This window comes from Nerophis ophidion, linkage group LG04 (genome assembly GCF_033978795.1).
Source record: "Nerophis ophidion isolate RoL-2023_Sa linkage group LG04, RoL_Noph_v1.0, whole genome shotgun sequence".
Classification (NCBI taxonomy): domain Eukaryota; kingdom Metazoa; phylum Chordata; class Actinopteri; order Syngnathiformes; family Syngnathidae; genus Nerophis; species Nerophis ophidion.
The window spans coordinates 49,022,320-49,089,889 of NC_084614.1; the positions used below are offsets into that span (position 1 = coordinate 49,022,320).

Below are 67,570 nucleotides of genomic sequence, written 5' to 3' on the forward strand. Positions count from 1 at the left end.
TTTTTTTTAGCAATCAATAATATTTCAGTTGTTTTTATCCTTCTTTGTTGATTGTCATGTCATGTCCGGATGTACGTTGTGGATGGCGTCTTTGCTCCACAGTAAGTCTTTGCTGTCCTCCATCATTCTGTTTTTGTTTACTTTGTAGCCAGTTCAGTTTTAGTTTCGTTCTGCACAATCTTCCCTAAGCTCCAATGCCTTTTCTTAGGGGCACTCACGTTTTTTTTATTTTTGGTTTAAGCATTGATACCTTTTAATCCGCACATTGCCTCCCGCTGTTCCTGACATTTACAAATCAATTAGCTAGCGGCTTCCACCTACTGACAGAGTATTACACAATTACTCTGCTGAGCTCTAGACAACACCGACACTCAACAACAACAACACATAATTTGCAGACTACAATTACTGGCTTGCAAAAAATATTTTTAAACCAAATAGGTGAATTTAGATAATCTCCCACGGCCCACCAGACTCTATCTTACGGCACACTAGTGTTCCACGGCACAGTAGTTTAAATACACCGGTATAGTCCATCATATTGACACTTACTGTACACACCCTTACAGTCCTGTTACATACATCATTGTTATGTCATTTATTTGTGAAATAATTCCATTGAATCACTGTAATGTGTTAAGTGTTAACATGCAATTAGCATACATTATATTTCATGTATTTTCTAATTCAATGCTAAATACTTCCGTTCCTTACAGTCATGTTACGCTTAATCTTAGTAATCTTGTTAAAAAGGAAAGAATGTTCCCTGGGATGAAACAATACAAATTTTGAATAGTTTAAAATATGTTTTTTTTATCACATCTACAGTTAAAAAAATAGGATTAATTGAAGTTTATCTAACAATAAATGGCAATAATTCAGTAGAATGATTCATTGTAAACACTGTTACAAGTTATATGTGGGTGTTCTGGTCTGTTGACCCTAACCAGTGTAACCAGTGTAGCATCTGTTTGTTGAGCAGACATGCAGCCTTGCCGTGCAAACACAACATTCCGGAACATTCCTGTGCCGTGCAGGTATGTGTGGATGTTTAACATATTTCTTACATCACATGGAAAGTTGCCTACTCGTCATTTCTCAGCCTGAGCTCCCCTTCGGCGGCTCTGCCGCTTTCATCCTCTACTTTCTTTCACCATTACTCTGATACGTTTTTTTACATGAGGTGAACAAACAGATAGCTTTTTATTCAAATCAGCACTTTTCCCTTCATCTCATGCATGCTTCATACATGACTTCTCCCTAATAGGTCACAATTTGATAAGACGCGTTTTCCTTCCTTTTTCCTGAGCAGAAGTGCACACACTGATTACAAATTAACTTCTCAACTGTTGCCAAAGGAAAAGACGTCACTGTTGACTGATGTTGAAAAGATAGCGTTTGTTGGTCATGTTTTATTTTATGACATTTAATGAACATATAAACCTTGTTTTTCAGCAGATACTTTACAGGTGAAAGGTCAGCAGTATTACGATATACAAAGTAAATGTACACACAAACAGGAAATGTGTCATGTCTGTTTATTTCTAACAGGGAGATGTTAAAGCAAAATTAATTCCTGAAGTTTTATGAGGGATTTTGAGGTCACAATATAGTCGAGTCAAAAGCATATTTGATTTCAGATATATAATATTTATTTGTGTGTTTTTTTCTGATAAACATTTAGCAAACAGAAACATACATGATTTAGTTTTTTTCATTATTGAAAATATAACTGAAATCTGTGCTATTTCCTGCTGAGAACTGTAGCGTCCTCTAAAAATGTTGCTTATTCTCAGGAGGATGTTACTTTAATTAAAAATAAAGTGAATTGGTGAGAAATTGTTTTTTTACAGTGTTGCAACTTTCTGGCTTTAAAGGGGAACTGCACTTTTTTTTTGGAATTTTGCCTATTGTTCACCATCATTATGATGGTGAACATAAAAGAAGACAAAAGTTATTATTATTTTTTTTTTTACCATAAAAAAACGACTTGTTCTTATTTGGCTAGCAATGCATCTAATGGGAGCAATCAATTCTACCTCTAAATCACTTTAAAAATATATTAACATTACTTCATTTACGTTCCGTAACCCATATGATAACCAAGGTGTTGTTATTGTAAGAGCGAACACTGAGGATCTCTGTTTCTATCGTAGTAACAGAGATTACTAGCTTCTACAACAACTCAAATCATACCAAAGACTATATAACAATGGGACCCATTACCTCCCTGCTTGGCACTCAGCATCAAGGGTTGGAATTGGGGGTTAAATCACCAAAATGTTTCCCGAGCGCGGCCACCGCTGCTGCTCACTGCTCCCCTCGCCTCCCAGGGGGTGGAACAAGGGAATGGGTCAAATGCAGAGGGTAATTTCACCTCACCTTGTGTGTGTGTGACTATCAGTTGTACATCAACTTTTAACTCGAAACCAATCTGTACTGACTGAAATACATAAACAATCATATTACAGTATCTATAAAGTATTAGCCCACATTTCATCAGCTAGCCAGACAGCGCAAGCACTGTAGTTGTACTAACACACAACGTGCGGTGTGCATCATTAATGATATCAAAGTGACTCATTCGATGGACAGTTGTTCGTCTGGTCCAGCTAGCCGGGGACGTTTCCTATTGATTTTGGGTAAGCAATCCTTTTATGTCAAAATACCTTGTTTCCAAGTTCCATATTTGTAGCGTCAAAATCGCTTTGTTTATTCCAACGTCTCACTCTTCCTTTGTGATTGTTTCTATGAGCAGCAGTATATTTGGCTTCAAATGCATAAATTTGTAAATCCTAATGTGGACAAAAATAGTCATCTTAGTTGTCTGTTACCAAGTCTACCATGATTAGAACACACACTCGTGTTTTATTCCAGAAGTAAGAAAACACGTTTCTAGAAGTCAGACTTGCGCTGCTATGGAAACAGAAATCAATGTGCGAAAGAAATCAGTCCCGGAAATTATTAAAATGATCAAATTATTGAAATATTGAACTTATTACATATTGTTCTGAACGTGTCTCTTACTACATTATACATATTGTGTGTATAAAACATTGATGGAGCATTTGAAGTTGTTTTAGAGGGCTGGGAAGGCTACAACAGTGACTTCCATTAGCCCATAGTCATCAAGCATTTTTATCATCTTAAAAATCGTAAAAAAAAACATGTGTTCCTTTTCCCCAATATTGATAGTGAATAATAATCAGATTTCCAAAAAAGATGCAGTTGCCCTTTAAGAAACAATAAATCAATCGAGAAAAAAAAATGGTGGTAGTTCGTAACCGGTTAATTTTTAGATGAATCAGCATGCAATAATAATGGATACGCTGTGCTTGAAGTATCCAGTAAATGTTTATTTCCACAACTAACACCTGCATCAGATTAAATCTGTCCAGGAGTTTGCTGTTAAAAAATGTGTGTTCACAATTTAGAGAGCTGTTGCACCAGGTGAATTGATGGAATCAAGGCTCCATCACGAGAGATGTCGTTTGAAATAAAGTACAGATTCATCGAACTTCTTCAAGAAGGTAAATCATCGCACAACGTTCCAAAAAATGTTGATTGTTCACAGTCAGCCTTGTCTAAAAACTGGACAAGTACAAACAACACAGGAAGAATTTAAAGGGCAACCATACTGGAAGACCAAGAAAAATATCGAAGCGTCAAGACAGAAAAGTTGAAGCAATACATTTAGAAAACACAAAACTGGTAAAGTAGTTCCATTATTTTTCCCAGAAGTTGTAGTTAATTACTTTCATTATCTAAATGGCTAGAAGATCAATGAATGTGTGGGTGGATAGAGAGATGACAGATAAATAGATAGATTGAGCGTGACATGTTCTGAAAATGTAATAAATCATTTATGAGTAATATTACATAAAACACCTATTTTCTTTGTCACACATAACACACAAGATAAGATGCATATATTAACATTTATTGATGTACATTAAATAATCACAAAGTTTTCTCCTATTAGTTTTTCATGATGTATGTGTTTACTTTTTTGATGGTGTTACCGTCACCTTGTCTTTGTATGTGTATCCACATATATTTGTCTGTACCAGGCCTGGGCAATTATTTTGAGGGCACACATTCAGATGTGTCTGGGGGCCGGTACATCTATTTTTAGGAACACTAATACAAAACCTCACAGTAATGTCTGATTGAATGCTAAAAATCTTATGACAGACCGCCTTAAAAAAACGGAATGGAATTTAATTTTTTTTTTATTGAATGAGACACCAAGAATGTACATGAAAATAAAGAATGCGGGGTTTACAATATTAACTATGGAGGATAAAACACTGATTATTGACAACATATGAACGCCACACCCCCTTTCAATCGACAAATTTTACAATCAAGCAAAACTCAACAAAAATGCAACAAACACAGAAAAAATATGAACGCGAAAGGTAAAAATGAACCCACCTACTATCTGATGTATCTGATATATCATTAAGCTTTAGAACTTTGTTGTAAAGATCTCCTTCCATGTCTGTCTCTGACACCCATATTTTAGGCTGGCCGCTCTAGAAACACTCTGTTGAAACACTCTGTGGAAACGCTCCCCAACCACACTGCTTGGTGCCATGTCTAAACTCCTGTGAAGTAAAGTATGTAAAGTGAAGTATGTGCAAAATGTATCAACATGTCATTTTTCATTCCGATACGACTGACATTGTTGAAGATATTTTCAGTGATTTTAAAGCGTGTCCCACCTTTCAGTCTAAGTGTGGTGTTAGACTGACACGTTCTTCTTGACCATAAAAACAACACTTTTGTTTCATGGACACAAAGTCCATTTCCCGCCTGAAGCAAGGTCGTTTGTGTCGACAAAGTGCAGCCTTGTCAAACCAAAACTTTTTAACTTTTCATTTGAAACACACAACAAAACATGTCTGCTACACTTTTAGTACATAAATGTCAGTCAAAGGTATCATTTAATATTTTTTCATCATGGAGTCACATATTTTGTATTTATTGAATGACGTTAATCCACATAATAATCACAGTTAACACAAATAGATGTGCTGAGTCATAGTGGGCATTAAAAGTAGCTCTTTTAGATGCACTATAGTACTACTGTATTTACACAATTATTGGGTGTCATCTCGTAGGTGCACAAAATGGCTCAACTGATTTGCTGTAAATAGATTTCATATTTCATCTTTAAAGTCAGCTATAGTGTTGATGATGGACGATAGACTCGCAGTGGTCTCTGCTGGGGCCTTCTCGGCTCTTCAACACTGGAATCTGTTCAAGCTCTTATCTGGGCTATCAAGTGTAGTCGCATTCCACTCCGTTTCTGCAACACTGAAACTCCATCGTATGTGTGCGTGTGTGTATGTTTGCATGCGTGTGTGTGCTGAAGGTTTTTTCTTTACTTGGGGGAGGAAACATTTTTGTAATTGCTTTATGGTAGTCACAGTTCCTATGTTAAAAAGAGTGTCAGCGTCAGAGGCTTCCTGTTCAAGTGAAAGTAATTAAACTTTGTGTTAGTTACTGTTATTATGTCCATTGTTATCCGCTTTATACATACATTAAAAGACGACACTCATATTTAGCATCTCACTTGATCATGTCCTGCATATAGCTTTTATTTTATTTTGTCTAAAGTATAACATGTATGACATTCATATTTATAAAAAAATATATATTTTTGAAATGCCATTTTGTTTGCAAGCTTAATATGGAAAAAAGTCTCAAGAAAGGAAAATGTTTTATATTCTAAGTCAGTGGTTCTCAAATGGGGGTACGCGAAGCCCTGGGGGTACTTGAAGGTAGGCCAAGGGGTACATAAGATTTCTTTTAAATATTCTAAAAATAGCAACAATTAAAAAATCCTTTAAAAATATATTTACTGAATAATACTTCAACAAAATATGAATGTAAGTTCATAAACTGTGAAAAGAAATGCAAAAATACAATATTCAGTGGTGACAGCTAGATTTTTTTGTGGACGCGTTCCATAAATATTGATGTTAAAGATTTCTTTTTTTGTGAAGAAATGTTTAGAATTACGTTCATGAATCCAGATGGATCTCTATTACAATCCCCAAAGAGGGCACTTTAAGTTGATGATTACTTCTATCTGTAGAGATCTCTATTTATAATTGAATCGCTTGTTTATTTTTCAACAAGTTTTTTAGTTATCTTTTTTTCCAAATAGTTCAAGAAAGACAACTAAAAATTAGCAATATTTTGCACTGTTATACAGTTTAATAAATCAGAAACTGATGACATAGTGCTTTATTTTACTTCTTTATCTCTTTTTTTCCAACCAAAAATGCTTTGCTTTGATTAGGGCGTACTTGAATTAAAAAATGTTCACACGGGGTATATCATTGAAAAAAGGTTGAGAACCACGGTTCTAAGTGCTATTGTTATGCTTATCGTGATCACAGTTTATACTTTGGTTTTAAAGCCCCAGTTTGGGGTTTTTTTGTACAGTCAATCAATCAATCAATGATTATTTATACAGCCCTAAATCACTAGTGTCTCAAAGGGCTGCAAAAACCACAACACAAACCACAACGACATCATCGGTAGAGCCCACATAAGGGCAAGGAAAAGTACAGTGATGGAACAATGTGAAATACATTTCACATCTTTGCTTTTGTGGAAATAGCTCTGAAGAGTTTTAAAAATGAAGAAAAAACATTGCAAATTGCCAGCAGGCAATTCTCCCAAAAAATAAAATGATCAAAAAAAAGTGAAAATAATTTTTTTTTATTCACTCTTAAAGCATGCAGGCTTGCTAGAAAAATAAATACTCCATAAGATAGATGATATTTAGTGTACAAGGTGTACATGATTATGTTGGTATGAAAGTAAATAGGTGCAAGCAGGGCTGCAATGCACCGATCACACGCATTTTGCATGAATAAGCACATGCTTATTCACGATGTCAATAATGAATGATAAAAGACTTAATCTTTAGTTTTATGACAAACGTATATATTCCAAGCCCCTTCCTGATCCGTCACTGACAAGAATTAAATGGCAAACGGTATTCCCCTTCTCATTCCCCATTGTCTCCTGTAGCGTGCTCAGCTCCATTCACAGTTTGAGTTGTCATAGAGATTTGCAAATTCATGTTTTAAATATGTCAGCTTTGCTATTTTGCACTGAACAAAAACAAATATTGAAATATGCATTTACCATGAGTTAGTTTTAGTTTTAAAACATGCATCAAATTCATGTTTGGTTAAGAAATATAACATTAAAAAGATTGCAGTTTTCATTTGGATTGTACCACAGCAACTAACAGAATAGATCATGTATTTTTATATCGTTAGACATGTGTAGGAAAGCTTTTGATCTCTGATCAAAACACAGATACTAATATAAAACATCATAAAACATATCAAACATATCAAGAAATATAAAAAAAAATTTGATTTGTAATCAAACATTTTCTCAGAAGTTTATGTGCGAGCAATTGTTAGTTTCGTTTCTGTTTGGGTTTGTTGAAAACCGCTTATGTTGAAGTAAACGTATTGATTGACTTGAGCGTCAACACAAATACAAACATACTGGGCCCTGTTGTGAAGTTTGACACTTTTAGAATATTAATTTGGAGTATTTCAGCTTTTTAGTTATGCTAACAGAGTGTTGTAATGCTTTTTATTTGTGAAAAAAACTATTTTGTGGCTTTAAACAACGATCCATCATCACGTCACCAAAATAAAGTGTCCATTGATTATCAGTATCGATAACACGCCCACGTCGTTTTCCACTTCTTTCATGCTTTTGTGTAACGCAAATGATTAAATTAGCAACACACTTGTCCTTTGAATGAATGGTTTTTCAAATTGTCATTGACTAAAAAAGACATTTGGAATTGATCAATGATTCATTTGCGTTTTTTTCATTACACTTTAAAGAATGTATTTATTTCAAAGATACATGTTATAAACTTAAAAATAGACATTGCAATAAATCTGATTAATTGGCTATCTTTTTATCACTCTTTGCAGAATTTACTTCTTTAAAAGTTACTCAACTCAAAACAACAAGTGATTAATTTGCAATCCTATTATCACTCTTTATTTAAAAGCAAAATGTTATCAGCTAAAAAGATTACATGAATAATGAGTGATTAGTCGACTATATTGTCCTGACTCTTTGTAAAGCAGATTTATTTAAAGTTACATGTTTATCAATTAAAAACAATATGTAATTAATCAATGATTAATTTGCTATCATGTCATCAGACTTTGTAGATTTTTTTGATTTTTATGGTAAATGCTATGAACTTTAAAAAAGACAGGGCGATTTAACAGTGATTAATGTGATATCCTGCCTTCACACATTAAAGAATTGATTTTATTTAAAAAATAAAAATAAAAAATAGACTAAAAAAAACATTTTGTTTAATCAGTGATCAATCTGCTAACTCGTTCATCACACTTTGTAGAATGTATTTATTTCACAAGTAAATGCTATAAACTTAAAAAAGGACATTGCGATTAATCCTTGATTAATTTTCTTTTATGAATAATCAGTGATTGATTTGCTATTCTGTCATCACGCTTTGTAGAATGTGTTTTACTTCAGAGTTGAATATTAAAAACTAAACATGAGGATGTTGTGATCAACCAGTGAGTAATTTGCCATCATGTCACCACACATTCATTCATTCATTCTTTTTCAGGTTTTTGGTGATCAAGACATTGTGTGTCTTTCCTTGCCCCGCCCTTGTTTTACTGGTTTCGGCTCAACCAGTTTAGTGTGTGTGTGTGCGTGTGTGTGTGTGTGTGTGTGTGTGTGTGTGTTAGTGTGTGAGTGTGTATAAGTAGTGCCAGTAGTACCTGTGGGATCACTTTACTGTCCCAGAATCTCCACTGCAAATTTGTGAAGTTGGCACCATGGCCTCTGAGCACGACAACTGTCACCTGTGTAAGGAGTACCTCAGGGATCCTGTGTCGATCCCCTGCGGTCACGTCTTCTGCTCCATATGTCTGAAGACGTACTGGGACCACGCCGACCACACGGGCAGCTACATGTGCCCGCAGTGCCGGGTGACCTACAACAAAAGGCCGACGCCCAGACGCGTCGGAGGCTCCCGGCACTCCAGTCTGCAACGCAACTCGGAACCCTTCCCGCCGCCGCCTCCGTCGCCCGACTACAATGTGGCGGGGCCGCAGGATGTGGGCTGTGACATCTGCGTGGGCAAGAAGAACAAAGCTGTGAAGACCTGCTTGATGTGCTTGGCCTCCTACTGCGAGAGGCATCTCAAACCTCATTACGAGTCAGCCACTTTTAAAAGGCACAAGCTGGTGGATGAGATTGGACATCTGGACCGGCAGATCTGTCCTCAGCACCAGAAAGGTCTGGAACTGTTCTGTCGCACAGACCAGATGTGCATCTGTGTGCTGTGTACCGTGAAGGAACACAAAGGTCACGACATGGTGTCTGCTGAGCAGGAGAGGGCTGATGAACAGGTAAGCACAGTACTTCACTTTTTTGTTTTTTTTATAAAACAAAAAACAAACAAAAACCCTATATCACGAAAAACTGAAGCAATTTTCCCTTATTTAATTTCAATATGTTTCAAAACCAGAAATTGGAACACATTTTGTATACAGTTTTACTTTAACTTTTTCATTTCCAATACAAGACCAATATTGGAGCCTTGAGCATTGGCCAATATTGATCCGACGATATGATACCATTTTGTAGTGTGAAATGTTAAAAAGTTTAGATCAAGTGAAATTAGTCAAACAGAGAAAAAAACAACTAACCTATTCATTATTAACCATCTGAATTCACTTATGCTGTCTTTATGTTGAAGTGGAGTGGTAATAGTAACCTCACAGCCACAATAATCCATAAAGTTAAGCTCATGACGCAGTGAGTTGAATGATGCGAACACGTTTGTTACTGGATACTTTCTAGCATGCTTCTGCCTTGGATAGTATGTTTGTGTAAGTATTGTGAAAATATAATTATTTGATAAATGTTTACAGTATATTGAAAAAAGTGCTGTTTAGGACTGTAATATTGTAATATGAAGGACACATATTACCTATGTCTAGCACAGAGGTCAGCAACCCGCGGCTCTAGAGCCGCATGTTGCTCTTTAGCGCTGCCCTAGTGGCTCCCTGGATTTTTTTCAGAGATGGAGGAAGATGAAGAAAAATATATATTTTTTGTTTTATGTATATTCTGTAGGAGAAAAAACATGACACAAACCTTCCTAATTGTTAGGAATCCCACTGCTTTTGTCATACATGCTTCACTGATGAGAGTATTTGGCAAACACCGTTTTGTCCTACTAATTTCAGTGATCCTTGAACTCGTCGTAGTTTGTTTACATGTACAACTTTCTCCGATGCTGCCAGAGAAAGACGTGTTTTATCCATCCATCCATTTTCTACCGCTTATTCCCTTTTGGGGTCGCGGGGGGCGCTGGCGCCTATCTCAGCTACAATCGGGCGGAAGGCGGGGTACACCCTGGACAAGTCGCCACCTCATCGCAGAGCCAACACAGATAGACAGACAACATTCACACTCACAGTCACACACTAGGGCCAATTTAGTGTTGCCAATCAACCTATCCCCAGGTGCATGTCTTTGGAAGTGGGAGGAAGCCGGAGTACCTGGAGGGAACCCACGCATTCACGGGGAGAACATGCAAACTCCACACAGAAAGATCCCGAGCCTGGATTTGAACCCAGGACTGCAGGACCTTCGTATTGTGAGGCAGACGCACTAACCCCTCTGCCACCGTGAAGCCCGACGTGTTTTATGCCACTCCTTTTTTTTTCTCATTTTGTCCACCAAATGTTTAATGCTGTGTGTGAATGCACAAAAGTGAGCTTTGTTGGTTTTATTGATTTGCTGGAGTGCTTATCAGGCATATTTGGTCAATCCATGACTGCAAGCTAATCAATGCTAACTTGTTATTTGGGCTAGCTGTATGTACATATGGCATCATTATGCCTCGTTTGTAGGTATATTTGAGCTCATTTGATTTTCCTTACTTATGTCTACTGTGTAATTAATATATATTCGCATGTTTTATTTCACTTTATCTGTATGTAATATTGGCTGAATTTTAGTTGCTTTCATTACACACTTATATAAGGATTGTCTTTTTTTGCCGCTCCAGGTTGTTGTTTTTACTTTGTATATTTGGTCCAATATGGCTCTTTCAACATTTTGGGTTGCCGACTCCTGGTCTAGCATGTGAGCTATTGTGTGCTTAGCCATGGTGTAGCTGCTATGTCCTAGTAGTGTATACCCATAATGTTCACTTTTTGTAAATGACTTTACTAAAATAGAAGCTAAGAATAACCTTGTGTGTTTATTGGGGGAAATTGAGATGTTAACTGGCTGTCCAGGTTTGCACAAGTAAACACACTGCAGAACTGTTTGTATCGGACATTATATCAAACATTTTACATGCAAACACATACCACCCTCTACTTGTATTATTATTATTATTATTTTTTTTTTTACAAATATCGGACCTAAATCTAATACCAATATTGGAGCAGGACACTCCTAACCTCTACATAGATAGATAGATAGATAGATAGATAGATAGATAGATAGATAGATAGATAGATAGATAGATAGATAGATAGATAGATAGATAGATAGATAGATAGATAGATAGATAGATAGATAGATGGATGGATGGATGGATGGATGGATGGATGGATGGATGGATGGATAGATAGATAGATAGATAGATAGATAGATAGATAGATAGATAGATAGATGGATAGATAGATAGATAGATAGATAGATAGATAGATAGATAGATAGATAGATAGATAGATAGATAGATAGATAGATAGATAGATAGATGGATAGTACTTTTTTGATTCATTCTGCAGAGTTCCTTCAGGAAATTCGCAATGTAGAAATGACTAATTGTAAGTTGAATATTTTCCTGCATTAAAAATCATGTTTATAATCTTTTATATTAAATGTTTAACATTATGGGAGCCCTCTAGACATTATACAACACCCTTTTTTAATCCAAAAATATAGTAATGTAGCCTGAACTTTGCTCTTAATGGCTTTGTACTGTTCCTTTTGTGTAAATAAGTAAGTGGATAGAAGTCAACAGCAAGCCAAACTGCGACCAAATTAACTACAGGAGTGAATATTTATTTTTAATTTTTATCTTTTTATTTATTTTTTTACAGACGGAAATAATTTTGTAATACATTAAAATATTTTGATATATCATAGTCCGTACAGCAAAAGGGTAATCCGTAGAAGCACACTCTTTATGGACAGGCACCCACAGTTAAAATATACATCATCATATAATATACAAAATACAGTACAATACAATTCCTTTCAAAATCTACCCGACCTACCAACAGGTTGACATTTATTAGAAGGAATCTCTAAATCCACCAAATCAGTCCTATTATTCAAATTTGAATAAAAAGTTTGCATCCTAAAGATTTGAGATAATCTCATCATACATACTGAGCTCTAAACTTACACTTACTTTATTGTCATTAAAATTTGAACTTTGCAGCACCAATAAGAGCAACATTTTGTTGCATTAGCTCGTTGCCGTGAAGGATAAAAGAGCATAAAGGTGCAGATATAAATAGATTTATTGTACAGATAAGCATATTGCACTTTTGCATATGCATATATATTTTTTTATATTCCAGCAAGTTAATCCGTTTTTGGGGGAAATTTAGGGAATTATTATGATGCGTTCAAGAGTCTTATGGCCTAAGGCAGTGGTTCTTAACCTTGTTGGAGGTACCGAACCCCACCGGTTTCATATACGCATTCACCGAACCCTTCTTTAGTGAAAAATAAATGGTAAATACTTGTATCGCGCTTTCCTACCTTCAAGGTACTCAAAGTGCTTTGACACTTTTCCACATTCACCCATTCACACACACATTCACACACTGATGGTAGGAGGTAATGCAAGACGCTAACCACGACCCATCAGGAGCAAGGGTGGAGTGTCTTGCTCAAGGACACAACAGACGTGACAAGGTTGGTAGAAGGTGGGGATCGAGCCAGGAACCCTCAGGTTGCTGGCACGGCCGCTGTCTCAACGGCGCCGCCCCCAAAACGTTTATTTTTTTTCAAATTCAAGACATCCATCCATCCATCCATTTTCTACCGCTTATTCCCTTTCGGGGTCGCGGGGGGCGCTGGCGCCTATCTCAGCTACAATCGGGCGGAAGGCGGGGTACACCCTGGACAAGTCGCCACCTCATCGCAGGGCCAACACAGATAGACAGACAACATTCACACTCACATTCACACACTAGGGCCAATTTAGTGTTGCCAATCAACCTATGTTCTTTTTACAAAATGAACCATGCATGAACATCACCTTGTTCAAAGAACAAAACCATCACAATGCATGAACTCACAACAAATAACACACCTGCAAATCAGATGGAAAATTAGAGGGAACATTGTTTGGGGGTATCCATAATATGCCGATAGGAACACATTTTTTTTTACACGATGAGTCGGGTGTGTCTTAACCTCCGCGGCGGAGGCTCCGCCGAACCCCTGAGGCCGACTCACCGAAACACCCTAGGGTTCGATCGAACCCAGGTTAAGAACCACTGGCCTAAGGGAAGAAGCTGTTACAGAACGAAGAGGTTCTGCTATGGAGGCAGCAGAACCTCTTTCCAGAGTCCAGCAGTGAAAATAGTCCTTGGTGGGGGGCGGGAGGAGTCTCTACAGATTTTCTGACTAATGCGAAATCCTCAGCCTTAAGGGGTGTGCTAAATGTACTAAGCATAAGGTTGCACTAAATTTAGCTTAAAATGCTTTTTAAAACTGTTTAAAGAATTTGATTCATTTACAAAGCTATTAATCTCATTCCAGATCATTGGGCCTCTACAGGCCATACTAACATCTTAGATTTAATCTTAAATTTATATCGTGCTTTTCTAGACACTCAAAGCGCTCACAGAGAAGTGGGAACTAAAGCTTTTACACTTTAGATGATCATTGTATCTCTTAACAAAGGTTTACTTCTACAAACGTTTGTAGTTCTACTTTTACTTCTAACACTTTATCACAATTGCACAAAATCGCACGCACAAGAATCACTTTAATTACCACAGTAATTACCGGACTACAATACCGTTCATTCAATGACTGTAAATAATGTAAAAACAATAGTATAAAGAAGTCATACTGTTCCATTACCTTTGTTCATACTACTGTCACTACTCAACTGCCAAAGAACTGTAGACACCTTAATATTTGTTGCTTCCTATACTGTATATATGTAACAGGTGGTCTTTTCCTCTGTGTTGTGTGGATTTCATGGAACACAACCGACACCATGGGTTTCTCAGCTGTACTTTACTGATAATACACAGAATACAATTGTCGTGAATAACTTTTTGCCATCGTAGAGCCCCTCTCCCGTTATCGTAGACAAAAGGGCGGGGTTACATACAACAGTAAAATAAGAACATACCTGATAATACACAGAATACAATTGTCGTGAATAACTTTTTGCCATTGTCGAGCCTCTTCACAAATATAATGAACAAGAAAGTGAACTTAAATGCTTAACAAGAAAATACATTTTCTGTCGTCGCATGGACGCCTGCCTCTCCCATTACCGTTGACAAAAGGGAAGTTGGAAGGCATGTCCAACGCATATAAAAAGACAGGTGTCACAGTAATTATTGCAGTAGGAGGGACAACGAGACAATGGTTCCACATTGACAAAACATCAAACAATATTCAGGTATTCACATGTGACTTACATATTGTGTGTAATTATAACAATAACTCAACATTATAAAATACATTATTAACAAGACGTAATTGACCCTGTTATATAAACTGTTAATACTATTTGATCTTGCACTGGTGCTGTGTTTGAGTACTGTACTTCTACTTGTACTGATACCACTACCATAACTACTGTAACTTATTGTCTTGTAATTAATGTACATCAGAGCCATTCAATGTTTTTAATTTTTTCGTATTTAGTGTATTAGATTCTGTAACTAGTGTCTGGATCCCACTGTACACAATATCTGAAGAGCATGGAAAAAAGCATTTCACTGTGGTGTAGTCTGCATGTGACAAATAAAACTTGAACTTGAACTAGTGTTATGTTTATGAGATTGATATCTAAAATTCTGTAATAACAAAAAACATTTTCAATGCTTGAACATGCTTAGTTTAGGCCAAGAATACGCAGAATAGCCTATGCTTGAAAACCAAAACAGAGGGTATACCCTGCCATATGCTGGAGTGCAGCTGGGATAGGCTCCAGGCCCCCCATGACTTCGAAAGGGACAGGGGGTATAAAATGGTTGGATGGATGTACTACTGTGTAGATAGTGTGTAGAATGTGTGATTGTGAAAGAAAGTGCTACAACTCAACCGTCCTTATACTGTTGTCATAGCAACGACTTGGCGCTACTCAGGCTGAGATCCAGGAAAAGATTCACGATCGCCTCAAACAGATGGAAGAACTGAAACAAGCAGTAGACGCGCTAAAGGTTGGTACCATTAAGCGCTGATTCAGCACTGAATAGACGCTCACATTCCTGCATGTTGAAAGAGATGAGTTGAACGCCGCCCTCTTGCCTCCTGTTTCCTGCTTCCTGTTTCCTGTGCAGACGTCAGCCCAGAGAGCGCTGCAGGAATGTGACAAGATGTTTGGCGACATGATGCGCTCCATAGAGAGGATGCAGCAGGAGATGGCCAAGCTGATGTCCTCCAATAAGCGGGCGGCGCTCAACAGCGCCGAGGGTCACATGGAGCGTCTCAACCACGAGATCTCGGACCTGAAGAGGAGAGACAACGAGATCACTCAGCTGTCCCGCACCGAGGACCACATCCACTTCATCCAGGTAACGCGGGGGTCAAAGGTCACGGAGGCGTTTTAAAAAGTAATCCAGCACTGAAGTAATCAGGTCATGTGTTGACAGAGTTACCACATGCTGATCGCCCAGACGGAGAATGAAGAGTTGCCCACAGTGATGGTGAACCCTTATTTCACATTTGATCCCGTCAACAAGGCTGTGTCTGAAATGAAACAACACCTCAATGAATTCGGCAACGAGGAAATGGTCAAAGTGGCCAAAACGGGTAATGGAATACGTATATTATGTTCATATTTACACTCGGTAAAATAAGTGACTTTGGTGATGTTTCATCCCCACGTTTATGTTTGTTCTGTCAGCAGAATGAGGGTGTTACTGTACTTTGATGATGTTTTATGCACACATTTACACAATATTTGTTTTCACAGTCAACAAAATGACCTTCTGCGAACTGGAGGACGGCAAGAAGAAACGTTCTCTCAGAGGTGAGTTAAATGAAAAGCTTACATGCGATTGGATGTGAGCTGCAAAATAATTTGATGAGTTTTCCATCATTTAAATAGAAATTTAAAACTTAACAAAACATTTTTGGGCCTCAAAAAAAAGACAAAAAAAAGAAAAAGAAACATTGCAGTCAAAATCATAATCAATCAATATTTACTTATATAGCCCTAAATCACGAGTGTTTCAAAGGGCTGCACAATCCACAACTCAATGCTCCTTGCCCCCTGGGCGACCGGTGCAATGGACGTCGAGTGGATCTAGCTTACTATTGTTACAGTCCAGTCCATAGTGGATCTAACATAATAGTGAGAGTCCAGTCCATAGTGGGGCCAGAAACGACCCCTGGCAGCCGACTTGGTTTCTCAGATTGGAGAGAATGGATGTTATTAACCATTGGCGACTTTAAAAGGAGACATATTTGTGGCTAAAGAGGTGAGGGAATTGCGAGCATACTCAACCCAAAGGAGGTGGGAGGACCAGGACAAAGGGTATCGATGGCACACACAGCGTAGGCTAACAAGGTCATGATTACGTGACCAACACCGTCTGGGGATCAAAACCTGATGAAAGGTGGCTCGCAAAAAAGCCTTCCAAACCGGGGATGCGGACTGCGGTCCTCTCTCCGAGACTTGGTCCAGAGGGGTACCATGTAGGCGGAAAACGTGCTTGACCAAAAGATGAGCAGTGAGCCATTTTTGAAAACCGGTCGTCGGTCGACCACAATGAGTTTGATGGAGATGCCTGCGGGAAACTGGAAGGCCTGTGATGAATTTTAAGGCGATGTGGGACCACAATAAGCCATGTTTACGCGGCAACACTCTTCATATAAAACAAATGTATAAAGAGGAACTGCAGTGTCACTTAGTTGCGGCTTCAAACGGTACGTAACATGACGCCCTGTCGTCACCAATCATTGAGGAAACCGCTTGCAGCACTTTTCTCTTGCAGAATTTTTTTTTTAGTGTGTGTTTTTGGCAAGTGGGGCTTTTTTCTTTGCATATGTGTTTTGTTATCCTTCATCATTAATCATTAACCTGCTCAGTGGCCTAGTGGTTAGAGTGTCCGCCCTGAGACTGAAGGTCGTGAGTTCAAACCCCGGCCGAGTCATACCAAAGACTATAAAAATGGGACCCATTACCTCCCTGCTTGGCACTCAGCATCAAGGGTTGGAATGGGGGGTTAAATCACCAAAATGATTCTTGAGTGCGGCCACCGCTGCTGCTCATTTCTCCCCTCACCTCACAGGGGATGAACAGGGTGATGGGTCAAATGCAGTGGATAATTTGACTATTGCTAGGACTTTAACTTTAACTTTAATTCAAGCGGTTGTAGCAAAGCTTGTGTCTGTGTTCCTGGATGAATTGATTATGTTGATTATTTATTTCCAGGTTAGTCATAGCTCAATTATGTCAGCACTGCTCAAATTATATTTGTGACGAATCAAATTAAATGAAATGAAATCAAATCAAATCAACTTTATTTATATAGCACATTTAAAATTTACCACAGGGGTAGCCAAAGTGCTGTACAATGAGCAGGTTAAAAATGAGAACCGAGCAAACACAACACAACACAAAAAAAACATGATTAAAAAAAAAATAAATAAATAAAATAAAATAAATAAGACATAAAAACATAAAAAACAGGTTCACAGCAGGTATATAATGGGGCGCCATTGCAGGATGGATATCACTCAGTGTTAAAAGCCATAGAATAAAAGTATGTTTTTAAGAGAGATTTAAAAACAGGAAGAGAGGAGGCTTGTCCAACACTCAGAGGTAGGTCGTTCCAAAGCTTGGGAGCAGCAGCGGCGAAAGCTCTGTCACCTGTAAGCTTCAGCCTTGTGTCAGGGACCGTCAGTTGCAGCTGATCGGCTAATCTTAGGGATCGGGTGGGTCAGTAAGGCTGAAGGAGGTCGGAGAGATATGTTGGCGCGAGGTTGTTTAGACATTTAAAAACAAATAGGAGGAGTTTAAAATTGATTCGGTAACGCACAGGGAGCCAGTGAAGGGACGCTAATATAGGAGTGATGTGCTCACGTATGCGGGTCTGTGTTAGCAGACGAGCAGCAGAGTTCTTCAAAATCTGCAGGCGGGCAAGAGAGGCCTGGCTAATGCCTATAAAAAATATATATATATATATAATTTACTATATACAGGGCATTGCAGTAGTCTAAACGATTCGAGATGAAGGCGTGGATTAATTTCTCGAGATCATGTCCTGATAGAAGCGGTTTCACTTTCGTTATTTGGCGTAATTGATAAAAGCTTTTTTGAACGACGCTGCTGATTTGTTTTTCGAATTTAAAATCTGAGTCGAACTTTACCCCCAGGTTTGTGACACAGAAAACACACACAAAAGCTCTTTAAGATTTTTACTGAATTAGTTCAACCTCAGAAGTTTGGTTGTAAAGACAACATATAGAAAAATATTACATTGTATTAATGATAATGATAATTATATATTGAATACTATCAGCTGCTTTGCTGCTGCTTGTTTTTTTTATTGTGGTTGAAATTGGACGTCAGTCGCTTGTTTAAATGTTTGCTTTTGATGACGTCAGCGACTTAGCATGTCAATGAAGCCATTTTGTTTGTGCTCTGTAAATAAGCTAACTTCATATACTCATTCTTGATCATTATTGACAAAGATGCAAGGTGACTAATGTAATCATGTGATAATTTTCTGCGTACAACAGCGGAGGAAGCCCCCGTGTACAGATCTGTGCACGTGCATGAACCTCAGCACAGAGATGACTTCCTGAAGTGTGAGTCGCATGATCCTCTATGCTCATCTTCTGTGTTCTTCTTCTGGCTTATTTGGCATTTTAATCATTTCCCGCTGAGAGCATGCTCTTTACAATCACAGTATGTATTTATGAATATAATTTTGTTGTGGTGTTAGTTTGTTGTGGTTATGGTGTTAGTTTATGTCGAACATGCAATCCATACAACTACAAGTACAATACAATTCATCACGTTTCTAGTTTCTCATTACAGCATGTCCGAAAAGGAGTATGAAGAAGCATAACTTAGCTTGGTGTGAACATGATTTTAAAAAGCTGATGGAGTAAGAAACATACTAGAGATATTTGTGTTGATACTTCTAACATTCCAGATAATAACCCGGGCAGAACTCGCCGGGTGTCTCACCAACTGTGACCTGCAAAGTTGGAAATTGGCAGGCAGGTGACCCTCCAATACCTGCAACAATTATTATTAATATGATATAACACGATATCATGTCATATATGATATATGAAAAGATATATGATTTAACCAGAGGTGGGTAAAGTAGCCAAAATCTGTTCAGAGAGACACTACTACAGCATGTACTGCAAAAGATGCACATTTTACAGTCACCTATGATGCTTTAACAGAGCTAATGTTAGCTTTTGCGCAGCTAAAATGTAAAAAACATGTTTTATCTTGTTGGGAATGGAATCTTAGCAGGGTAAGATGTAAACATTTCTGCTGACACAGAAAGTGATATAAATGTTGTTTTTCATCATTTGTAAGTAAACATTGTGATGACGTGTCACTTTTACAGTGTGTAGTTTGAGTGCGGTCATGTGACTGCCAGGCTCCGTTTGCGTGGGGAAATGGAGTCAAAGGTCACTAGTGCTGACGTTGGATTGGTGAAACAGAGTCATGTGACAGAGGTCTCTCTAACGAGTTCTATAAATATGTCTTTGCAAGCAGTAGTCAGTAAGTAAATATAATGATATAAAAAAAGCGATTGGAATTAAATTCGATGTAACAAAGTAAACGTAGTGTTACTTCTTCACAAAAATACTCAAGTAAAACTAAAAAGTATTTTTCATTTAAAGTACAATTTATTTACTTAAGTAAATGTAGCACTTTACTACCCACCTCGGTAAATAATATATGATTTGATATGATATGATATGATGTTATATTATAGGCTGTGATATGATGTATGTTATGATATGGTAGGACATTACATGATGTGATGTAATATATAATATGTTATGGTACATTTAGGATACATAATATGGTATGATATGATATGATATGATATATGATATGTCGTATGATATGATACAATAAATAATATTGTATGGCATTATATGATATTATATTATATGTTACATGATATGATAAATGATATATTACATGATGGGAAAAATTATATGGTATGATTGATATCAGATATGTTATGAAATTATATGACATGGCATGATGAATGATACGATATGATACACAACATGTGATTTATGTTATGATGTATGATGTATGTTATTTTCATCATCTGACATTATTTAATAAGATATAATGTATGTTCAGTAAAGCGGTCTCACTATCTTTCCTGCAAGTCATGAAGCTTCCAGACCAAACCTTCTCCTCAATAGGCACGCTCTATCACTCTTTCGCTCGGCCCACTTTATCTTTCTCTCTCTCTCTCCCTCTCTCTCTCTCTCTCTCTCTCTCTCTCTCTCTCTCTCTCTCTCTCTCTCTCTCTCTCTCTCTGCCTTGCTCTCTTCCACATTTTAAGGATAAATATTTTATATTCTGTCTTCTTTACATTTTCCTTAGATTTTTAATGTTTTTAAAACCCGACACAATCGAAGCTTCTTATCCCTAAAAGTGCTTCACGGATAATACATATACCTTTAATTGAAAAGTACATAACACTATTGATTTTGTAGTGTGGAATGTTAGAAAAGGTTTGATCCGGTGAAATGAGTCCAACAGAGAACATTGATAGGTATGAAAATCACTAACATATTTATTATTAACTGTCTGGAATGGATGTATTCTGTCTTTACGTTAAAGTAAAGTGATATTTTTTTTTTTCCGAAACGTAGTGGTCACGATAATTAATGAAGTTATGTTCATGATGCAGTAATATGAATGATGCGGATATGTTTATTACTGAATACGTTATAATACACTTCTGCATTTAAGATTTGTATATGTAAGTAATCCATTCATCCATCCATTTTCTACCGCTTATTCCCTTTGAGGTCGCGGGTGTCTAAGTAATATGTAACTATAATTATTGGATACTTGTTTATATTGACAAATGTGTTGTTTTAGACTGCAATATTGTTCAATGAAGGACAATTATTATTATGTCTAGCTTGTATGCTATTGTGTGTTAAGCTGTTGTGTAGCTGCTAGTTCTTACTCGACTATAGCTTATCATATTTACCTTTTGTAAATGACTTGACTTAAATAGAAGAAAAGAACAACGTTGTGTGCTTAATGGAGGACATTTGGATGCTAACTGGCTTTCCAGCTTTGCACAAGTAAACACGCTGCAGGACATTATATTATATATTTTACATGCAAGCACATAAGCAAAACATACTTGTTTTATTGTTGAAATCAGATCAATATCTGACACAGTATCAAAATCGGATCAGGACACTGCTATAATTATCATCTTGTGTTTGTTGAGTAAATTAATTATATTTTCGTTATTATTTAACAATAACAAGTATTTATACTAACAATTATAATATCATATATGTTTTATTAATTAGATTTCTCATGATATCGATTATGATGAATAATAATATTTAAATATTGTTAATTATTTAAAATATAAAAATTATAAAAAATAATGATATAATTATGTTGACATTTTGCCCTGCAGCTTGATATGTATAGGAATATTCAATGTGTTAAAAGAAACATGAAGCATTATGAAGTACTGTATATTACACAATATTAGATCCTACGCGATCAATAATAAAGTATATTTGGCATAATACAAACTTTGTACTTTTACCTGCACTGGAGTGCTTTTAGTGTGTTTCAACCAAAATAGAGAAATTAATAACCTTAAAGTTCAGACCTCCTTCAGTTGATTTGTGGAACTAAAAGCTGCATGATGAAGGTTTCAGCTGAATAATGACTTTATCCTAAAAGTGTAACCTTCTCCAATCCATGTTTTTCCTTCTAGATGTTTGCCAGCTCACCTTGGACCCAAACACAGCCTACAGGCAGCTCCACCTGTCTCGGGGTAACAGGAAAGCGACCCTGAAGAGAGACCCTCAGAGTTACGGTGACAACGCCTCCAGGTTTGACTCCTTGCCTCAGGTGCTGTGCATGGAGGCCCTGTCAGGCGGCGCCTACTACTGGGAGGTGGACTGGAGTGGGGAGGGGGCTGCCATCGGCGTCACCTACAGAGGCATCAAGAGGACGGGGTACGGAGACAGCTGCCGTATCGGCTACAACCGCAAATCTTGGAGCCTCTTCTGCTCGGACGCCAGCTACTCAGCGCGCCACAACAAGGACCAGATTGAAACCCACGCCCCCTACTCTTCTAGAATCGGGGTCTTCCTGGACCACGCCGGAGGAACGCTTTCTTTCTACTCCATCGGAGAAAGCATGTCTCTCATTCACCGCTTCAAGGCTTCTTTCAATGAGGCCGTCTATCCGGGATTCTGGGTTTGGTACGAGTCTGCCATCACGCTCATACAGCTTTGATAAACAGGAAAACATCCCTTGTAAATGTATATCTATTACGATTATTTTTGAAGATTGATTCAAAATGGTCAAGAACCGATTATTAAAAAGACGTTTTTTACTTGCTGCATGTATACGGCATTTGGCATATGCCAAATAATATATTGTGAGAATACAAAATGAATCAAGAATCACTTCCAAATGAAGTTGTGAGTTATTCACAGATTCACATCCCTAATAAACAAATGTACAGTATTTGCCTATGCTTGTCAATTGTAAGACAAATTGGATAATTGACATGAATTTGTAATGTTGGGAATCTTTTGTTGTTGATTAAATATTGTACACGTGTGTGGATTTGCAGGATGGGATAAACAAAGTGAATATAAATCCGCTTCTTGATCAAAAGCAGCTGTAATTGATTGATATGTTTTTGTGATTTTCAATATGCAGCATTTATTTTTGCAATAAACATTTTGTAACAAGGAAATTCTGTTATGATTTGCGTCAAATTCTTTCTGTAAATGCACCAAACTTCATCATTTCGGTATATCGTTCATATATATTAAGTAACACAAGAACACACGTATTACCCTGCCCACTGGGTGTGAGTTTTCCTTGCCCTTTTGTGGGTTCTTCCGAGGATGTTGTAGTCGTAATGATTTGTGCAGTCCTTTGAGACATTTGTGATTTGGGGCTATATAAATAAACATTGATTGATTGATTGATTATGTGCGTTGTAAATATTGAAAAACTGCTGGCACTTTTCACCTGAGATTTTACTTTCTTGCCTATAAAGCACACTATAAATACTTTAAAAACCGCCATCAGCATTTTCTTTGCATGCATATTGACCAAGGTTTAGCAAAATTATTGTGAGCTAACTCAGAGGAACTACTTTTCTGACATAGTGACACATCGCCTTGCTCACAGCGCCTCAGGCTACTAATGAGACTTATGCTAGCTAATGCAGTTGCTGCTTCTGATGAATCAATGGTCTTTAAGTATGAAAAAGTTGGAGCGCATAAATTCTACACGTCGCTATCTAAAAATCAATACTGACTGAATCAGTGGATATTTCGGCTCTTAACTTCACCACATCGCTAGGAAGACGTGGCGAGAAGTTTGTTTCATTTTTATCTGAGAATTGAGGAACACAGTGGATGTATCATTTAAGCATGGAGCACAAGTGGTGTGCTGAAAGATACAACCTTCCCATCAGATGGCTTCCCAGTGAGAGCGAACACTGTACGTGACATTTTTTTATTATGTTAGTAAATTTTAATTTAGCACTAAAAAATAGTGCTGCATGATGCTTTAATGCAGTTCTTCTCAATTATTTATTTAGTGTAGCTTATCAGAAGGTATGAAAATACATATACAATTTGCATTAACATAATATTTAACCAAGAGACAATTTAAAAAACTCAAACTGTGTACTTCGGAGTCGCGGGGGGTGCTGCAGCCTATCTAAGCTGTTGAACGCTGATATCAGCGTTCAACAACAAATTCTGCAATATCAATATGAAATGGAAAACAATTGAAGTATTCCTAGTATTTAAAGTATTTAGGTTATTTTAAGCATTTGAAATGACTAACATACTGTAAATATTACATGTTATCATGAATGTGCCTGTTTACAACAAGTACATAAAATATAAAAGCGTAAAACCTTGAAGCTTTTTTTTTTTTTTGAGTGTTAGACAGAAGAGATTAATCCCCTTTATCTTCTTTGTTAGCAGTTTGTTATTATTTACAACACACGAAAAAAAAGACAAACGTCTATATTCTTGTTTCGCATAATGATTGTGGATGATGGGCAAACTTCTACACAAAAAGTGCATTTTTTTTTAAATGAAAGACCACCATTTAAAGGTAACATAATACTTTATACCTTATGCTATTATTAGAAAGTATTTATCCTCCAACACACCACCCAACCATTGCATACAATGCTGTCCTTTCACTATTTATCAAGAGTAATTGAACTTCTAACAAATAACGACATGACATAAGCACCTTTGGTTTCAGGTGCACCATGGATACAAAGGATTGCATAGTGTGGTTTCATCCTAACAATTGTTGTTGTGCTGGCAGAGGTCTCATGCCATTGTTTCTCCGCAGCTGTTGGTTCTTGACTTATTTCCTATCTTCTGTTTGGATGTAAACACATACACATATCCACTTGCAGCCCGGAGGGACTGACTTTTAGGAGAAGATAAGAAAATGTTTGCTGGTAGAGAGGTTTGCAGGATAGTGAATTCATATTTATAGCTGTTTTTGTGAACGCCGACAGCATTTTGGAAACAACTTTTAGTGTATAATATTTTCTCATGGCCCCTTACAAGAGTAACACATTAAAAATGTGGCTACTTACGTTTAGGAATATTTTGTTGATTAATGTTCCATGATCGAGTCCACTAATATTTAACTGTCAAAGTAAAATAATTTCTATAGTGTGACATGCTCCTAGTGGAAGAAGGTGCAGTCTCTCCGTCTCTCCTTCCTTTGAGTCATACGGAAGTATTAATATGTATATATATATATATATATAAATATATATATATATATATATATATATATATATATATATAAATATATATATCTATATAAATATAGATATATATCATGTACGTATTTTCATACGCCTTTGAGTCATACGGAAGTATTAATATATATATATATATATATATATATATATATATAAATATATATATATTACATATATATATATCAAGTTACGTATTTTCGTAGATAAATAAATTTTTGGGCCAGGATTTTTTAACGTTTTCCGTAGTGTAGTGGTTATCACGTTCGCCTAACATGCGAAAGGTACCCGGTTTGAGACCGGGTGGAAACGTATTTTATATTTTTGTTTGGTTTTGTATATGAATACACACAAATTGTAATTTATATAGAACGAAAGAAGGATTAACCAACATTTTAACGTGTTCATAGGTTCTATCTCAAATCTTTTTCTTCCGTACATTGCCTTTTGCCATTCCAAAAGTGCGCCGTCACCCGGATGTTTCACTCAAACGAACAGAAACGTGGGAACACTATCATATCCGGTAAGTGCATTACGCAACAATCGATTAAACTGTTAAGATTAGCACCCCGGGAACGCAGTATTCAACGTGTGGCTTAGTGACTGAAGTATTTAATTTGAGACACATATGTGTATGGATTGCGGGTTTTAAATCTATAGAGTTTACAACCAACAACACAGAACTTCACAACTTGGGTTTTTATTTTGAGATGTTTCCACCTCCCATGTGTCTAAACTAGGGTTAAGTAATATTGTGTACAAATTCTTGTTCTGCATATCATTAAATTGTACATATATTTCGGATGAAGGTTCGTGTAGATACATTTCTTCCGCTGCACTGAAAGAGGGCAGTACTCATCCTTCTGAGACGTGTTTCTCTTCGGAAACATTTAGTGTATGCACCTTTAAAAGAAGCGCCGCATTCTCACTTTTTTGACAACTGTGACCGTGCAGGTAAGCTTACACTTAATAATACATACATTTATTTCCATATGCTGACAGCTTTACCGATGTTTTAGCCTTTAGATTATTTTGTCTACATTATTAGGATGAAACTGCTTGGCTTACTTAAACAGCCACGCTGCTAACCTAGCCATTTGGCTAACACGGCGAACGTGAACATGCATTTTTTTACGGAGTATATCCATAACATATTACTAAGAGATACTGCCAGTGAAGAGACCATCTACTTTTTTGAACGCTAATCGCTGTTTCATTGGGCATTCATAGCAACTGTCACTATGACAACGGAGTTGAAATAACAATAGCGGGCTCACGCGATACTAATGTCGCGATGATCAATATGTTAAAATAGTAAATAATGAAAATGTGACGCATTCTTAGTGCATCACTTACAAGTAACTGCTCAACGTCATACACATCAGTTGCTTTGTTGAGCAAACGAATAAGATCAAGGCAAAAATACTGAAAAATGGCATCCAGCGACCCCAAAAGGGACAAGCGGTAGAATTGGATTGAAATATGGCTTTAAAAGAACTATTTTGACAAAGCCTTTGCATTTGTTATCATTAATTGATGTTGATTTTCCCACCCCACACACTCTGAACATGTTGTACCCTCTGCACAACTTAATGTGCCAATTTATTGTGTCCATCCATCTCCATCTATTTTCTACCGCCTGTCCCTTTCGGGGTCGCGGGGGGTGCTGAAGCCCATCTCAGCTACGTTCAGGCGGAAGGCGGTGTACACCCTGGACAAGTCGCCACCTCATCACGGGGCCAACACAGATAGACAACATTCACACTCTAGGGCCAATTTTTTTTAGTTTTGTCAATCAGCCTATCCCCAGGTGCATGTTTTTGGAGGTGGGAGGAAGCAAGAGGAACCCACGGAGTCATGGGGAGAACATGCAAACTCCACATGCACAACATAATCAGAGCTTTAACTATTACAGATGTCGACTCCTAAAGTTCCAGAGGTTCGTGACATCACTCGGATTGAGAGGATTGGTAATAATGGAATTTTTGAAGCTCTCCTTTATGATAAGTACTTTTTACTATCCCACAAAAATGCAGTATATGCAAGTTCATGATTTTAACCTTGTCTCCAGGTGCACATTCTCACATCCGTGGCCTGGGTTTGGATGATGCTTTGGAACCGAGACAGGTAGAGTCCAGCAGTTGGTGTAATGAAAACACATGCACAAATTTGTAGCCTTTGACTCTGAAATCACAAGTGTGCACTGAATTGTGTTATACGGTTAATGATCCCTCACAGGTGTCTCAAGGGATGGTCGGCCAGCTGGCCTCTCGAAGGGCAGCAGGAGTCATCCTGGAGATGATTAAAGATGGCCACATAGCTGGCAGGGCAGTGTTGATTGCTGGCCAACCTGGCACTGGAAAGACTGCCATTGCGATGGGTGAGTACTGAATGGACACTGAATGATTCCATGCGCTTGTATTGCGAACTAAATGGAGGTTTACCTGCTTACAGGTATTGCTCAGAGCCTCGGCACTGACACCCCCTTCACAGCCTTGGCCGGCAGTGAGATCTTCTCCCTGGAGATGAGCAAGACAGAGGCACTTAGCCAAGCCTTTAGGAAAGCCATTGGAGTGAGGATCAAGTGAGTGATGACTGTCACCCTCAGGCATTGCAACAACGTTCACTGTTGGATTTATTTTACAGAGAAGAGACTGAGATCATCGAAGGGGAAGTGGTGGAAATCCAGATTGATCGACCAGCCACTGGAACGGTAAGCAGACTTTAAAGGTTTTTTGTTGTCAAGTTGCAGTGTTGGTCATCTTACCTTTAAAAAGTAATTATAGTTACAAATTAATTGAGTTAGTAACTCAGTTACCTCCTTGTAAGATGGTTACTCAGTAAAGTAACCGAGATGTTTTTTTTTTAATTTCCTTATTTTATATGTTACTACGTTAGACATTTGATCTTTAACGTAAAATATGTTTGTCTTAAATGATTGAAAAATAAAAACGCTGTATTTTACAGGCCTCGAATTTTAACTTTTTAAGGTCAAGGCAAGTGTTGCCTTAAAGGAGGGCTCATATTTCATGTATATATATATATATGTATATATATATATATGTATATATATATAAATATACACACGCACACAACATTTTTAAAACTACATTTGTGTGTGTGAGTGAGTGCGTGCAGTATATTTATTAGCGGCTGACATATCGTTCATTGCAAGAAACTGCAATATGTATCGTGATATAGATTTTCGGACACATCGCCCATCCATATTTGTGATGCAGCTCATCACGAAAAAAAAAAATCTGCATCATTTATAATCTAAATCACAGTTTTGTTAGACAAGCTAACCATTTTGTTGTGTTTCTTTTATGAAGTCCTTTTGTTCAGAAATACTAATATTGAAATAGAGTTATGTTTTTATGCTAGTGTTTGAAGCTAACTATTAGCACAATATAAGTTTGTCAAAATGTCTTAGGGGGCCAAAGTGGGTAAGTTGACTCTTAAGACGACTGAAATGGAGACGATATATGACCTTGGCAACAAGATGATTGACAGTCTCAGCAAAGAGAAAATTCAAGCCGGGTAAGTTCATCTTCCACCATGGCAGTCACTGTTCTCATACAATATTTCTGACATCTGCTTTATTTCAGTGATGTCATCACTATTGACAAAGCTACTGGCAAAATCAGCAAGTTGGGACGCTCATTCACCAGAGCCAGAGACTATGACGCCATGGGAGCTCAGGTGTGCTGAAAGAGTGAAGTGAAACATGTCATAATATGTATACCCACTAGGGGAGTAATAATTTGTTTTTAACAACAATTCCATTTGATTCGCTATTTATACGATACAGGAGCAATGTTGTTGTTTTTTTTTAACATCGCTTCGATCCAAAACGATCAGTGTGCTGAAATCGTTTCAGTAACTTTTTAGTAAAGCAATTAACTAGTGTGACTGTGAAATTAATCGTCGATACCGGACACTGCAGGTGAAGTTTCTCACATTCCTGTTATTTCTTCAAGGGAATAGTGTACAAATGATTTATGGATACAAACAAGAAAGTAAACAACAATTATTGGCCAATGTATTCACATCTTATTTGAATAAAGTGCAACCAACACTTTAAGTTAAATTAACAGGACAAAACCTTTTTTACTCACATTTTCTACTTTTAAACAATTTTCAATATAAGTACAGAAACCAACATTTTAAGTGATACCTGCTAGATAAAGTTCCCTGCCATACAGTATATATTCTCTGCACAGGCATTGCTGATGACGGACAGCTTTCCAGGTGTGCAGAAGCATGTATGCCCCCCTGATAATTCTTGTAAATGGTGTTGACCCTCGCTTCCTAAATTCCATAGTCTCCTTGATCCATCTCTAGTATTTATTTGTTTCTCATTAAATATTAAATAACTTTTCCTTTGGTTGCCAGTTGCTCTGAATATTTGCGGCAAATTTCATAGATTCTACGTCACTGTGGTAACGCTTGTGCACTATGACCATGATATCAGATAAGACATACTGGATATATGCAGAAATTGAAAATATATTTTTTGCGTAAATAGCTAACAATTGAGTCAACAGATTGAGGGTCCTCTATTGTGCCCATTATACCTTCTAAAAACATACAGAGACCGCCAACAATACACCATTTATATGTCGTGACCTGAAAATTAACCAAATATGAGTGATGTTGTTATAAGCGCCAACGCAGACGGCTTATTTTAGCGGCATCTCTCACCTGGTCGTAGACAAATGTGGTCATCGACCAAGAGGCTAGTCCACTTTAACATGTCCGTAGATGGCAAAGACGATGCAAGTTGTAAAAGACGCTTGTTGCGGTAACTTTCCCGAGGATTGGGATTGAATCTTTATCCAAACAGAACTATGTGAGTGTCCCGTCGGTCGGAATCCCAAGAAGAGTGGAAGTATTATAGTGTTTGTTTTAATATGATTTCTTATGGTTAGTTTTTATGTTTAGCACCTGGCAATGCTGCTGGTGCTATAGTGTCACAATAAAGCTGCATCCGTTTAGCACTTGGATTATAAAACTTATTGCTCAACTTTTTTGTGTTCAGCTCAAAAATATAAGGTTCTGCATCATAATTTTTACAAAGTCTGCTTGATTAGCGTTGTTGATGGGGACGGATTCTTTGGTTCCTAACGCTACGTCACGGATAAGGTGAATGGCTTTTTCATTAACTCTCAAAATGGCTCGGGAACCTTTGTGTGATTGATACTATTTTGATCTTATCTGTTCATTCTCAAACTTTGGAAGTCTTTTGGGGTCATAAATTATATATACAGTTGTGATCAAAATTATTCAACCCCCACGCAATTTTGGTGTTTTAGCAAGTTGGACATTTATTCCGTATTTTGTTTATAGTCATATCAAATAAAGATGCATTAAATAGACAAATGCAACTTGAATTACAACATATTTTGTAACATACCAAACAGTGTCATTTCTCTTAATATCTCATTGACAAAATTTTTCAACCCCTTGAAGATCATAACTCTTTAGAACAGAATTTGAATAAGGTCTTTTCAATCAGGTGTTGAAAACACCTGTAGATGTGATTAGAACCATAACGAGCAACAATTAAACTGATCCAAAAAGACTGGCGCTCAGCTTCTTGTAAATGGTCAATGGTGTATTTGCAACATGGTGAAGTCCAGGGAGTGGTCAAAGAAGTCAAGAGAAGAGGTAATTTCTCTTCATAAGGATATGGATATAAGAAAATAGCAAAGACATTACACATTCCAAGAGACACAGTTGGGAGCATAATTCGCAAGTTTAAAGCTAAAGGCACAGTGGAAACACTACCTGGGCGTGGTAGAAAAAGGATGCTGTGTGCAACTGCTGTCAGGTTATTGAAGCGTACAGTGGTGAAAAACCGCCGGGTAACAGCTGAGGAACTAGAACAGGACATTGCAGAGGGGAGAACGCAGGTTTCGTCCCAGACAATAAGGTGCGCACTACGAGATGAAGGCCTCCATGCCAGAACTCCCAGGCGCACCCCACTTCTGACTACCAGGCAAAAAAAAATAGACTCCAGTATGCCAAAAATCATCTGGACAAACCATAGGGGATTTGGGAAAATGTTCTATGGAGTGATGAGACAAAACTGGAACTCTTTGGGCCTATGAATCAACGTTATGTCTGGAGGAGAAAAAAATGAAGTTTACAAAGAGAAGAACACCTTGCCTACTGTTAAGCATGGTGGGGGGTCAATCATGCTCTGAGGCTGTTTCTCTGCCTCAGGTACCGGGAATCTCCAGCGCGTTCAAGGCATTATGAATTCTATTTCCTACCAGGATATATTAGCTACAAATGTCATGAAGTCAGTGACGAAGCTGAGGCTTGGGAAACAATGGACAACGATCCCAAGCATACCTCCAAATCAACATCAGAGTGGTTGCAGAAGAAGGGCTGGAAGACTCTGGAGTGGCCTTCACAGTCGCCAGACCTAAATCCTATAGAAAACCTGTGGTGGGACTTGAAGAAGGCAGTTGCAGCACGCAAGCCCAAGAATATGAATGAACTGGAGGCCTGTGCCCATTATCCATCCATTTTCTACCGCTTATTCCCTTTTGGGGTCACGGGGGGCGCTGGCGCCTATCTCAGCTACAATCGGGCGGAAGGCGGGGTACACCCTGGACAAGTCGCCACCTCATCGCAGGGCCAACACAGATAGACAGACAACATTCACACTCACATTCACACACTAGGGCCAATTTAGTGTTGCCAATCAACCTATCCCCAGGTGCATGTCTTTGGAAGTGGGAGGAAGCCGGAGTACCCGGAGGGAACCCACGCATTCACGGGGTGAACATGCAAACTCCACACAAAAAGATCCCGAGCCTGGATTTGAACCCATGACTGCAGGACCTTCGTATTGTGAGGCAGACGAATTAACCCCTCTGCCACCGTGAAGCCCCTGTGCCCATTAGGAATGGGCTAAAATACCTGCAGATCGTTGCAAGAAGCTTGTGTCCGGTTATGTATCAGGTTTGAAGGACGTAATTACTGCCTAAGGGTGTTCTACTAAGTACTAAAGATGCATGTAACTGGGGGTTCAATAATTTTGTCAATGAGATATTAAGAAAAATGTCCTTTTTTGGTATTTTGTAAAATTCAGTGTTACAATTTAAGTTGCATTTGTCTATTTGACACATCTTTATTTGATATGACTCTACAAAATACGGAATAAATGTCCAACTTGCTAAAACACCAAAATTGTGTGGGGGTTGAATCATTTTGATCACAACTGTATGTATGTATGTATGTATGTATGTATGTATGTATATGATTATAACTTTAACATAGAAGTCCAATTAGGTTCATTCGGTCTTCAAAGAATCATGCAATTTTTTAATTCTTTTAGCCAGACCTGTCTGTTTATTTCCGTACCTGACTGTCAGGTATGGAAATAAACACACGGGTTGACCATAAGAATTAGAACATTGCATAGCTTCAACATAGTCAACTTTTTAATGTCCATATTTTTACAAGTGTTAAACTTCATATAAAGTCTGCCGTTCTTAATTTCAATGTTTAAATTTTTTCATTAACGATAACATTTATCAATTCCCTTTTAAAACAATCTTAGATCAATACCTACCTTCCAGAAGGAAAACTTGCAGAGCACAAATGGATATATTTGACATTAAGGAATATAAATCTGTTGATACATTGATGAATCGTTACACTTCTAGTTCTGATTGATGATGTACTTACTTATTTGCTGCCTATGTTTGTAGACACAGTTTGTGCAGTGTCCAGAGGGGGAGCTGCAGAAGAGAAAGGAGGTGGTCCACACAGTGTGTCTCCACGAGATCGACGTCATCAACAGCCGAACGCAGGGCTTCCTCGCCCTTTTCTCTGGAGACACGGGTGAGATCAAATCTGAAGTCCGTGAGCAGATCAATGCCAAGGTCTGCGAATGGCGGGAAGAAGGCAAGGCGGAAATCATCCCAGGGGTACGACTTACTTTGTGTGCCACTCTTCACAATACAGCACCCCGCAAACAATCTCATTTGCTCTTTTACTCCCATTCATGTTGGTGTTGCACAGTCAGTAGAAATTAACAAAAAGCAAAAAAGAAGTGACTAAATTGAGTATGAAGTAAGAATAAGTATACCGGAAGTAGGGCTGGACGAGTATGGAAAAAATAATAATCACAATTATTTTGATTAATATTGTCATTACGGTTACTTACATGATTTTCATTAGTTTTAAAACATGAGTTTTTGTTATATACAAAACACAACTTTAGATATAATTTTAAAAACCTGGATATAAATAAGTAACAAATAAACCACAGCAAGTACAAACCCCGTTTCCATATGAGTTGAGAAATTGTGTTAGATGTAAATAAAAACGGAATACAATGATTTGCAAATAGTTTTTAACCCATATTTAGTTGAATATGCTACAAACTGATAAAACAATTTTTTTTGCAATTAATCATTAAGTTGAGAATTTGATGCCAGCAACACGTGACAAAGAAGTTGGGAAAGGTGGCAATAAATACTGATAAAGTTGAGGAATCCTCATCAAACACTTATTTGGAACATCCCACAGGTGTGCAGGCTAATTGGGAACAGGTGGGTGCCATGATTGGGTATATAAACAGCCTCCCAAAAAATGCTCAGTCTTTCACAAGAAAGGATGGTGCGAGGTACACCCTTTTGTCCACAACTGCGTGAGCAAATAGTCAAACAGCTTAAGAACAATGTTTCTCAAAGTGCAATTTCAAGAAATTTAGGGATTTCAACATCTACGGTCTGTAATTTCATCAAAATGTTCAGAGAATCTGGAGAAATCACTCCACGTAAGCGGCATGGGCGGAAACCAACATTGAATGACCGTGACCTTCGATCCCTCAGACGGAACTGTATCAAAAACCGACATCAATCTCTAAAGGAAAGCACCACATGCAGGGATGGGAATTTTCCCAGGATCCGCGGAATTCTGCCGATTTTGGCGCCGCCAGGGTGGTTTTTGTCTCTGCGTTAGAGATGCGCGGATAGTAGGTGTGTAACGGTATGTGTATTTGTATTGAACCATTTCGGTACGGGGGTTTCGGTTCGGTTCGGAGGTGAACCTAACGTCACGGAGATATTAAGTAGCGCACCACATGTTGTGTAAACAACGCACACCGAGGCACCATGAATTGATTTACGTGGACCCTTAAACAAGTTGAAAAACTTATTCGGGTGTTACCATTTAGGGGTCAATTGTACGGAATATGTACTGGACTGTGCAATCTAAGTTTCAATAAAAGTTTCAATCAATCAAAAAAACAACACACGGCATGCTAGCAGCGATCAAGGTATATGATAGACTGACCAAACCTCCTCTTTTCACGGGATATGCCCTCTTTGCAGAGCTGTCCAGGTGGACTTCCTTAAATGCCTCAAATGTCCGGCATTTTGAGTTAAGGGTTGCGTGTATTTTCAATGTACGTTCAGGGTTAAGAAGGGGTTAAAAACAGAAAAAAAAGTGCTGCACGGCAGCAACATTCGTGTGGGAGGGGGAGACAGAGAGAGCGAGAGAGTTATGATAAACGCGCATGCGTCGCCAGGCTTTGCTTTTTAACCATAGGTTTATCAGATTTTATTTTTTATTATCTATAGCAGTGGTGTCAAAACTGTGCCCCGGAGGCCATTTGCGGCCCACAGCTAATGTTTAAAGGCCCACGACACATTCTAAAAATACTATTAAAATGAACAAAAGCGAAATAAAAAAGCTTAAAGGCTAAATGTAATTTAGAAAAAGTTGCAACGTTGACTAAGCTGTTTTTTTTCTTTCAAACTGTCATTGCTCAAAACATCCATCCATCCATCCATCTTCTTCCGCTTATCTGAGGTCGGGTCGCGGGGGCAACAACCTAAGCAGGGAAACCCAGACTTCATTTTCCCCAGCCACTTCGTCTAGCTCTTCCCGGGGGATCCCGTGGCGTTCCCAGGCCAGCCGGGAGACATAGTCTTCCCAACGTGTCCTGGGTCTTCCCCGTGGCCTCCTACCGGTTGGACGTGCCCTAAACACCTCCCTAGGGAGGTGTTCGGGTGGCATCCTGACCAGATGCCCGAACCACCTCATCTGGCTCCTCTCGATGTGAAGGAGCAGCGGCTCTACTTTGAGCTCCTCCCGGATGGCAGAGCTTCTCACCCTATCTCTAAGGGAGAGCCCCGCCACACGGCGGAGGAAACTAATTTCGGCCGCTTGTACCCGTGATCTTATCCTTTCGGTCATGACCCAAAGCTCATGACCATAGGTGAGGATGGGAACGTAGATCGACCGGTAAATTGAGAGCTTTGCCTTCCGGCTCAGCTCCTTCTTCACCACAACGGATCGGTACAACGTCCGCATTACTGAAGACGCAGCACCGATCCGCCTGTCGATCTCACGATCCACTCTTCCCTCACTCGTGAACAAGACTCCTAGGTACTTGAACTCCTCCACTTGGGGCAGTATCTCCTCCCCAACCCGGAGATGGCATCCCACCCTTTTCCGGGCGAGAACCATGGACTCGGACTTGGAGGTGCTGATTCTCATTCCGGTCGCTTCACACTCTGCTGCAAACCGATCCAGTAAGAGCTGAAGATCCCGGTCAGATGAAGCCATCAGGACCACATCATATGCAAAAAGCAGAGACTTAATCCTGCTGTCACCAAACCGGAACCCCTCAACGCCTTGACTGCGCCTAGAAATTCTGTCCATAAAAGTTATGAACAGAATCGGTGACAAAGGACAGCCTTGGCGGAGTCCAACTCTCACTGGAAATGTGTTCGACTTACTGCCGGCAATGCGGACTGTTGCGTTTTGACCCGTTCTTCCTTCGGTCAACGCCCCCAGATTGTTTGATGACACATAAGCTGGTTTTAAATCAATCAGAGACAGAGGTTACTCATTTTGATATTTTATAACCAAAGCGCCTTGGGAGATCAATCTAGATACAACATCTAATCCTAAAATGGCAGTTTCTCCCTCCTCACTCACTCTCACCCGCCCCTCTTCTTCTCCTCCCTACCTTGGACAGTTGTGATAACAGATTGTTATGTCTTCATTCACACATTCCAAATTCAAGGTCTATGTAAAAGGCTACACTTTAGCTGTTCTAAAATCTGACTAGGAAATAAAAAGACAACCAAATCCAACAGTCCCCCTTCAGATCTTCTAAAAAAGATCTCCCAAGACAACTATAATACTTCTAAAGCACCTACCTCACATTGAAGTTTTAGCAAGCTCGCACTAAAATAAAGTAATAGTTACATTTGGGAGTCAGATAGAGGGAGTCCACGTTAATGTGGTCATAGTCAGAAAGGGAAACTAGCCATTCTCGAATGTTACCACTTTGCTTAACTGGATGGCCCGAGGGAGGTTGGGGCAATTTGTTCTTCAACAGCGTCACGAGTCAGGTTGGTCAATCTCAATAGATTACAAGAACATAGTGATTGCGTTCTACATTTTTAGTATCAGTCACAGGGAAAATAGTACCAAAGTTAGGAAGGTTCTCGAAACCTGCACAGGATTCACACCACAATTTATATTGTCTTGGGACCCCTCTTGGTTGCCCTTTTACCTGAAAGTAAACACCACCAGGGTTTCTCATCAAATCAAAGGAGCCCCTTACACTCCTCCTAGATAGAACATGACGGCGTCGGCAGGAAGTTAAAGAGGCCGATGAAACAGGAGTTACAGGGGGTGTTAATTTGGTACCCACTAGGGTGAGTGGGGTCACCAGTCAACCATAGCACAATGCCCAACGGCTGACGTCGGGATTCAAATGTACAATCTGTGTTCCCCACAATACCAGAATATGTCAGCCCTTGCCCAAGGGCCTATTTTGGAGCCATCTATCAGTGTGGTGCACCAGGAAGGGTCAATGTCACCCAATTTGTTGGGAGCAGAAGAGGGTCCTCTGAATTGAAAACACGTGTAATTCATTTTTTGGGCCACAAGGGGAAGAGGTCGGATGAAATTGTCAACAGGAGGGTACACACGAGCCAACAAATTGCACCCTGGCGGCGTGGTTTCAGAAAACAAGGAGATAAGCCCGTTTGGGCTATTTGTGTCAGTCAACTTAAAAGGGGCGGGGTAAGTGTGAGGAAAAGGAATTCCAGCGGAACAAGCAACACAATCACCCATACTTTGGCGCCCTCTTGAGGACATTAATTTTGATAATCCCTTTAGATTCTTTACCAGTCTGGTCAACCCCTAACACAACATAAAACGGACTGGGCCAATTGGGCATGACACCCACGTTGGCATTTGTAAGGGCGATGGGGTTCTGGGAACGATCAAAGTTCCTCTGGAAGTTCATCCCTTCCCGAGTAGTTTTGATGTAATACTGGGGCCAGTGGGATTCCAATGCCCTGTGTAGTGGGTTACCTGCTTTCACCAGGGTCACCACACCCTAGAGTATGTATTCTGCTTCCGACACCAATAGCTCAGTGTTGCGTCGTATCAAAAATAGAGGTTACTACCACGGTAATAGCTACTATGTCCCTCGCTATCAATCACACTGCACAGATCAAAAAAATAAGTCTTGCTGTCCCCCTTGATCAAGTCTATTTCAAGTCCTCCTCATGTTTTAAGACACTTGTCAGTCACTGTCGTCAGGAAGGGTGGACTGAGGCACAAGGACATTAGAACAAGCCTAAGTACCAATCTGTCAGGGAATACTGCTGGGTGTAACATCCTACCTTTCGTCTATCAAAATCAGAGTAATTTAGGTAACTAAACGGGGATAAACATCAAACTTTTCACTTATTGTAGCGACACCAATAGTTATGCTGAAAACAAGTAAGAGAAGTTATATAACATCGAGTATATAGGTTGATCTCAAGTAATGATAGCTTTGGATATATGAAACAGCAGTTGAGTAGGTCTGGTAGAGCTACACGACGGTAGACGGCAGCTCAACGTGGGGAGATCTCTCTCGGCGTCGTCTTCTGGGTTGTGAGGCTATGTGTGTAAGTTCTGCAAGGGGACCGAGTGGGTCCGGTGATGTGGCGATGGCGGCAGTGACATCTGCCAGCCGAAGGGAGTGAGACGTCAGTTCCACGACCTCAAAGGGACCGGTCCACCTGGGCTCCATCCGCTTGCGGTTAATGACCTTGACCCTCTCGACCGGTGGAAGGGAATTTGGTGTGGTGGGCTGTCATCTTCAAATCTGCACAGAGGAACTGGCACATAATTCTGAATTTGCTCAACTTACCAGTTTGGTTTTACGCTGATTCCTCCTTCCAGGGGGCGGCTGGACCTGGGAAGGGCTGATCTGTGTGCAGTTCATAGGGTGAAAGACCAGTTTTGTTCATGGACATTCGAGTGGTCATTAAAGCCAATGATAATGCGTCAACCCACTTCAATTTGGTCTGTGCACAGATTTTAGCCAATTTGTTTTAATTCTTGTTCATTCTCTCAACCTTACCTAAAAAGAGGATGGTACACCGAACAAAAACTGTGTTTTGGTCCGAGATCCTTTTCGACTAAAGTTAAGTGAGCATTTTTAAAATGGGTGTCGTTTCTGACATAATCTTTTTGGGGTAACAATGTTGGGCTATTAGGTCATTAACAATCCTTTTTATTACTGATTTTGCATCCTCTTTTTAGGTTGTGGTTGCTCCTGGCCAACCACTGTAATTGTCAACGCAAGTCAGCAAGTACCTTTTCTCTTGTACCTGATTGATCATATCAATGAAATTACAAACTTTACCCAGATGTTACCTCATCTCTTCCATATTCCAGATTAATCTACTAAACCACTATCAATGTGCAACATCGAATTTTCAAATTAAATTTAGTTGCATCTTTTTACCCACTGAAAAAATGTTACAACTACTCCACTTCTCCCTTACCTCGCCCTGACAGCAGTCTTGCCTACATCCAATCATGGCACCTTTTACATTTGTGTTGTGACAACCAAGAGAGTAACCATTGGGAAACGTAGCCACCCTGCTAACCTAAACAATCTCATTCCTATCTTCTCCTAGTCAAAGCCAACATCGAAGCTTGTCAATAACTTCATCAGTTATTGACTTTGTTGAATGTCAGGTGTCTAAATAACAAATACTTTTTAGTCAATGATTTTATTACCTCATTCTCAATCTGACTTTGTTTTTAACTGAAAAATGTTAAAACTATGGAAATTGTCAGAGTCGGATGATTGTCGCTTTTTTTTATTTTTATAAGGAGTCTGACTCCACCCTCAACTCCTCCCCCTTCTGTTTCTGAAGAAGGGACATCAAAGGTGTTTGTAATACTTTTACTTTCAGAAACATCTAAGAAAAAGTTTCGCTGATAAACAAGTAAATTATTCAACCTGGTGAAGGCGACAAAATATGCTTATATTCATATTGACACAACTGCTAGAAAAACACCAACCTTATGGCGAATGCTTTTGCAATAGTAATTTAACATTCTATCACACCTGGTGGCCGCGTTAATTCGTTGAGTCAAGCTCATGTTGTAGAAAGTTGAATGATGCGGACACGTTTGTACCCGAATACTTTCTATTAGACTTCAGTCTTGACTACTTTGTGCATGTAATAAGCAACTATAATTATTTGATATGCTTAAATTTCATGTGTAGTTTTAGCTCAGCTGTTGTGTAGCTGCTAGCTCCTTGTAGCCTACAGCCGCGGTGTCCAAAGTGCAGCCCATAGCTATGTGTTTAACAGACAACTGAAACAATTAATACTGTGGTATTTGTGTGGTTTCATCATTGGATCTAAGTCTTTAGTTTCCGTAGGGGGACAGAGAGCACGGGAACAATGTGGGACAGCATTGGTGTCTATCATATTCCGTGATAGTTGTTGCAAAGATATGTCACCGTGAGTAGCCACACCTTGAGTTCCAACATATACTATATATATATATATATATATATATATATATATATATATATATATATATATATGTATATATATATATGTATATATATATATATATATATATATATATATATATGATTGATTGATATATAAAAAGGAGTTAAAGGCCTCCGGATATGTCGTCTACTTGTGATCATAACAAATGGCGGGTCGGGTGGTGGTGCACACGGAAACAGCTCAGTCAGCCAGGGTTTTCACTGATAGAACAGTTGCAGCAGGAGTTGAGGTACTCAGCAGGCGCCAGCCATGTTTGGTGCTCCAGGCTGTGGTATGAGCTCATGCTCATGGAGGTGCCTTGATAGTGGTGCCGCAGCTTGGTGGCCGCACCGTCAGGTAACACCAGGAAGGTCCCTTCTGTGCGATATTGAATGTCAGGGCACAGTTTGTAAAGCAGGTCATTACCAAGCAGGCACGGTGTGTTCAGGTCGACCACGAAGGGGTGCTTCAGTGTGTGTCCAGCAATTTGAACCGGAAGCGGTTTGGTGACAGGTAACCTTCTTGTGACCTCAGCGAAGCCTTTGACCTTCAAAAGGGAAGCACAGTTTCTTTGGTACCTTTGCATTCAGAAATGAGTGGGTGGCACCAGTGTCAATCACGAACTGATAACATTGTCCATTGATACTTATGTCCAGCAGAGGTCTGTTTGTATCCCCTTCTGGGTGTCCAGCTGTGGGCACAGGCAAAACAGTTTCCACCCCGGATTGACCTTGAAGCACTGCGTTGTCCACCATCCGAGTCCATCTGTCTGGTCTCTTATCTGTTGCGGATTCTTTTCTCCGCCTGCTGGAACTCAAAAGGAAGGTCACCCACTGCTGAATATACTTTGGCTGATTTTTGTCCTTTCGGTTCTTTTGAAATTTTTTTTTACAGTGATTTGAAAATTAAGGAGTCGTTTCCTTGTTACTCTGTCATCCGTCTTATCATCGTCATCCTGCTCAGCCCAATTATGCATATCACGTTTTAAAACCACAACATTAATTGTCCCATTAAATGTTAATGAATACCCCTATTTCAAAGATTTATACGCATTACTTTATGTATATTTAAGTAGCTTTTCTAAATCAACTAAAGATTATCTAAGAATCCTTTGAACTGCACAAGCGTTGGCTTATCTATAAGTTAATGAGACTATCGTTTGTGTCTATCAGTTAGTTAGTTGTGGATTCTGACTTCCTGTCGTGTGTGATATTCTACAAAATAAGGGCATGTGTTTATTCTGATTCGTCTAAAACTATCAATGTGACACACACACACACACACACCTATTTGTGTGCGCGAACGCACATTCCAAGAGATAAGGCGGAACACACTCAAAGATGCCCTTGTTTCTAAGACAACTCTTATCTCACGGCTCACCCAGAAGCGCAGCTGCATCCTATCAACCCTTAGTAACTGCAAACAACATTTATCATTCACTCTGACCTTCACAAACTGGCCCTGTGTAAGTGAAGTCACTGGGCCTCCCTGCTTCGGTTGCTGCCCCCGCGACCCGACCTCCGATAAGCGGAGGAAGATATTTAAATAGATGGATCACTCACTCATACGATTTCTGAACTAAGTATTGTAAAAACAACTATAAAACACAAATGTATTTAAGTTTTAGGAGTTAACAACCAGATGGCACTGTGAGCTAAATAACAATGGACTATGAGATAATTCAGCCCGGCTGCCTTGAATTTGGTTTATTTAAAACAGTAGCAAAAGTGATAAAAACGCGCACAATGCACACAAAATTAATATAATTGTGATTTATATTTACATATCGCTTTTTCTCTAGTGACTCAAAGCGCTTTACATAATGAAACCCAATATCTAAGTTACATTCGCCCTGCGATGAGTTGGCGACTTGTCCAGGGTGTACCCCGCCTTCCGCCCGATTGTAGCTGAGATAGGCGCCAGCGCCCCCCGCGACCCCCAAAGGGAATAAGCGGTAAAAAATGGATGGATGGATGGCGTTAACAACCAGCCATACAAACAAACAAATGCAGTGAACCCCCAACAGCATACGCTGACACACGAACACCATCAATACCTTCATTCGTCACATTCTCTTCCTTACTTTGACTTGCTTTTTCATTTTCAAACCACATCCTGTATCCATCTCTTCAGACTGTTTCTATTTCTATTCTTCTCTCCTAGAAACCATTTACGTAAGGTTTTCACCGTCCATTCTCTTCACCTTCAAACCTCTCTTGCTCTCTCTTTCTACATTCCACTTTACCATAAAACTTCAAGTTACTTTTTTTAATTTACCAAACGTTTGAGTTCACTACTTTACGAGTGTTGTAAACACCCTCTTACCCCTTTCAAGAAAAGTTCTCTTTTTTATTTTCTCTCTTTTTTCTTCTTTTTTTAATATTTTTTTTTTTTTATTGTCGACAACAGTACATTCAATTTTTCATTAAGCGGTAACGATTGATCACATTTTCCCAGCCGCCATTACGTTCCTCTCTGTCACACTCCTTTGCCATTGTGTCTTTTTCCTTAGTTTTAACGCACACCTTAGTGCCGCAGGGATCTCTCAACCGGGAACTTTATTGTACTCTTTACAAATGGCCTCCAACCTCGGAATTTGTCATGTGGCATAGAAGGGCATCCACCCTTACGGTCCGTATTTTCCGTGCACACGTTAATGTCACTTGGATCTCACAACCGGGGAGTATTTACTATCCACACAACGGTTATCCGTCCCATTACTCTTTTAGGGGAGACCAATTCCCCAGGGCGAGCCACACCCGACTATTTGCCTACTCGTCAGTGAAGCAGCCCGTCACGGTAATCTAGACACAATGTCTTGAGTTGACCACTAATTTTCAACTATTATGTAATGGCAGACAAGGCAATAATGCAACCAACCTATCAAAATCAGCACCCCGTCTCTGTGGTATATAACAGTGTTTGACTTACAAGACTTTTGGACAGACTCCTAATGCAGATTTTAGAAAAAGGCACTGCTTACCTTGATGTTGGCCAAGTGAGTCTGTCCGTAAGTTTGCAAGAGCAGTCCAATTTTCAGCGTGTCATCCCGGACGAGCCCCCAAATTGTTGCGTTTTGACCCGTTCTTCCTTTGGTCAACGCCCCCAGATTGTTTGATGACACATAAGCTGGTTTTAAATCAATCAGAGACAGAGGTTACTCATTTTGGTGCCTTGGGAGATCAATCTAAATACAACATTTCAAAGCTCCGTCCAAATTGATCTAATCCTAAAATGGCAGTTTCTCCCTCCTCACTCACTCTCACCCGCCCCTCTTCTTCTCCTCCCTACCTTGGACAGTTGAGATAACAGATTGTTATGTCTTCATTCACACATTCCAAATTCAAGGTCTATGTAAAAGGTTACACTTTAGCTGTTCTAAAATCTGACTAGGAAATAAAAAGACAACCAAATCCAACAGGACCAAGCTCTGGCACTGATCGTACAGGGAGCGGACCGCCACAATAAGACAGTCCAATACCCCATACTCTCTGAGCACTCCCCACAGGACTTCCCGAGGGACACGGTCGAATGCCTTCTCCAAGTCCACAAAGCACATGTAGACTGGTTGGGCAAACTCCCATGCACCCTCAAGAACCGTGCCGAGAGTATAGAGCTGGTCCACAGTTCCACGACCAGGACGAAAACCACACTGTTCCTCCTGAATCCGAGGTTCGACTATCCGGCGTAGCCTCCTCTCCAGTACACCTGAATAAACCTTACCGGGAAGGCTGAGGAGTGTGATCCCACGATAGTTGGAACACATCCTCCGGTCCCCCTTCTTAAAGAGAGGAACCACCACCCCGGTCTGCCAATCCAGAGGTACCGCCCCCGATGTCCACGCAATGCTGCAGAGTCTTGTCAACCAAGACATCCCCACAGCATCCAGAGTCTTAAGGAACTCCGGGCGGATCTTGTCCACCCCTGGGGCTTTGCCACCGAGGAGCTTTTTAACTACCTCAGCGACCTCAGCCCCAGAAATAGGAGAGTCCACCACAGATTCCCCAGGAACTGCTTCCTTATAGGAAGACGTGTTGGTGGGATTTAGGAGGTCTTCGAAGTATTCCTTCCACATATCCACAACATCCGCAGTTGAGGTCAGCAGAACCCCATCTGCACCATACACGGTGTTGATAGTGCACTGCTTCCCCTTTCTGAGGCGGTGGACGGTGGTCCAGAATCGCTTCGAAGCCGTCCGGAAGTCGTTTTCCATGGCTTTCCCAAACTCCTCCCATGTCCAAGTTTTTGCCTCAGCGACCGCTGAAGCCGCACACCGCTTGGCCTGTCGGTACCTGTCCACTGCCTCCGGAATCCTATGAGCCAAAAGGACCCGATAAGACTCCTTCTTCAGCTTGAAGGCATCCCTCACCACTGGTGTCCACCAAGGGGTTTTAGGATTGCCGCCTCGACAGGCACCAACTACCTTGCGGCCACACCTCTGATCAGCCGCCTCGGCGATAGAGGTGCGGAACATGGTCCACTCGGACTCAATGTCCAGCACCTCCCTCGTGACATGTTCGAAGTTCTACCGGAGGTGGGAATTGAAACTTTCTCTGACAGGAGACTCTGCCAGACGTTCCCAGCTGACCCTCACAATGCGTTTGGGCCTGCCAGGTCTGTCCGGCATCCTCCCCCACCATCGCAGCCAACTCACCACCAGGTGGTGATCGGTAGAAAGCTCCGCCCCTCTCTTTACCCGAGTGTCCAAAACATAAGGCCGCAAATCCGATGACACAACTACAAAGTCGATCATGGAACTGCGGCCTAGGGTGTCATGGTGCCAAGTGCACATATGGACACCCTTATGTTTGAATATGGTGTTTGTAATGGACAAACTGTGACGAGCACAAAAGTCCAATAACAAAACACCACTCGGGTTCAGATCCGGGCGGCCATTCTTCCCAATCACGCCTCTCCAGGTTTCACTGTCGTTGCCAACATGAGCGTTGAAGTCCCCCAGTAGGACAAGGGAATCACCCGGGGCAGCACTTTCCAGTACTCCCTCGTTTGTACCCAAAAAGGGTGGGTACTCTGAACTGCTGTTTTGTGCGTAAGCACAAACAACAGTCAGGACCCGTCCCCCCACCCGAAGGCGGAGGGAGGCTACCCTTTCGTCCACTGGGTTGAACTCCAACGTGCAGGTTTTAAGCCGGGGGGCAGCCAGAATTGCCACCCCAGCCCGTCGCCTCTCACTGTCAGCAACGCCAGAGTGGAAGAGGGTCCAGTCCCTCTCGAGAGAAGTGGTTCCAGAGCCCTTGCCGTGCGTCGAAGTGAGTCCGACTATATCCAGCCGGAACTTCTCCACTTCGCGCACTAGCTCAGGCTCTTTCCCCCCCAGTGAAGTGACGTTCCACGTCCCAAGTCAGTGCCCTGCCTTGGGCTGCCGCCCAGCTCACATTGCACCCGACCTCTATGGCCCCTGCCCATTGGAGGGGTGACCCACATTGCCTCTTCGGGAACAGGCCCGGCCACCAGGCGCTCGCCATCGTGCCCCACCTCCGGGCCTGGCTCCAGAATGGGGTCCCAGTTACCCGCGTCCGGGCGAGGGAAATCTGGGTCCATGTTTCGTCTTCTTCATAGAGGTCTTCGAGCTGCTCTTTGTCTGATCTCTCACCTAGAACCTGTTTGCCTTGGGAGACCCTACCAGGGGGCATAAAGCCCCCGGATAACATAGCTCCTAGGATCATTGGGACACGCAAACTCCTCTACCACGATAAGGTGGCAGCTCAGATATTGAATCAAAATCAATGTTATTATGAATTATTGACCTATCCAAGTTTCCGATTACTTCACATCAAATATTCAACTAAGAAAAATGGCAAAAAAATTATATTTTGTTTTTTTCTTACTGTACCGAAAATGAACCGAACCGTGACCTCTGAACTGAGGTACGTACCGAACCGAAATTTTTGTGTACCGTTACACCCCTAGCGGATAGGCAATTATATCATCCGCAACCACATCACTAATGTCGTCATCCACCCGCCATCCACCCAAACCAACATTTTATCAAAGCTACAACCGCCCGCCACCCGCCCGTTGTTATATTTCTAATATAGACGATGCAAGGTATTAGTGAGGTTGGAAAGTGTACTGTAACCCCCTCCAAATAGCACAGACACAATGGCTTTCTTGAACTGATTTATTTGAAGGCTTGCTTTCCCTTCAAATACACCGTGAAAACTGTAATAAATAAAGCACGTTATAAACGTAAAAATAATAACATGCACAGCATGTGGATCAAACATTTTACCAAGTAAAATACCAACAAATGACAAACAAATACCTCGTTGGCCATACTCGGAAGTAGCTTCCTTACCTCTGTCGACAAACCAAATGAGACACTTCAAAATAAAAGTATGCCCACATACTGTTTCAAAGAGTGCTGCTCATTTTTCGTATGTGGGTAACAGCATTTAACTATTTATAAATGGTTGATTTCTATACGCTAGTAAGGTAAAGTGTTGTACTTGAAAAGTTTGGGCTACCTTGCTTCTGCTGCCTTCATCAGAGGTGTCACATGATGTTAACGTGACGTTGTCTGTGACGTGTTATATGGATTGTACCATCAAGTATTTTTAGGTACAACACTTTACCTACTAGCGTATGTAAATCAACCATTTATAAATACACGTCAGTAGGCTAAATGAACCTCTTCGACATAACATTTACCTATGTATATATATTTCCGAATGGTTCAACCGCCACCCGCCCAAATCTATTTAAAATCTATTTTTTCGTCAAGTCGCCCGCCCGACCCGCGTCGGCGGATGAGACCGTAAACCGCGCATCTCTACTCTTTGTTGACCTAGTTATCAGTACAAGGCAGAGAATTCCAAATAATCCAAAAGTGTGCAAGAATTTGATATATGTGTAAACTTGTATACATAAATTTCATCACATGATACATTTTTATGAAAATCTTTGCTAATTAATGTGAAATTTTGGTCAGGAAAATATTGTTAGATTTTGACTAAAAATAGCAGAAAATGTATCCTAAGCTAACATAGATTTCAAAATTTTTATGGGGGAGCATGCCCCCAGACCCCCCTAGCAGGCGAGTGCACTATGTGCACTTGGGTGCGGCCTTCCGCAAAACGGTGTTTTAGGATTAAAATATTTTCAGCTGATTTTGTAAATCTCCATTCCCATCCTTGCACATGGGCTCAGGAACACTTCAGAAAAAAAACTGTCACTAAATACAGTTTGTCGCTACATCTGTAAGTGCAGGTTAAAGCTGTACTTTGCAAAGCGAAAGCCATTTATTAACAATATCCAGAAACGCAGCTGGCTTCTCTAGCCTGAGATTATCGAAGATGGGTTGATGCAAAGTGTACAAGTGTTCTGTGATCTGACGAGTCCACATTTCAAATTGTTTTTGGAAATATTCGACATCGTGTCTCCCGGAACAAAGGGGAAGCGAACCATCCAGACTGTTATTGACGCAAAGTTCAAAAGCCAGCATCTGTATATGTATGGGGGTGCATTAGTGCCCAAGGCATGGGTAACTTACACATCTGTGAAGGCACCGTAATGCTGAAAGGTACATACAGGTTAAGCGCCATCTTTTTCATGGACGCCCCTGCTTATTTCAGCAAGACAATGCCAAGCCCCATTCAGCACGTGTTACAACAGCGTGGCTTTATAAAAAAAGAGTGCGGAAACTTTCCTGGCCCGCCTACAGTCCAGACCTGTCTCCCATCAAAAATGTGTGGCGCATTTTGAAGCGTAAAATACGACAGCGGAGACCCCGTACTTTTGAACGACTCAAGCTCTACATAAAACAAGAATGGGAAAGAATTCCACTTTCAAAGCTTCAACAATTAGTTTCCTCAGTTCCCAAACATTTATTGAGTGTTGTTAAAAGAAAAGGTGATGTAACACAGTGGTGAACATGCCCTTTTCCCAACTACTTTGGCACGTGTTGCAGCCATGAAATTCTAAGTTAATTATTATGTGCAAAAAAAAAAAATAAAGTTTATGATTTTGAACATCAAATATCTTGTCTTTGTAGTGCATTCTATTTAATAAAGGTTGAAAAGGGTTTGCAAATCATTGTATTCCGTTTATATTTACATCTAACACAATTTCCCAACTCGTATGGAAATGGGGTTTGTAAAATCATGATAGCAATAAGGATTGATTTAAATAGTAGCGATATAAAACAATAAAATTCAGTTTTTTCCTTTTAACTGTTTTTAATTCAGTTTTTAACTTTTACACTTATTTTACCATAGAGTGTGTGGTTAATGTGTAAAATATAATAAAATCCTCACATTTATTGGTACAATACATATTTGGACAATTATGACCGGTATTGTAGGCCAAAGAATAATTATTGTATAAATGTAATAATAAATATTTTAAGTACATTATGCTTGTGTAAGGTTATTATCAGTGATTACTGATTATCTTAACAGGACATTGGGTCGGTCAAGGGCCAATAGTATCTAATAGATAGAAACCATTGATAAGTTTTTCTTGCCTTTTTAAAACATATTTATGTAGGAAATGCCTTCCAAAGCATCTTTAAAGATGGTGAAATCTCTACAGCTTTGCTCCTTGTACCCTCCAAAGGGCCCTTTGACCCCCGGCTGTGATCTGGTTGTGTTCATATACAAGTTGGAACAATGCATGCTGCACTTCATCCAATAAGGAACTTAACCAAAAATAAAACAATAATTCACACTGTTAGAACTATTATTGTTGTACTTTCCTGCAATGTAAATACATAAATATTGACTCTCTATTTAAGAGTTATATTTAAAATAATTTAATTTAAAATAACCATCGTTTAAAATGTTTTATTCAAAAAATACTTAGTTTTTAACCTGAACACCACAAACGCAGCATAATGCATTGTCATGTAAATACTTTTACAACAACTACAGCAAAACATATTTCAATGGTAACACAAATAGGTAAAGTAAATACAAATACTCAAAAAGAACAGAAAGCAGTAATGATGGGTAAATGATGTCAATACAGCTAGTGAATGTCATACATGATACTGTGTTGGTGTTTATTAACGTTGCCATTTGGTAAATGAAAAAAGTCACTACATTTGACCTGCAAATAAAATGTTCATGAAATATGTTTTTTGTTAAAAATAATAGTTTTAGTATTCAGGGCAAAAAGAACATTCATTTTATTTGGCACTTTAGTATTTAAAATGATCCCACATTTCGGAATTTTTCCTTTTTTTTATTTTAGTTCCATCAATGACAGCGACCAAAATTGAGGTCAAATACATCACGCCACTCCTGACATTGTTTTCATTATTAGAGCTGTCACTTGTGAGCCAAAATAAGCTTTGGTGCCTTACAGTCTTGACAGCAATTTTATTAGTCACATTTTATTTTTTTTTAAGTTACACACATTGAGGTATTGAGAGTCAGAGGTGTCACTTCTTGTTTCGTTATGCATCCATTTTTTAGTATCGTGTAGCCCATCACTACTTAAAGCTGTGGTACTTAAGTTTTGTTCTTAAACTAAAAAAATTATAATTTTAGCATCATACAATATATCGTATCAGTAATGATTTCTGAAAAAATCGGATGTCTTTGTTTTTTAAATAAATATTTTAGTAAAGAAATCCCCGAAAGACAATTTAGTTTGTCACCCTAGTTGTAAACCCCTCCAGATCCGATCAGAGGATTTCAAATGAGGGGTGAGCAGAGCCCACAAAGGACCCTCCTCATTGGCTGACTAGATATATATTGAAGCGCATGCACGATGCAAACTTGTTTGTAGTAAAGCATGGCTGCCAAACATCCACCTAGTAAGATCGCAATACCTGCGCTTACTGTTACAGCATATACTGCTAAAAAATAAAAACATGAAATCAGAGGACGCAAAGAAAGACTATGTACATCTGAAAAACCAAAGGAGAACCAAAACTTGAATAAATATTGGTAGGTGTCTGGGGGTGCAGGCCAGTCTTGGACTAACTTTGGAGGCGCAAGTGGCTGTTTTCCTTCTCGACAGTGTCCTTTCAAAAAAAAAAAAACATTCGCCGCTTCCTGCTCACAGCTGCTTTGTCAACATTAAAGTTCCATATTCCTATATCTTGTGTGTATCCTTTTTGCTTGGTGACATGTGTTTACCGATAGTCTGCAACAAGATACACACTAATAACTTCTGACTGTCCGCATGTGCATGTGCGGCTCTGGTGTGCAATTTCGTAGACTTCCATAGATGAGGAGACTGGGAGGGACTATCACCAAGATGCGCAGAGCGGGGGTGAGAGTGGGATTTACAGTTTGAATTTTGCCTGGTGACTCAAGACCCAAGTACCCCAGCTGTAACACTCCAAATAATATCCTTAAGGCTGTCAAGCAGTGTTATGATTTGTATTTACTGTTTTGAAAAAGAAGTGAAGTGTGATCTTAATAGTAAGGTAAGTACGAAGTGTGAGGATGATGTACAGTGCATGTGTTACACTGCATGTGTAAGTACAGTGTAGTTTGATTGATTGAAACTTTTATTAGTAGGTTGTACAGTACATATTCCGTACAGTTGAGCACTAAATGGTAACATATGAATAAGTTTTTCAACTTGTTTAAGTCGGGGTCCACGTTAATCAATTCATGGTAAATGTAATGTAATTGTGTTGGTAAAAGTACACATTATGGTGGATTTACAGTATTATCAGTGATTGTACTAATGTGTGTGCTTGTATGTTTGCAGGTGTTGTTTATTGATGAAGTACACATGCTGGACATGGAGTGTTTCTCTTTTCTTAACCGTGCTTTGGAAAGTGACCTGTCTCCTGTTCTCATTATGGCCACCAACCGAGGCATCACTCGGTATTCTCATTTTTGTTCCTACAGGTTCATTTCTTTGTTTTGTTAGTGTCTGACTAACAAACGCATCTTTCTATCCTTGGTGTTTCCTCCCAGCATCCGTGGTACAAACTATCAGAGCCCTCACGGGATCCCTTTGGACTTGTTGGACCGCCTGCTCATCATCGCCACGTCTCCTTACACTGAAAAGGAGACCAAGCAGATCCTAAAAATTAGGTAATTTGTTTGGTCATGTCTACCACCTGTAGAAGTTGTGTACATGTAATAAACTTGGAATAGTACACGTGGATTACATGAGTTTTTTGTCATTTCCAGGTGTGAGGAAGAGGACGTGGAGCTGAGTGATGAGGCTCACACCATCTTGACTCGCATCGGCATGGAGACGTCACTCCGCTACGCCATGCAGCTCATCAGCACGGCTGGTCTGGTGTGTCGTAAACGCAAAGTGAGTATACTGTCCTGTTCTCTGCTAGCATCAAGTCAGCTGTCAAACAACATCAAACCGTGTTGTTGCTTGGATCCTCCTCAGGGAACAGAAGTTCAAGTGGAGGACATCAAAAAGGTTTACTCTTTGTTCTTGGACGAAGCCAGATCTTCTCAGTACATGAAGGAGTACCAGGATTCTTACCTTTTCAATGAAACACGTAAGCAAAAATAATGCACTTCAATCATACTTTAATCATGCTCCAGTCATGCCTGAGTAGTACTTCAATCATGCTTAAGTTATACCTCAGTCATGCTCTAACTGATGATTTAATCATACATCAGACATGCTTCAGTCATATGCCTGTCATGCTTTAAACACAGTACAGTAATGTTTCAGTCATACGTCAGTCATGCTTCGATCATACTTCAGTCATGGTTGTAATGCTCCAGTCATATTTCAGTCATGTTTCTATTATGTTCAATTGTGCTTCAGTCATACGTCTGTCATGTTTCGGTCATGGCTGTCATGCTCCAATCATACTTCAGTCATGTTTCAATTATGTTCAATTGTGCTTCAGTCATACATCTGTCATGCTTCAATCATGCTTCTGTCTTCATTCAGTCATGCTGCTGTCATGCTCAATAATGCTTTAGTCGCACCTCTGTCATGCTTCAGTCATGTTTAATTATTTTCTATCATGATAATTATAATAATACATTTAATTTCATAGTACCTTTCAGGAAACTCAATGTCGCTTTACGACAATATAAAATACAATAAAACCAACGCATATAAATAACACGATCAAATGAAAATAGAATAGAATAGAATGAAATAGGTCAAGTACCTACCATATCTCAGTCATGCTTTCATCATACTTTAATCATGCTTCAATAATATAATTGCATTTAAAATTATTTAACCCTTCTATTATGTAAAGGGTCAATTTGACCCATTTCAGTTTCTGTGTTGATCAAAGTACTGGTTATCCTTTCTTTTTCTTGCTGAAATTTGGTGACTTTTCCTCATCTAGGGTCATGAACTGGTGTGGAAAATCTGGACACTCTGATGTGTAGTGGAATGTCTTGCATAGTTTGTATACAAAGATGATGTTGCAGGTCATTTTGACCCAGATGCTTTAATATGGGTGAATAGCTGTTCAAATCCAAAATAAATTGTCTCTTTGATGTACTTTTTGCTTTGATGTACAATTGTTTGTATTTTGATTGTCTGTGAGACCCAGAGCCAGGTGTGTGAAGAGAGGGAACTTGTCCTTGTCACTGTTCTCATGTCATCTCTTTGTGACAAACTCACCAAAAATGAGCTCCAGATGGATGACATCTGAGGAGGCTTTATCACTGATTTTGAACTGGGATAGTGATGTAGAGGAAGAGATTTCAGAAACAGCGGATTTTTCAGAGACAGACAACAATGTTATTGCTGATCCAGATTGTCAGTTTTTCAACAATGGGGAGGATTCAGAGGACGAATTTGCTGTTGTTCCTCCAACAGATGAAAACCAAGGAATGCAGCAATCATCATCCGCAGAGGGGACATGGGTATCTAAGGACGGTAATATAAAATGGTTAACATCACCACACCCAAGCCGAGGCAGACTATCATCTTCCAATGTGATCAAAATGTCTCCCGGTCCTACAAGATTTGCTGTCACACGAGTTGATGAGATTCAATCAGCATTTCAGCTCCTCATATCTCCACCAATAGAGAGGATTATACTGGAAATGACCAACTTGGAGGGGCGACATGTGTTTCAAGAGAAATGGAAGCCACTGGATCAGACTGACTTGCATGCTTACATTGGAGTTCTGTTATTATCTGGAGTGTACAGGTCAAAAGGAGAAGCCACTGCAAGTCTATGGAATGAAGAGAATGGAAGGCCAATCTTTCGTGCAACAATGTCCCTGAAGACATTCCACATGATATCTCGTGTGATCCGCTTTGACAACCACGACACCAGAGCTGGTCGACGTGAAAGAGACAAACTAGCTGCGATCAGAGATGTGTGGGATAAATGGGTTGAAAATGTACCTTTGTTTTACAATCCTGTGATAAAGCCTCCTCAGATGTCATCCTTTTGGAGATCATTATTGGTGAGTTTGTCAAAGAGATCACATGAGAACAGTGACAAGAACAAGTGTGAGAAAGTTCCCTCTCTAAACATCACCTCGCTCTGGGTCTCTGAGACAATCAAAATACAAACAATTGTACATCAAAGTAAAAAGTACATCAAAGAGACATGTTTATTTTTGGATCTGAACAGCTATTTACCCACATTAAAGCATCTGGGTCAAAATGACTCATATTTGTATACAAAATCTGCACAGACATTCCACTACACATCAAAGTGTCCAGATTTTACACACCAGTTCATGACCCTAGATGAGGAGAAGTCACCAAATTTCAGCAAGAAAAAGAAAGGATTACTAGTACTTTGATCAAAACAAAAACTGAAATGGGTCAAATTGACTCTTAGCATAATACAATTGGAATTAAAAATGTATTGTATGTCACTTTTGTAAATGTTTATTTAACCTAAAATAAAGTTGTTATTGGTTTAACCTGTTTTCTTGACTGTTTTGAGGGCATTTACACAGTACTGGTCAAAATGACCCGCAACATAATCAATGTCGTTTTTTCAACATAATACAAGGGTTAAACAATTAGAAGGTTAAATGCAGGGGTGTCCTACTATGATATTGACATCAAATATCAGTCTGCTTTCATCATAAAATAAATTATGTGACAATATGTATTTGCATGTAAAATGTGTGATATAATGTCCATTACAAGTGTGGAGTGTGCTTACTTGGGTGTAGCTGGACAGCCAGTTAACATCTAAATGTCCTCCAATAAGCACACAAGGATGGTCTATTCCTGTATTTTAGTCAAGTTAATTACAAAAGGTAAACATGGTAGGCTATAGGCCTCTAGGAGCTTGCAGATGCACAACAGCGCAGCACACAAACTAGACGTACGTAATAAATGGTAAATGGGTTGTACTTGTATAGCGCTTTTGTACCCCCTTTTAAGGAGCCCAAAGCGCTTTGACAGTATTTCCACATTTGCCCATTCACACACACATTCACACACTGATGGTGGGAGCTGCCATGCAAGGCGCTCACCAGGACCCATCAGGAGCAAGGGTGAAGTGTCTTGCCCAAGGACACAACGGACGTGACTATGATGGTAGAAGGTGGGTATTGAACCAGTAACCCTGAGATTGCTGGCACAGCCTCTCTACCAACTTCGCCACGCCGCCCCTTAATAAGTAATAAGTGTCCTTAATTATGTTGCGGTCTAAAGCAGTACATTTGTCAATATAAACAAGTATCAAATCATTTTAGTTGGACATAAATAAATAAATTCTCAAGGCAAAAAGCGTGTTAGAAAGTATTCAGTTACAAACGTGTCGGCATCATTCAACTTACCCAGCTTGATGAGCTTAATGTTAGAAAGTATTGTGACCAAAAACAGAATTCCCACTTAACTTCAACTAAAGACAGCATGGGACGGTTATAAATACGTTCATTTTTTTCATCATTCTATTTTTGACTCTTTTATCTTCATTATACATTTTCTAACATTGCACACTACAAAATAATACAATTATGTTTGATTCCTGCTGATATCGTATCAGATCAATGTTGGTATCGGCCAATACTCAAGGTTCCAATATTGGTATTGAATAGGAAGTGAAAACATATTGAATTGTATTTAAAAGAGTGTGAGAGGTTAACATTATTTTTGTCCTGCCTTCCAGAAACAACTCAGATGGAAATTTCATCATGAAGGATTTCTTTTATTACTTTGTCAATTTTTAATGTTTGTTCCTAAACTATCTTTCATCTTGAAATCAACCAAAAATTCTGAAGTGATGTCATCATTTGACACATAATGTTTTTTCTTTAATGAACACAAGTTTGAATGTTGAATCAAAATAAACACTTTTCTTCCTTTGAAAGTCAAGTGTGTGCTGATGTACTTTTAGCATGAAACACAAATCCGGCAGTTTCTTCACATCCCTCTTTAGAAATTCACAAACTGACTTTGCGAAGTCTATGATGAGTTGGCGACTTGTCCAGGGTGTACGCCACCTTCCGCTCGAATGCTGCTGAGATAGGCTCGAGCACCCCCCGCCACCCCGAAAAGGACAAGCAGTAGTAAATGGATGGATGGATGGATGAACTTTGCAAAGTTTTAACGTACATCTCTTAGGCAGAAATCAAGCATTCCTCTTGTCGTCCTGGTTACAATTATCTAATAGTTTTTTTATATTAAAAACATGCACCTGGGGATAGGTTGATTGGCAACACTAAATTGGCCCTAGTGCAAGGGGAGTGACTGCAAACGGACAGCAGGTGGCAGTAGTGTACAGAGATCTATGATATAAATATATATATATAGAAAATATTAGGGCTGTGAATCTTTGGGTGTCCCACGATTCGATTCAATATCGATTCTTGGGGTCACGATTCGATAATATATTGATTTTTTTCGATTTGATTCAAAAACGATATTTTTCCGATTCAAAACAATTCAGTATTCAATATATGGGATTTCAGCAGGATCTACCCCAGTCTGCTGACATGCTAGCAGAGTAGTAGATTAAAAAAAAAAAACCTTTTATAATTGTAAAGGACAATGTTTTATCAACTGATTGTAATAATGTAAATTTGTTCTATTAAACGAACCAAAAATATGACTTATTTTATCTTTGTGAAAACATTGGACACAGTGTGTTGTCAAGCTTATGAGATACGATGCAAGTGTAAGCCACTGTGACACTATTGTTCTTTTTTATTATTTTTATAAATGTCTAATGATAATGTCAATGAGGGATTTTTAATCACTGCTATGCTGAAATTATAACTAACATTGATACTTTTGTTAATAATATTCATTTTTGTTTCACTACTTTTGGTTTGTTCTGTGTCGTGTTTGTGTCTTCTCTCAATTGCTCTGTTTATCGCAGCTCTGAGTGTTGCTGGGTCAGGTTTGGTTTTGGAATTGGATTGCATTGTTATGGTATTGCTGTCTAGTGGTTTGTTGGATTAATAAAAAAAAATCGATTTAAAAAAAATATGAGGATAGATTCTGAATCGCACAACGTAAACGATTCCATTTGTATTCGAATCGATTTTTTCCAACACCCCTAGTAAATATATATATATATATATATATATATATATTATATATATATAGATATATAATATATATATAATAATAATACAATACTAATAAACTATAGAATAGTGTGTGTCCAAAAATCCAAGAGTGTGTATGGTGTAAGACATCCATCCATTTTCTACCGCTTATTCCCTTTCGGGGTCGCGGGGGGCGCTGGCGCCTATCTCAGCTACAATCGGGCAGAAGGCGGGGTACACCTTGGACAAGTCGCCACCTCATCGCAGGGCCAACACAGACGGACAACATTCACACTCACAGTCACACACTAGGGCCAATTTAGTGTTGCCAATCAACCTATCCCCAGGTGCATGTCTTTGGAAGTGGGAGGAAGCCGGAGTACCCGGAGGGAACCCACGCATTCATGGGGAGAACATGCAAACTCCACACAGAAAGATCCCGAGCCTGGATTTGAACCCAGGACTGCAGGAACTTTGTATTGTGAGGCGGACGCACTAACCCCTCTTCCACCGTGAAGGTGGCAGACAATGTGAAGTATTTAATTGGAGCGTTATACCATAAGTGTTGGAGACGAGGTGCTGTCAGACAAGGGCAAGGCAGGCAGGGTTGTTCAGGGGCGGAAGCGGGGTCAATAGGCAGAAGCGAGTCGTCAAAGTCCAGGGGCGAGCGAGGAGTCGAGAACCGAAGAAGGCAGTCAAAGAAAGACGAAGATCCAGGGAAAAGTGAGACGGACAGCTTACTTTACAGGCGACGGAGGGTACTGCTGGGACACGGGAGAAGACAAGGGAAAAGTCATGCCATGTAGAGGAAACAAGAATAGCGCATAAAGCAGTCGCTTACGGTACATCATGGAAAAACTAAGTTACCGCCCCAATCCTTGGGTCCACTGGTCCCTTGATTCAGCTCGCCCTCATCAGTCAATAGTGTGCAGGCTTGTAGCTGCGTGGGCGTGCTGCGCAAAGCGTGAGCGGGGGCGTGTCCAAGCGCGCTGTCAGCGGATCCTCCAGGTGGTCCTGCAAAGGAGGGAGACGCAAACTGCGCGTGCGCCGTGACACCTAGAGTGTGAATGTGAGTGTGAATGTTGTCTGACTATCTGAGTTGGCTCTGCGATGAGGTGGCGACTTGTCCAGGGTATACACCGCCTTACACTCGATTGTAGCTGAGATAGGCTCCAGCAACCCCAAAAGGGACAAGCGGTAGAAAATGGATGGATGGATGCACAACTGTCTATGTGTATAAGTTTTTACAAGTACATAAACGTTCCATATCAAGTACTCTATATCCGTTTTTTTTTACAATTAAATAATACTATTTTTACAATTGCATAATAGTATTTTTCTTCAAGTGTATAACAATTTTTATTTATAGAAGTGTATATCTTTTTCAAGTATTTTTTTATGTGTAGTTTCAATCTGTGGCCACAATGTTGAGCGCTCACACAACATAAAATAATGATCAGTTGCTGAAATGAAGCTGCGATATTTGACAATTTATGTGCATCATGTATTTTTTTACTTTGTACTTTGTAGTTGTTGACATGCATACATTTCATAATTTCATATTGTTTACTTTCACTTTCTTTTTAGGCAGAAAGTCTTATAAATAATCTTTAAAAAACTGCAATGTAATTGTAGAATTTATATTGTGCTGTTAAAAGTCAATAATATTACACAGTATACCAATGGTATATATACTGTACATCGTTAAAATGAACTATCAAAACATTATGGTTTATGGTTCGATTTTATTTCAAACATGCATAGAATAGTATTATAAATGTTAGATTTTTAATATATTGTAGATTAGTATACCACATAATTATATGTATTACATTATATTGTGTGTGTATAGGGTACATCACATACTAACAGTTTTTAATTACATGTCCAAAAAGTAGTAGAAGAAAATCTTAATCATATTTATTTTTTCGTGTGTGCGTGCATGCATATTAATGCATGGATGGATGGATGTATATGTATGTGTGTATATAAATGTGTGTGTACAGGCTTGTGTGTGTTTTTGTGTATATATGTTTGTATGTATGTATATGCTCTCTTCGGCAGGGAGAACTTCTGCTATGATAGAGACAAGATGGCGCCAGCTTGTTTGGCGAGTCTTCTGTCTCAGAGCCTCTGTTATCTGTTTGCTGTGGCCTTATTTTTATGCGCTTACTGGGATGTCTGCACAACTGTGCTATGATCACCAAGCACTGCTTAATATCCGAGATCAAAACTGTGAGCTAGGGTAAACAAATTCCACCCGGGAAATTGGATAAACCCCCCTCCCATGCTGTCAGGTATCCCCGCTTACCTGCTCCTTCACGAAAAAAAAGGCGACAAGAGGCAGAGGAAGAGGGGAGGTATTTTGGTGAAACTTAAGATCTTGCTGACATCCTCTCACCCGTTCAATCATTGCCTCCTGGACGCTGTTGGCCTACCTCCGATGCCCGGCGCATAGTGCGCTGGATCTGACCTGTCATCCCTGCCCTGGGCAACCTCCTGGCGCTAGCGGCTTCTCCTCCCGGTTGACCTGTCGGCATGTCTGGACCTCGCTCCTCCTGGCCTGGTTTCCTGGCGCTCCACGGCCCGTGGATGTGGCCGTGGTTTGGACTGCTCTGCTCTACGCATGCTGAAGAGTGCTGTATCAGATGCTAGCAAGGAGTTTAATCTTCGGATGGCCCTGATAAATGTACAGTCCGTGGCGAACAAAACGTTCTGGCTCAACGACTTCTTTACCACCTGTGAGTTGGATTTTATGTTCCTCACGAGACCTGATTGACTGTTGGAGACAATGTGGCGTTCTCTGAATTGCTTCCACCGGATTGTGATTTCCTCAACTCTTCCAATACTACGGGCAGGTGCGGAGGAAGTTTAGTCTGTTTTCAAATCTTTGTTCACTTGCTGCCAGATTCCACACGCATCCTTTGCTAGTTTTGAACTAACATAGGTAACTCTTTAAATCAACTCTGTCTCCCCCTGTTCTGTGCGCAGTGGTGTACCGTGCACCTAAATTCAACAAAGACTTTTTACATCACTTTGCTGATTTTCTGTCGGGGATCTTGGTGAATTACGACCAATTTGTAATCCGTGGCGATTTTCATCTTCATTTTTGCTGCCAATCAAAACCTCTGGCCTGAGATTTTCTGAATCTCCTCGATTCATTTGACCTCAAACAATCGGTTATTGGCCCGACGCACAAACAGGGACACCCTTTAGATCTCGTAGATCCTATGGTTTATCTGTGTCTAAGTGAAATATGTGCTATGTCTCTCTTTGACCATTCACCAGTTTTGTTTACAACGCTAATCCCGTGCTCTGATAATAATTCCCATGCCACCCAACGCCGCTCACCCTTCAACTGCTGCTAATTTCTCAGTTGCTTTAAATAACTCTTCAATCCGTGCACTTGGTGTAAACTGTGATTTTACTGCAGACGATAATTGTTTATGTTTTTATAGGCTTGTACTGATATTTTAGACTCTGTTGCTCCTCTCAGATCCAAACGTAGCAAAGCTCTTCTAACACCATGGCTAAATGACTCCACACGCGCTCTCAGACGCGCTTGAAGGCGCGCGGAGCGAAAGTGGCTGAAGGATAGGCTTCATGTCTCCGTCCAAATCCTGCGGAATTCCCTGTCTGAATACCAACGAGCCGTAAAAGCATCAAAAACAAAGTATATTTTTACCTTGATCTCCAGCAACAGTCACAAACCCTCTTTTTAAATTTTTAAACTCTCTCATCAACCCCCGCAATGTATCACCTGTTGTGCCCTCACCTGTCCTCTGCGAAAGTTTTCTAAACTTGTTCATTGACAAAATCTCTGCACTCAGACCATCTGACACCTCTGCTCCTCGTCTCCCTCCCTCTCCCCCACTCCCCCAGCTTGCTGTTGTCGAACAGTTCGAGCATATCTCCCTCTCCATTCTTTCGGACGCATCCAAACACCTGCGGCCCACATATTGCCATCAGATAGCCTTCCCTCTCGCCTTCTCAAAGAAGTCCTTGATTCAGTTTGCCCAACTATTTTTTTGTGGTTGATTAACACCTGCCTCACCTCTGGATGTGTCCCGGCAGCTTTCAGCGTGCTGTGGTGCAGCCTTTAATTAATAAGAAAAACCTTGACCCCTCTGTTCTTTCCAAATCCAGGCCCATCTCTCAGTTACCCTTTTTGTCTAAAGTCCTTGAGAGAGTAGTGTATGTCCAGTTACATTTTTTTCAAGCTATCAATAGCATCCACAAAAAATTCCAGTCTGGTTTCAAAGCATCTCACAGCACTGAAACGGCACTCCTGAGAGTGCAAAACGATCTGCTTCTGGCCGCTGACTCTGGCAGTCCTGTGATCATGGTGCTTCTGAACCTCACAGCTGCCTTTGACACGTTGGATCACAGGATCCTACTGTCATAACTGGAGCAGTAGGTGGGCATCTCAGGTATAGCCTTAAGCTGGTTTAAGTCCTACCTAACTGACCGGAGTTTCTCCGTGCAGCAAGGAGACTTTCTCTCCTCCGTGGCCCCCCTTACCTGTGATGTTCATCAAGGGTCAATCCTAGATCCCATACTCTTCCTACGGTACATACTACCTTTAGGTGAAATCCTGGTCAAGCACAATGTATCATTTCATTGTTACGCCGATGATGTTCAGATCTACTTACCTCTTAAGGCCACAGGACAGGTCCTACTTCAGCCACTGCTTGGCTGTCTGACTGACATCAAAGCATGGATGAGTGCTAACTTCCTCAACCTCAACCAAAAAGTTTTATTTTGGTTTCATCTGACCACATGACATTCTCCCAATCCTCTGCTGTATGATCCATGTATCCATTTTGGTATAAACTCAACTCGTCGTGTTTCGAGGAAGAAGAATACTGAGTTGCATCCCAAGAACACCACACCTACTGTGAAGCATGGGGGTGGAAACATCATGCTTTGGGGCTGTTTTTCTGCTAAGGGGACAGGACGACTGATCCGTGTTAAGGAAAGAATGAATGGGGCCTTGTATCGTGAGAGTTTGAGCCAAAACCTCCTTACATCAGTGAGAACTTTGAATGGTTGACCAAATACTTATTTTCCACCATAATTTCCAAATGAATTCTTTAAAATTCCTACAATGTGAATTCCTGGATTTTTTTTTCACATTCTGTGTCTCACAGTTGAAGTGTACCTATGTAAAAATTAAAGACCTCTGTCATCATTTTAAGTGGGAGAACTTGCACAATCGGTGGCTGACTAAATACTTTTTTGCCCCACTGATATGCATAGATACGGTATACATCCGTCTATATATCTGTACATAAGTGTATACTGAATATATGGGTATATATACTATACTATATATACACACATACATAGATATATATATATATATTATATATATATATACTATTTATACACACACATATATATATATAAATATATAATATTTATACACACACATTATATATATGTATGTGTATATATAGTATATATACCCAAATATATATATATATATATACTATTTATACACACACACATATATATATATATACTATTTATACACACACATTATATATATGTATGTGTATATATAGTATATATACCCAAATATATATATACATATACATATATATATATAATATATATATATATATATATATATAGATATATAGATATATATACATATATATATATAATATATATATATATGTTTATATATATATATATATATATATATATATATATATATATATATATATATACTGTATGTATGTATGTATACAAGTGTGTGTGTGTGTGTGTGTATAGAGCAGGGGTCGGCAACCTTCACCACTCAAAGAGCCATTTTGACCCGTTTCACAAAATAAAGAAAACAATGGGAGCCGAAAAATGAAATCTTTTTTTTTTTTTGCTTTGTGCTATGTGTAAACCAGGATTTTCAGACATGCGGCCCGCACTTTGATAAGAAAATTTAATGTTAGTGCGGCCCGCAAGTTTTATATGAATGCCGCGTGACATCATTACACTTGCCAACCCTCCTAAATTTTCCGGGAGGTTCCCGAATTCTCAAAGCAGCTATTCTCGCGAATATCTGCTGAATTTAACCCAGTTAACAATAATAAATAAGGGCGTGCTATGAAGGTACTGCCTTTGACGCCTTTTACAACATGTACAATCGGCTTGCCGGCCCAGTAATATGTTGTAAGTGGCTTCCGCAGATACACGTTCACAACTGCAAGGCATTGTTGTTCAACAGCCATATAGGTCACACTGAAGGTTGTGGTACAAAAAACTTTAACACTATTACTAATATGTGCCACACTGTGAACCCACACCAAACAAGAATGAAAAACACATTTCGGGAGAACATCCGCACTGTAACACAACATAAACAGAACAGAGCAAATACCCAGAATCCCATACATCCCTAACTCTTCCTGGAAACATTATGCATCCCTGCTAACACCAACCCCCCAGCCCCCTCCGTGCGTCGGTTGAGGTCGGCGTGGTTGGGGGGGCGGGGTTTGGTGTTAGTGGGGGTGTATAATGTTGCCAGCCATAGTTAGGGATGCACGGGATTCTGGGTATTTGTTCTGTTCTGTTTATGTTGTGTTACTGTGAGGATGTTCTCCCGAAATGTGTTTGTCATTCTTGTTTGGTGTGGGTTCACAGAGTGGTGCATTTTAGTAAGAGTGTTAAAGTTGTTTATATCACAACCTTCAGGGTAATCTGAATGGCTGTTTACTAAGTATGCCTTGTGGTGACAAAAGCAGCGAAATGCATTCGTCTGTCCGGCACGCAGATAGCATGGTTTAAAAGCGGGCGCGATGACATGTTGTAGAGGGCGTAAAAAGTATAGCCATCACGGCACGCCCTCAATTTTGTCGTCCGGGTGAAAATCGGAGAATGTTAGCCCCGGGTGATTTCCGGGAGAGGCACCAAAATCCGGAAACTTCCCGAAATAATCGGGGGGGGGGGTTGGCGATTACGCAGCTGAGCCACATAAGAGTGGCCAAAGAGCCGCATGCGGCTCCGGAGCCGCAGGTTGCCAATCCCTGGTATAGAGGTACGCCCAGAAGACAGTGGAGATGATCATGGACTTCAGGAAAGTCACAGCCCCACACCGTCCCCCTTCACCCTGATGGACTCTCCCACCCCGTCTCCATCGTGGATTCAAGCACCTCCAAGTTCGAGTCCATGATTCTCGCCCCAAAAATGTTGGAGTGCCATCTGCGGGTTGGGGAGGAGATCTTGCCCCAAGTGGAAGAGTTCAAGTACCTCGGAGTCTTGTTCACGGGCCAGGGAAATGTGGATTGTGAGATCGACAGGCGGATCGGTGCGACGTCTTCAGTAATGCGGACGCTGTATCGATCCGTTGTGGTGAAGAATGAGCTGAGCCGGAAGGCAAAGACCTCAATTTACCGGTTATCTACGTTCCCATCCTCACCAATGGTCATGAGCTTTGGGTCATGACCGAAAGGACAAGATCACGGGTACAAGCGGCCAGAATGAGTTTCCTCCGCCGGGTGGCGGGGCTCTTCCTTACAGATGTGAGAAACTCTGTCATCCGGGAGGAACTCAAAGTAAAGCCGCTGCTCCTGCACATGGAGAGGAAAAAGATGAGGTGGTTCGGGCATGTGGTCAGGATGCCACCCGAACGCCTCTCTAGGGAGGTGTTTCGGGCACGTTTGACCGGTAGGAGGCCACGGGGAAGACGATCTCTCCTGGCTGGCCTGGGAACGCCTCGGAATCCCTCGGGAGGAGCTGGACAAGTGACTGGGGAGAGGGAAGTCTGGGTTTCCCTGCTTAGGCTGCTGCCCCCACGATCCGGCCTTGGATTAGCAGAACAAGATGGATGGATGGATGGATGGACAATTGCACCAAGAAAAATTCCTAGTTTGTGAACCCGTTCTCAGACAATGGCAATAAATACTATTCTGATTGTGATGTACATATATTTGTGTGTATGTACGTATATATGTGTGCATGTATGTACAAATCCCGTTTCCATATGAGTTGGGAAATTGTGTTAGATGTAAATATAAACGGAATACAATGATTTGCAAATCCTTTTCAACCCATATTCAGTTGAATGCACTACAAAAACAAGATATTTGATGTTCAAACTCATAAACTTTGTTTTTTTTTTGCAAATAATAATTAACTTAGAATTTCATGGCTGCACCATGTGCCAAAATAGTTGGGAAAGGGCATGTTCACCACTGTGTTACATCACCTTATCTTTTAACAACACTCAATAAATGTTTGGGAATTGAGGAAATTAATTGTTGAAGCTTTGAAAGTGGAATTCTTTCCCATTCTTGTTTTAAGTAGAGCTTCAGTCGTTCAACAGTCCGGGGTCTCTGCCGTCGTATTTTATGCTTCATAATGCGCCACACATTTTCGATGGGAGACAGGTCTGGACTGAAGGTGGGCCAGGAAAGTACCCGCACTCTTTTACTACGAAACCACGCTGTTGTAACACGTGGCTTGGCATTGTCTTGCTGAAATAGGCAGGGGCGTCCATGAAAATGTTGCTTGGATGACAACATATGTTGCTCCAAAACCCGTATGGACTATTCATCATTAATGGTGCCTTCACAGATGTGTAAGTTACCCATGCCTTGGGCACTAATCCGCCCACATACTATTACAGATGCTGGCTTTTGAACTTTGCGCCTATAACAATTTGGATGGTTATTTCATCTTTGTTCTGGAGGACACCACGTCCACAGTTTCCAAATATAATTTGAAATGTGGACTCGTCAGACCACAGAACACTTTTCCACTTTGCCTCAGTCCATCTTAGATGAGCTCGGGCCCAGCAAAGCCAGCGGCGTTCCTTGGTGTTGTTGATAAATGGGTTTTGCTTTGCATAACAGAGTTTTAACTTGCACTTACAGATGTAGCAACCAACTAAAGTTACTGACAGTGGTTTTATGAAGTGTTCCTGAGCCCATGTGGTGATATCCTTTACACATTGATGTCGTTTTTTTGATGCAGTACCATCTGAGGGATCAAAGGTCCGTAATATCATCGCTTACGTGCAGTGATTTCTTCAGATTCTCTGAACCTTTTGATGATTTTAATGGACTGTAGATGGTAAAATCCCTAAATTCCTTGCAATAGCTCGTTGAGAAATGTTGTTCTAAAACTGTTCGACAATTTGCTTACAAATTGCTGACCCTCGCCCCATCCTTGTTTGTGAATTACTTAGCATTTCATGTAAGCTGTTTTTATACCCAATCATGGCACCCACCTGTTCCCAATTAGCCTGCACGCCTGTGGGATGTTCCAAATAAGTGTTTGATGAGCCTTTCTCAACTTTATCAGTATTTATTGCCACCTTTCCCAACTTCTTTGTCACGTGTTGCTGGCATCAAATTCTAAAGTTAATGATTATTTGCAAAAAAAAAAAAAAGTTTATCAGTTTGAACATCAAATATGTCTTTGAAGCATATTCAACTGAATATGGGTTGAAAATGATTTGCAAATCATAGTATTCCGTTTGTATTTACATCCAACACAATTTCCCAACTCATAGGGAAATGGGGTTTGTATGTACGGATGTGTGTGTGTGTGTGTGTGTGTGTGTGTGTGTGTGTGTGCGTGCGTGTGTGCGTATATGCCAAAAGGTCTTATCTTTGTCCATGTGATGTCAGATGAAACATAAATTGAGCTGTTTGGCCACAATACCCAGCAATATGTTTGGAAGACAAAAGGTCAGGCCTTTAATGTCAGGAACACCAGGCCTACCATCAAGCATGGTGCTGGTATTATTATGCTCCGGGCCTGTTTTGCTGCCAATGGAACTGGTGCTTTACAGAGAGTAAATCGGACAATGAAAAAGGAGGATTAGAATCAGAATCAGAAATACTTTATTAATCCCCAAGGGGAAATTTAAATTTTCAGCACAATCCCATTCAAGATCAGACCAACATTACAGGGAGACAAACCACGATCCTTGACGAGTCTGCCAACTTCTGGCGCCCCTTAAAATGAAGCTGAGATACAGGTAAACAATGGGGAGGAGGTCTAAGCCTAGGCCCCTGGAGAGGGGTCCAGACTGAGGCAAAGGGGAAAAACAACTCATAGCCATGGCACACATTCCTCTTACATGTGTGTAAGAGGGAACATCAAATATCAAAGAACACAAAGGACATTAAAGACATTAAAAGAGCAGAGCTGATGCAACCACAGCTATGAATAAAAAATAAAAAAAACATCCAATGTGGTGGCCTCTGCAGAAGGAGCATGGCCAGAGACAGGAGCAGACCCAACAAAGCAACTAAGAGAGCCAACTCCACTTTCGGCCGCCCACTAAATCGGCCAGTGTGCAGTCTGCATGGATGAGCGAGGATTCATCCAATTAGACTGAGGTGTCCGATACCTGCTCATTCAGCCAAGACACTGTGAAGCCTGTTACCTCCAAATTCTTCAGGGCAACCTAAAATCATCAGCCCGGAGGTCGGGTTTTGGGCGCAGTTGGGTGTTCTAACAGAACAATGACCCCAAACACATGTCAAAAATGGTAAAGGAATGGCTAAATCAGGCTAGAATTAAAGTTTTAGAATGGCCTTCCCAAAGTTCTGACATGTGGACAATGCTGAAGGAACAAGTCCATGGCAGAAAACCAACAAATTTAGCTGAACTGCACCAATTTTGTCAAGAGGAGTGGTCAAACATTCATCCAGAAGCTTGTCAGAAGCTTGTGAAACTTGCCAACGGACATGCAACCAAATATTAACATTTAACTTTTTGATCCAGCAGATTTGGTCACATTTACAGTAGACCCATAATAAATTCATAAAAGAACCAAACTTAATGAATGTTTTTTGTGACCAACAAGTATGTGCTCAAATCACTCTATCACAAAAAAATAAGAATTGTAGAAATTATTGGAAACTCAAGACAGCCATGCCATTATGTTCTTTACAAGTGTATGTAAACTTTGACCACGACTGTATACGTGTGTACGTACCTATATAAATGTGTATATATCACATACATGTGTATATTTTTTTGTCAAGGTCTAAATATTTTT

General features: G+C 39.9%; 2 protein-coding genes and 1 non-coding gene across 6 annotated transcripts; all 3 read left to right on the forward strand.

Annotated features, from left to right (window-relative positions):
• Window positions 1–8,769: 8,769 nt before the first annotated feature.
• ftr83 (finTRIM family, member 83) lies at window positions 8,770–23,255 on the forward strand. Of its 3 annotated transcripts, none has more exons than XM_061898235.1 (8): window positions 8,770–9,455; window positions 15,402–15,497; window positions 15,618–15,851; window positions 15,930–16,089; window positions 16,253–16,309; window positions 19,027–19,095; window positions 19,446–19,512; window positions 22,260–22,399. In XM_061898235.1, the coding sequence occupies exons 1-7, from the start codon at window positions 8,880–8,882 to the stop codon at window positions 19,487–19,489; spliced, it is 1,236 nt and encodes a 411-aa protein (XP_061754219.1). In that variant the 5' UTR covers window positions 8,770–8,879; the 3' UTR covers window positions 19,490–19,512; window positions 22,260–22,399. The 3 variants fall into 3 exon arrangements, with proteins under 3 accessions (XP_061754219.1, XP_061754220.1, XP_061754218.1); XM_061898236.1 differs by having other exon boundaries at window positions 19,446–19,516; window positions 22,260–22,398; XM_061898234.1 differs by lacking the exon at window positions 19,446–19,512 and having other exon boundaries at window positions 8,775–9,455; window positions 22,260–23,255.
• A 2,296-nt stretch (window positions 23,256–25,551) lies between these two features.
• Window positions 25,552–25,625, forward strand: trnav-aac (transfer RNA valine (anticodon AAC)). The gene has a single exon. It is a non-coding gene; the product is annotated as a tRNA-Val (tRNA).
• Window positions 25,626–25,704: 79 nt separating this feature from the next.
• ruvbl2 (RuvB-like AAA ATPase 2) lies at window positions 25,705–55,375 on the forward strand. Of its 2 annotated transcripts, none has more exons than XM_061898239.1 (14): window positions 25,705–25,836; window positions 27,229–27,283; window positions 27,385–27,440; window positions 27,552–27,693; window positions 27,768–27,897; window positions 27,960–28,026; window positions 28,747–28,853; window positions 28,922–29,015; window positions 33,041–33,259; window positions 50,846–50,964; window positions 51,058–51,177; window positions 51,277–51,406; window positions 51,491–51,605; window positions 55,170–55,375. In XM_061898239.1, the coding sequence occupies exons 2-14, from the start codon at window positions 27,229–27,231 to the stop codon at window positions 55,196–55,198; spliced, it is 1,383 nt and encodes a 460-aa protein (XP_061754223.1). In that variant the 5' UTR covers window positions 25,705–25,836; the 3' UTR covers window positions 55,199–55,375. The 2 variants fall into 2 exon arrangements, with proteins under 2 accessions (XP_061754223.1, XP_061754221.1); XM_061898237.1 differs by lacking the exon at window positions 25,705–25,836 and adding an exon at window positions 26,109–26,267.
• The last annotated feature ends 12,195 nt before the right edge of the window (window positions 55,376–67,570 follow it).

Excerpts from the sequence above, each read along its gene's own strand:
- ruvbl2 (XM_061898239.1), top strand. The coding sequence starts at position 27,229 with ATGTCGACTCCTAAAGTTCCAGAGGTTCGTGACATCACTCGGATTGAG. Across the intron at positions 51,407-51,490 it reads TGGTGTGTCGTAAACGCAAA|GGAACAGAAGTTCAAGTGGA; the intron begins GTGAGTATACTG and ends GATCCTCCTCAG. Across the intron at positions 51,606-55,169 it reads TTACCTTTTCAATGAAACAC|AAACAACTCAGATGGAAATT; the intron begins GTAAGCAAAAAT and ends CCTGCCTTCCAG.
- ftr83 (XM_061898234.1), top strand. The coding sequence starts at position 8,880 with ATGGCCTCTGAGCACGACAACTGTCACCTGTGTAAGGAGTACCTCAGG. Across the intron at positions 15,498-15,617 it reads AAGCAGTAGACGCGCTAAAG|ACGTCAGCCCAGAGAGCGCT; the intron begins GTTGGTACCATT and ends TTTCCTGTGCAG. Across the intron at positions 19,096-22,259 it reads CAGAGATGACTTCCTGAAGT|ATGTTTGCCAGCTCACCTTG; the intron begins GTGAGTCGCATG and ends TTTTCCTTCTAG.